General features: G+C 46.0%; 1 long non-coding RNA gene across 1 annotated transcript; it reads left to right on the forward strand.

The window, feature by feature from the left end:
- The first annotated feature begins 20,432 nt into the window (after nt 1–20,432).
- Nucleotides 20,433–35,933, forward strand: LOC146360299 (uncharacterized). Its single transcript, XR_014787499.1, has 4 exons — nt 20,433–20,586; nt 28,340–28,424; nt 31,544–31,673; nt 35,719–35,933. It is a non-coding gene; the product is annotated as an uncharacterized LOC146360299 (long non-coding RNA).
- Nucleotides 35,934–72,089: the final 36,156 nt, after the last annotated feature.

The raw sequence follows: 72,089 nt of genomic DNA on the forward strand, positions 1-72,089 counted from the left end.
TGCATCCGTGATGCTATCTAGCCATCTCATCCTCTGCCGTCCCCTTCTCCTTTTACCTTCAGTCTTTCCCAGCATCAGGGTCTTTTCCAGGGAGTTTTCTCTTCGCATTAGGTGGCCAAAATATTGGAGCTTCAGCTTCAGTATCTGTCCTTCCAATGAGCACTCAGGGTTGATTTCCTTTAGGATGGACTGATTTGACCTCCTTGCAGTCCAGGGGACTCGTAAGAGTCTTCTCCAGCACCAGAGTTCGAAAGCATCAATTCTTCGGCGCTCAGCCTTCCTTATAGTCCAGCTCTCACAGCCATACATTACTACTGGGAAAACCATAGCTTTGATTAGACGGACCTTTGTCGGCAAGGTGATGTCTCTGCTTCTTACTATGCTGTCTAGGTTGGCCATAGCTTTCCTCCCAAGGAGCAAGCGTCTTTTAATTTCATGGCTACAGTCACCGTCTGCGGTGATCTTGGAGCCCAAGAAAGTAAAATCTGTCACTGCTTCCATTTCTTCCCCTTCTATATGCCAGGAAGTGATGGGGCCAGATGCCATGATCTTCGTTTTTTTAATGTTGAGTTTCAAACCAGCTTTTGCACTCTCCTCTTTCACCCTCAACAAGAGGCTCTTGAGATCCTCTTCGTTTTTTGCCATTAGGGTGGTATCGTCTGCATATCGGAGGTTGTTGATAATTCTCCCAGCAATCTTAATTCCGACCTCTGATTCATCCAACCCGGCATTTTTCATGATGTACTCTGCATATAAGTTAAATAAGCAGGGTGACAATATGCAGCCTTGTCGTACTCCTTTCCCAATTTTGAACCACTCGGTTGTTCCATGTCTGGTTCTTACTGTTGCTTCTTGACCCTCGTACAGGTTTCTCAGGAGACAGGTAAGGTGGTCTGGTACTCCCATCTCTTTAAGAATTTGCCACAGTTTGTTGTGATCCACACAATCAAAGGCTTTAGCATAGTCAATGAAGCAGAAATAGACGTTTTTCTGGAATTCTCTTGCTTTCTCCATGATGCAGCGATTGTTGGCGATTTGATCTCTAGTTCTTCTGCCTCTTCGAAACCCAGCTTGTACTTCCGGTAGTTCTTGGTTCGCATACTGCTGAAGCCTAGCTTGTAGGATTTTGAGCATCACCTTGCTGGCATGTGAAATGAGCGCAATTGTGCAGTAGTTTGAACACTCTTTGGCGTTGCCCTTCTTTGGAATTGGAATGTAAACTGACCTTTTCCAGTCTTGTGGCCACTGTTGAGTGTTCCAGATTTGTTGGCATATTGAATGCAGCACTTTAACAGCATCATCTTTTAGGATTTTAAATAGCTCGGCTGGAATACTGTCATCTCCGCTAGCTTTGTTGTTACTAATGCTTCCTAAGGCCCACTTGACTTCACTCTCTAGGATGTCCGGCTCAAGTTCAGTGATCGCACTATCATGGCTATCAGGGACATTCAGATCTTTCCTGTATAGTTCTTCTGTGTATTCTTGCCACCTCTTCTTAATCTCATCTGCTTCTGTGAGGTCCCTGCCTTCTTTGTCCTTTATCATGCCCATCTTTGCACAAAACGTTCCCTTGAGATCTCCAATTTTCCCTTGAGATCTCCAAGAGATCTCTAGTCTTTCCCATTCTGTTGTTTTCCTCGATTTCTTTGCATTGTTCATTTAAGAAGGCCTTCTTGTCTCTCCTTGCTATTCTCTGGAACTCTGCATTCAGTTGGGTATATCTTCCCCTTTCTCCCTTGCTTTTCACTTCCCTTCTTTCCTCAGCTACTTGTAAAGCCTCATCAGACAGCCACTTTGCTTCCTTGCATTTCTTTTTCTTTGGGATGGATTGAGTTGCTGCCTCCTGAACAATGTTACGGACCTCCGTCCAGAGTTCCTCAGGCACTCTGTCTATCAGGTCTAATCCCTGAAATCTATTCCTCACCTCCACTGTATATTCATGAGGGATATGATTTAGGTCATACCTGAACGGTTTAGTGGTTTTCCCGACGTTCTTCAATTTAAGACGAAATTTTGCAAGAAGCAGCTCATGATCTGAGCCACAGTCAGCTCCAGGTCTTGTTTTTACTGACTGTATGGAGCTTCTCCATCTTTGGCTGCAAAGGACATAATCAATCTGATTTCGATATTGACCATCTGGTGACGTCCATGTGTAGAGTCGCCTCTTGTGCTGTTGGAAAAGAGTGTTTGCTATGATCAGCATGTTCTCTTGGCAAAACTCTATTAGCTTTTGTCCTGCTTCATTTTGTACACCAAGGCCATGCCTGCCTGTTATCCCAGTGATTTCTTGACTTCCTACTTTAGCATTCCAATCGCCTATGATGAAGAGGACATCTTTTTTTGGTGTTAGTTCTAGAAGGTGTTGTAGGTCTTCATAGAACCGATCAACCTCAGCTTCTTTGGCCTCAGTGGTTGGGGCATAGACTTGAATTACTGTGATGTTGAATGGTTTGCCTTGGATTCGTACTGAGATCATTCTATCATTTTTAAGATTGTACCCCAGTACTGCTTTTCCCACCCTTTTGTTGACTATGAGTGCTACTCCATTTCTTCTAAGGGATTCTTGCCCACAATAGTAGATATGATGGTCACCTGAATTAAATTCGCCCATGCCTGTCCATTTTAGTTCGCTGATTCCCAAGATGTCAATGTTCAATCTTGCCATCTCATGTTTGACCACCTCCAGCTTACCTTGATTCATTGATCTGACATTCCAGGTTCCTAAACAATATTGTTCTTTACAGCATCGGATTTTCTTTTCACCACCAGACACATCCACAGCTGAGTGTCCTTTCGGCTTTGGCCCAGCCGCTTCACTCTTTCTGGCGCTACTTGGAAATACCCTCTGCTCTTCCCCAGTAGCATATTGGACACCTTCCGACCTGAGGGGCTCATCTTCCGGCATCATCTCTTTTAGCCTATTGAAAAATGGTAAAGCCCAATTAACAAGAAGAACAAGAACAAATGAAGGGATTCATTAAAAGACAGTTGAAGGTGAGAGCTGCAGGGCTTCAATATCTCTGGCATGGTTGAAGGTTATATAAAACTCCCCCCCCCAAAGAAAAACCAACCACAAAAAAGCCTATCATGTATAGTCTCTCATAGAGCCTTCCCCGACATTAACATGGGAGGTGCAGTCCCTCTCAGCCACACTTAAAATCCACAGGTAGTACTTTACTTGGCCTTCTCTCCACTATTGCTAGCTATAAAAGGTAAAGGTAAAGGTGACCCCAACCAGTCGTGTCCGACTCTAGGGTGCGGTGCTCATCCCCGTTTCTAAGCCGAAGAGCCAGCGCTGTCCGAAGACGCTTCCGTGGTCATGTGGCCGGCATGACTGAACACCGAGGTGCACGGAACGCTGTTACCTTTCCCGCTGAGGCGGTACCTATTTATCTACTTGCAATTTCTTGCTTTCGAACTGCTAGGTTGGCAGAAGCTGGGACTTAAGACGGGAGCTCACTCCGTCACGCGGCACTCGGGTCTCGAACTGCTGTCCTGCCGACCTTCCAGTCTGCGTCTTAACCACTAAGCCACAGCGGCCCAGCATTGCTGGCTATAGCAGGGTTAATAAAGAAACAGATTTCCCACCTGTTGGTGATCTGCTCCAAACTGCTGCTATTTAAACCATTTAAAACATCTTTCTTTTGAAATACGGTTTGGGTTGGATCCAGATTTAGTCATACCTAGAGCAGACCCTGTGTAATTAGTGGGACTTAAGTTAATCATGACTAATGTAAGTCTCATTGGTTTCAAGAGATCTACTACAAGTACAACTAGATTTGGATTCAACCTCTTGTCTCATTGTGAAACCTTAAATGCTTAACAAATGTGTGGTAGCAGTATCTTATCAGGTGCACCTTATGAGGTGGATTCCGCAAAAGTTTCTGCCTCCATAAATTTGTGAAAGGTGAGAGAAGATGAGGGATGGGAGAAACAAGGATGCTCAGGCTCACTGAAATTCTCAATATTTTATTTCAAAGCTCATTTTGGCTCACTCCCATTCCTGTTTGCAGCCTGTTTTTCATTTTGAATGGGGAAAGTTGCACATTTTGAGCAAGTTGTACATTTGGAGAAAGTTGCGCATTTGGAGAAAGGTGTTCGAAAGTTGTGTATATTTCTAAAGTTGTGCATTTTTCTAAAGAAGTGTACATTTTACAAACACAAGTGCAAGTTTGGGAGTTTGTGAACATTTTGTTCACGTTAATGATTCCATTATCCCACACCATTGCCCAGGCTGGCTTGGGATATTGTCCAACAACATCTGAAGGGCCATTGGCTCCCCAGCCCTTCTCTAAAGTGGATTTCTGAGGGGGGTCAAACAAGAAGTGATGATTGTCATGAGCCCCCTTTGCCTCTCCCACAGTCCCAACTGGAATCTATCCTCCCTCTGTACTTGTTGTTTACAGTTGGGGAAAGCTAGGGCCCTAAATCCCTCCTTCAAACTCACCTTTTCTGTGAAGTCTTTAGCTCTACCCTCATGTCCTAGTAGTAATATCTAAGCATATGCACAACTCAAATAATAGCACATTCTTCCTCTGTTTATCTATTCTGGTGTTTCTCCTGGGTTGAATTTCAGTTTGTAAGTTCCTCAGGGCAGAGACTTACTCTGAAAAAGGCCATGCACACTGAGGGCACTATATTATAATTATTCATATTGGTGATGATTGGGCCAGGCTTCTACAGCCACTTCCTCTAGCTATGGCCGGAATTAGGGTGATGCAATGATTAGGCATTATGGTTATAAATTATGTTATGGGTGACAATAGAAGATCCTCCTCTAACCTCTTTCCAACACACACACATGCACTCACGCACACACGCACGCACGCAAGGCTTTTAAGCTCTTCAGCACGCTCCGGGAGAGAGCGCAGGACAGGAAGGCCTGGCGTGCTATGGTCCATGGGGTCACGAAGAGTCGGACACGACTGAACGACTGAACAACAACAAATTAATAAAAGTAATATTGTTGTACAGATTATTATTCAGGCATCCCTCTGAGTTGGAAAGAGGTGGATTGAAGTTATTGTACTATTATTTATACAAATTTATACCCAAAAGGTGCACTGATCATGCACAACAGTGCACATGGCCTGAAATGGTGACTGGGGGTGCACACTGCAATGTAGATGGGAAAGGCATATCCATGTGTCATAATAAAATGCAACTGCATTGAAGGATGGATCATAGCTCAGTTCAGCTTTTTAGTCCAGACCTGGTTCACAATCTGGTACCCACCAAATGTTTTGGACTGCAACTCACATCAGCCACAGCCTGCATGGCCAATGATCAGGGATTATGGGGATTACAGTTCAAATCATCTGAAGGGCACCAGTTTGCTTAGCCCTTTCATTCAGAGAGCAATGCAGAAACAGTTTGTTGCTGTTCTCAGTTCCTTCAGCTTATTCGTGTCCTCCCTTCTTAATACTGCACACGCATCTACATACTGAAAAATACTTCCAAAAAAGAGGTCTGGATGCAGCCATAGAAATGAACCTGGCAGATCATGTGAAAGGAGCTGATAATGTGAGTCTGGGAATCATGCATTTTGCCCCCTCTCATCTGATATACTGTTTGATCACATGCTCTGTCTACAGGTGTCGGGGTAGAGGACATGTTGCCAAGGGGCCACAAAACCTGGAGCTGCAGTGCCAGCACAACACTGGATTCCCTCTGTACTGAAGATCAGACCATCAGACACACACACAGATCATGGCCAGCTTTATTCAGAACATTCATTCAGAGAATGAACAAACATGAATGAAATATCAGCAATTTTTTCAAATATTTACACACATCCCACCTTACACTTGTTCACAAGGATACATGATCAGTTTTTACAAGCCACAGAGCAGTTTGCTTAATGGCTGATAAAATGCATAGCAATTGTCTTTACATCCATAATCACAGAATATATCACTGCACCCGGTTTCCTGGGGCATCTTTGAAATACAATGGCGTCTCCAATTCCAAATTCCTAGATGCAGGTTTCCCCGATTCCTATTGAAAAACATTCAGAGCAAAGATTACTTTGTAGGCCTTCAGTTGGTGAAATTATAGTCGGTGATGATGATTTCTCCAGAACAGGTGTGTAAATGAGAATGGATTCTATCCGTTATTTCTATCTCCTAAACCCAAGAGAATTTGCAAACAACATGAAACAATTCACCAATCCAGTTCTTTCCCCTTGTCTCTCCCTTTCAATACTTGGCCGCTCTTCCCATGCTGCAAAGTTCACCCCTTCTCTTTCCTCAGCTCCCAACTTCTGAAGAATAAACAACCTCCCCATCTCCATTTGCTTCCTTGCTATCAATGAATTCACTCCACGAGGCTTGCTTCTTTGGAAAAGTCCAGTTTCAGCTGGATTTAGATGAAAAAGTGGCAGGAGGCACAGCTCAGGGGCAGAGCATAGACTTTGCATGCAGAAGGTCCTTGATTAAATTCCTAGAATCCCTAGCTCAGAGGATCAGGGAGCAGATCAGGGTTTGCTCCAGTTGGCTTGTTTTTTAATATTTATATCCTGCCCTTCTTGACAAATTGCTTAGAGCAGTTAACAAGCCACACACACACACACACACACACACACACACACACACATATAAGCATTAAACTTTCCCAGTAGTAATGTATGGCTGTGAGAGCTGGACTACAAGGAAGGCTGAGCGCTGAAGAATCGATGCTTTTGAACTGTGGTGCTGGAGGAGACTCTTACGAGTCCCCTGGACTGCAAGGAGGTCAAATCAGTCCATCCTAAAGGAAATCAACCCTGACTGCTCATTGGAAGGACAGATACTGAAGCTGAAGCTCAAATATTTTGGCCACCTAATGCGAAGAGAAAACTCACTGGAAAAGACCCTGATGCTGGGAAAGATGGAACGCAAAAGGAGATGGGGTCAGCAGAGGATGAGATGGCTAGAAAGCATCACTGATACAACGAATATGAACTTGAGCACACTCCGGGAGACAGCAGAGGGCAGGAAGGCCTGGCGTGCTATGATCCATGGGGTCACGAAGAGTCGGACACAATTTAACAACTGAACAACAACAAAGCATTAAACAGAGGTGGACAACTTGTGGTCCTCCAGATTTTTGGCCTACCACTTCGTCACCACTGGCTATGCTGGTTAGGACTGTTGGGAGTTTTAATCTAGTGCCACCCATCCTCTGAGCTAACCGACTGCGGTTGGCATTAGGACATCTCTAACTGACACATGCTTCCCAGAACATTTGCACTGTTGCCAGAGCATGGACCAATTGCCCCAGCCTCTTATAAACCTAGAGTTACTCCAGGTAAAGTCATTCTCACTATCACCAGTACCTGAAAGATATAAAACTACCAAGACAACTTCAGACCATGAAGATCATTGACCTTTTTTGCTTGCTTTTCCTGATAGCAGTCTTCATTCCTCCAGGTAAGTTGCATGTAAGGTTGGATGGATTATTAGGACGAATTACTTTTATTATATGTAGCCACAGGTCAGGGATGGGGAATGTGTACCCCTGCAGATGTTGTTGGCTATGAGGGCTAGGGATGATGGGAGTTGCAGTCCAACAACATCTGGAGGTGAGGCGCATGCTCCCCACCCTTGCCACGACAAACCTTCCTGCCCAATAGATGTGGGCTTAGGGTTCCCACACAAAAGCACTTCTGATCGGAGCCAGGATTTTCAACATACCCACAGTGTGGCACTTACGGCACAATCCTATGCGTGTTTAGACAAAAAAAAGTCCTACAACTCCCAGCATGCCCCAGCATGTCTAAACCTGTGTAGGATTGTGACCTTAGATTGACATTTTAGATCTGTGATAAATCAGTATGTATACCCAAGAACACCACTGCAGATGTCAGTAGTAGGGGTGAAACACTGAACAAGCCAATGTGGGATTGGCTGAAATAGTAATGTACTCCCAACTTTTGTTTTTGTTGCAGAGGCAGGCATTGCAAGCTTGGATTGGAGCGAATACCTATGTTGAACTTGGCCCAAAGTGACAATTCCACTTCCAGCTAGCAATGTCCCAGGACCAAACAGACATTACTTGAAATGTGTGACTAGCAGCTCTCTCTCTCTCCTCTCTTTCATTTTTTCTCAAGTAGGTGCGGGGGTCCCAATCCAGACCTTAGAAACCCCCTTGCTACCCATGCTATGGTCTTCATCCAGATTAGGAGACTCTAGGGTAAAAAAACAGAACAAAGGCATAGCTGCCAGACACAGAGTTGTTCCTTATTTCTTCAGGAAATGAAATGACAAGAACGGCAAGACCACGATTTGAAATGCAATGCTACCTTCCTCTTTGCTATTTTGAGGGCTGACACATGAGCAATATTTACAGTGGAATCTGATATGTGTCTGCTCAGAAGTAAGTCCGCCTGAGTTCCATGAAATTTATTCCCAGGTATGTGTGCATAGGATCGAAGTGCAAACTAAAAAGTACCACTATACTGAAAAACAGCAAAGATTATCAACTCCAAAGGGAGGGGACATCATGGTTTTATGTTGGTTAAGTCCCGAAGTGTGATATGCCCCCTTCTGCTCCAGATTGCTTTTGTGTAATCCAGCCCCGGACTGAATATGTTTCCCCATCCCTGGTGTATGCACAGGTTTTGCTTTTGGCATAAAGGCATGTCCAAGTCTGAATGGAAGATGTGACGCTGGAAGGTGTCACGATGGTTATCAGCGTGTTGGAAGGTGTACTGAGAAGACCATTTGCTACAAAAGCTATGAACAAAGACCACAGATGAAAAGAATGAGATGAATGTGTTGATGGGGTGGTTCAGAAACAGCCTCCCTGAAGCACCAACAGAATGCGTGAAGAGGGTTACGGTCTGTGCAGTTGGACGCAAGCAGAAGCCACACCTCCACCATCATCCACACATTTGGCTGGCTTGTGGAAGGCCTCTATAAGTGTACTGATGTAAGTTTGTAGATCTCCTCTATTGAAGGGGCACTCTGATTGGGCCAGAATCCCTCTTCCTATGGAGGAGCGCTATGTGTGCGCATCAAAACACATGTGCAGGAGCGCATCAAACACCAGGTAAACATGCAGATGGAAGGGGCATGGCTCTTGCAGGCAATGGAGGCAGGGCTAGATGGCACTGCCCTGCAACACACACCCCTCACTAGGGATAGTGGAGAGATCTGCTGCCGGCTAAAAATAAGGCTGGATTCTCAAGAATCCGACTTGTGAAGTCTGCAGCGGACTGATCCCACTCGTCTCCGGGTCTGTCGGATTTCCCGCGGGGTGGCTCTCCTTCATTCTAAATGGCACAATTGGCGAATCACAGCTCCCATAAGTAAATCGTATAGTTTGTGGCATTTGTGACCATAAAGCCTTCTATGTAAATTATGGTGTAAATGGTTGCAATTTACATAGAAGGAAGTGCTTTATGGCTGCAAATGCTGTAAACGACACAATTTATGGCTGTATTTTTCCTGTGATTGGTTAATGGTGGCTGCCATTTGCTGATTGCACTGTTTAGAATGGAGGAGAGCTGCCCTACAAAATGTGACAGATGCGGTAAGGCTCTGGGAAAATCCGGGAAAATCCAAGCAGCCCTGCTGTGGACCCCACTCCCAGACTGGAAGTCAGGGGGTTCGTACATCCCTACCCCTCACACACCCTTTCAGTGAGTGTGGATTTTCTGAACCCCCTTGTGTTTGCAAGTATGATCCATATATGGCAAATGTATGGGACACAGTGTCCAGGAGTTCTGGGATCTGTGGCATAGCCATTTGACCAATCTCCACATGTCATGGGAGATCAGCGATTACATCTTTCTTTTCAGAAAAGCAGCTACGGAGAGGAATAGACTTGCAGGGTGAGGGGGACTTAAGCCCTTGGCCCCATGCTGATGCACATATGCAAATACTGCCCCCCCCAAACACTATTATTAGGCATGGAGGGGAAAACATGCGGGAACCCATAAAAGCACCTGCTTTTGGAAATGAACAATTCATGGATCTCCCAAGTCTGACGTCTCTAAAGTGGTGCCCCTGGATTTCTCTCTTGGTGCCCACTAGATCCCCTTCCCCTTCTGATAGACTCCCTGCCCTATCCCAGCCCCCCCCCCCACAAATCCTAAGAACCCCTGGGTGTGCTGCTGCTCTCCCACACTAGAGGTGTTCAAGATGAGGCTGGACAGCCATCTGTCAGGGATGCTGTGACTTGGATTCCTGCATTGAGCAGGGGGCTGGACTTGATGGTCTTATAGGCCCCTTCCAACCCTACTAGTCTATGATTCTATTATATGATTCTATGCTCCTCCTTTTTGTCAGTACCTGTTCATCTGCCCCCTCTAGTCAAGTGGGCAGTGACAGTGGCGAGGAGAAGGAAAGGCATGCCTTGCATTCCTGCTCTTCAGGCAGCACTGTGCAACTGGGTCTAGTTGACTTTTATCTTTCTCACAATGAGCCTCCTATATAGTGCCACTCAGGGTCACTGAGGTAAATTAAAATGGCACCCACCCTGCCACCCACTCCTGCTCAGAGCACTGCTGCCACCTGCCACCACTTCCAAGCAGTCCCACAAACAGAGGAGGGTCCAGCAGAAGGCACTTTGTCCTACACTACCTCAAACAAACATGGCATAGCCTTCTCAGTGGTGGCACCCAGACTCTGGAACTCCCTTCCAGTACAGATTTGGCTGTCCCCCTCACTGTTGTCATTCAGATGCTAGTGAAAGAAGTATTTATTTGTACAAGCATTTATTTATTTATTATTTATTATTTATTAATTACATTTCTATCCCACCTTTTTTTCCTCCTTAGGGAACCCAAGGCAGCATACATAATCCTCCTCCTCCATTTTATCCTCACAACAACAACCCTGTGAGGTGGGTTGGGCTGAGAGGCTGTGACTGGCCCAAAGTCACCCAGTGAGCTTCCGTGGCCGAGTGGGGACTAGAACCCGGATCTCCCGACTCCCAGTCCAACACTGTAGCCACTACACCACACTGGCTCTCAAGCTTTTGGGGTATAGGCAGGTGCTTGGTCTGTTTCTTGGTGCTGTAGTGATAGCTTTATTGCATTTTATTGTGTGTTTATAAATGTGAGCGTTATGATTTTTAGTAGCATAGTTTTTATATGGGTTGTTAGCTGTCCTGGGTCCTTGCAAGGAATGCCATGATAGAAATATTTAACCCCCACCCCACCCCCAGCAAACTGGAGCAACCCCTGGACTGCCCCCTGAAGCTTTGAGCTACGGATTCTAGGAATTTAATCTGGGACTTTCTGCATGCAAAATACGTGCTCTGCCCCTGAGCTGTGCCTCCTGCCAAACATCCTTTTTCATCTGGATCCAGCTGATACTGGACGGAAGTGAGCCTCGGGGAGCGAATTCACTGACAGCAGGGAAGCACGTCGATGGAGATGGGGGAGGTAATTTTAGTCTCCAGTGGGAGCTGGGGAAGGACAGGGCATGAACTTCGCAGCATGGAAAGACTGATTGAGGGTGAAAAGGCAGAGAAAAGGGGAAAGATTTGAAACAAGAACTGGATTGGTGAATTGTTTCATTGTGTCAGTGGATATATTAACCGGCATTTGCCAATGCTCTTGTTTTTAGGAAATAGAAATACTTGATGGAATCATATCTCATTTATACCACACGGCCTGCTGTATTGTCAGCTTTCACCAGCTGAAGAACCATTAAGCTATCTTTGCTTTGAATGCTCTTCTCTTAATAAAAGTAATATGTTGTGCAAGTTACTAATCATGTATCCCTCTGAGCTGGAAAGAGGCAGAATGAAGTTACTGTGTTATTATTTATAAAATGTATGCCCCAAAGATGTCCTGATCATTCACGACAGTGCACATGGCCTGAAATGGTGACCGTAGGTGCACATAGCTAGAGATGTCAGAGAAAACCACATTGGAGCCAAAAGACGTCAAATTTTCATGAATCTACAACAGATCAGCTTTTCCCCTGTTGGGCAGATCCCGCAGACGTGTGGACTGGTTTTCTAACTTACCCAAGTTTTGCGCAAATTTCGTTGTAGAAACACACACGCAGGCACACACCCCTCTGCCAAAAATGCATGTTTCCCCATAGGCTAAAGCGTGAAAAATGCACATTTTGGTGGGAGTTTGCACATTTTTGCATGTGTGAATTTTGCAAGTACGAATTTGCGCAAGTTCAAAAAAAAAATCCGATTCAGTCGATGGGCAGATGACAGAATGAAAGGCACCTGATAATCCACCAAGCACAGGCAGAACAGATTTTACACAAACCGTACATCCCTATTCATAGCAATGTCAATGGAAAATGCATATCTATGAGTAGCAATGAAATGGGACCACATTGTGGGAGGGACCATAGCTGTACTCAGGCATTCTCTAAGTGGTTAACTTTTAACATGTGAGGAGATGAAGCACTCTAGTCCTGCTCCCCCTTCCATTGTCATGTTGGTCATCCTCGATGTGTAATTTCTGAAAAAGGAGAGCCTCCTGTATCCATGACTGAGAACACTGATTTTCCATGCATTGAAGTTAACCACTTAGAGAACACCTGGAGAGGGCTTGTAGAACAGTTCCATTTTTAAAGTTCTGCATTCTATACAGTGAAAAAGTAGGTGACCTGGTGCACTCCATATGTTTTGGACTAAAACTCCCATCAGCCACAGCCATCATGGCCAACGATAAGGGATTGTGGGAGTATGATGTTCAACTGCATGTTTTATCTTTGCATTTTGATATATCCTGTTGCTTCAACAGTGGGAAACCAGACCTTCCTGCCATAAATACCACTGTGAGATAGACTCTTTCCAGCTTCTCAAGATCATGCTAATTGCTTAGTATTTGCAAAACACTTTACAACAACACCCACTGCATTTGCCTGCACAACTACCCTGTGAGGTAGGCCCTCATTATCCCCGTATCACGCATGGGGACCTGAAGCTGAACTGTATCAAGAGACACAATGTACCATAGCTCCAGTTCAAACTCCTTTTTGCCACTGAGAGCTGTATTCCACTGATTTTTTTTTTATCTAGCACAAATGATATCAAAGTGGAAATTGAAAAAGAAACATACTTTAAAGCTAATTGAAGGAAGATTATTTTTGTAATTAGTACCCAAACAACTGGTAGAACCTTGATTTTTTTTTTTACAGACTCTCGCTTTTTGCCACCCTCTCTCACTGCAGACAGTACATTAAAAAAACAACCAGCCACTGAGCTCAGCTTGGTGGCCCCTTCAGCTCCGCTGGGCTCCCCCCTCAGCTTGGTGCCCCAGGTGCCCACCCAGCTTGCCCACCCCTAAGGCTGGCCCTGGGAGTGCAGCCCCATCCAGAACAGGTTGAGCATCCTCCATCCGGTCAGGAGAACAACCCACTAACATCATCTAGGTCTTGTTTGGACTGAGTTTCAGTTTATTAGCCCTCATCCAGTCCATTGTCACAGCCAGGCACCGATTTAGCACATCCACAGCCTGAGCTGAAGAAGAAGAAAAGGAGAAATAGAGCTGCATGTCAGCGCACTCCAAAACTCCGGACGACCGCGCTCGGTGTTTTCATGTAGAGGTTGAATACCATGGGGGACAAAAATGACCCCTGAGAAACTCCATGTTGGAGATAGGGATGGATGGACTCACCGGAGTCTGTGCTCAGTGGGCGCTCGAGCAGCTGCCTCTGCTGTTCGCCTGCATGAGCCAGGTTGCTTGAGCCCCTGGAGAGCTTGGAGAGCTGCCTGGGAGCATGCTGCAGCTGACTCCTCCTCCATGTTTTACGCAAGATGGGATCTAAATTTTCATATATTTACTGTTGCTCACAGCAATGGCCATAAAGGGCCATTTCCACAACATTGGAGGCCTCTCATATTGTGGAAATGGCCTTTTATGGCTGCTGCTTGAGAGGAGGATGGGAGGCTTCCGGGCATGAACAGATGGATCCAGGAAGTTCTGGCCCCTTGTGTGCCTTGGTGGGCAGGGGAAGCAGCTCGCCAAGCTGGATTCAGGGGGGCAAGCGGGGGGAGGTCTGATGGACTTCCAGGCCCAGTTGGGCAGCTGCGCCATCACTAGCTGGAGAATCCATGGGCTGAACAATGTTCCCAAGCACCACTGTGTGGAGCTGGCCATCCGAGTAGGAGCGGAACCACTGCAATGCAGTGCTCCCTACTCCCAGGTCAGACAATTGCCCCAGAAGGAGAGCATGGTTGATGGTATGAAAGCCGCCGAGAGATCCAGGAGTATCGACAGGGTCATGTGCATAACACAGGGAAGTTTGAGAATGTTTCAGTTCTGTTCTGATAAGAACTTATCAAAATTCACCAAGTTCTTCATGTTCAGGACAAAAAGAACTTGAGATAAAGAAAAGGAAAGAATGTGGGAGAAACTGAGACAGTCAGATTCATCCACCCATGCCCAGGGCATTGAGTGCTTTGGTCTTAAAAGTCTGGCTTCAAAACCTGACATATTTAACTATGTTAGTGCTGAATTAGGGTTGCCGCATCTTTTCCCTCAACAGCAGGCAGCTACGCCAGGGTGCCCCCCATGTTGGGAATAGCTATTCCTGTTGAATTTGGCTGGTGCAGGTGGGCAAGAATTTTGTCTCAGTTAATTTTGGATAAGAAGTCACCCAAATTTGCAAACTTCTTTAGGTCTGGGAGAAGTGAAATTTATTCTATTATTTATTTATTTAACACATTTGTATCTCACCCTATATCATTAAGATCTCAAAGTGACCTACAGATAAAATCATTTAAATGGTTGTTGTTGTTCGTTGTTGTTCAGTCGTTCAGTCGTGTCCGACTCTTCGTGACCCCATGGGCCACAGCACGCCAGGCCTTCCTGTCCTGCGCTCTCTCCCGGAGCGTGCTCAAGTCCATATTCATTGCATTGTTGATGCTATCTAGCCATCTCATCCTCTGCCATCCCCTTCTCCTTTTGCCTTCAGTCTTTCCTAGCATCAGGGTCTTTTCCAGGGAGTTTTCTCTTCGCATTAGGTGGCCAAAATATTGGAGCTTCAGCTTCATTATCTGTCCTTCCAATGAGCACATTTAAATGGTATAAAACAATACATAATTTAAACCGATAAAAGCATTTTAAGCCATTAAGGCTGCAATCCTCTGCATGTTTAGACAGAGAAACGGCCTACAACTCTGAGCATTCCCCAGCCAGCAAGGTTGGCTGGGGAATGCTGGGAGGTGTAGGCCTTTTCTCTGTCTAAACATGCAGAGGACTGTGTCCTAAGCAAGCTAATACCAATTAGAAAATCTAAAACAATAGGACAGTTAAAACTTTGTGCAACTTTAGGGAATTCCATTAGCCCTCAAGGGCTTTGGCTAAAAGCCATGTTTTAACTTGGTGCCAAAATGAAACCAATGTCTGCACCAATCGGGCCTCCGCAGGGAGGGCATTCCACAGCCAGGATGCCACAGCAGAGAAGGCCCTGTGAATGCAGGAGAAAAGGAAACTCACATTCACCTATCTGAAGCTTAACCTTTGACCCTGGGAAGCTGCTGTCAGTCAGAATAGACAAGAGAGAGAGCCTGACTTTCAGCTCCCTACATTTCAATGGGGATGGCCAGCTAGCAAATGAACTCTGGCTGGACCTAGCCCACAAACCAATCATGAGGTAGAGTGAGGCAAACATCTCAGGTGATGGATGTTCTCCTCCTCCTGATCCAGCACCTCAGCTGCAGTGTTACTTGCTTGTTGCTGGACTAGGATGACTGCCTCTCTTCTTGATGAGTTCCTTTCTCCCAACGTGTTATAGACGAGCCTTCCCCAAAGTGGTGCCCTCCAAGATGTGCTGGACTGCATCTCCCATAATTCTCCAATGGCCATGGACTGCATCTCCCATAAACTTCCCAATGGCCATGCTGGTGGAGAAGTATGGGAGATGCAGTCCAGTCCAACACATCTGGAGGGCATCACATTGGGGGAAGCCTGCGTAGACAGTGCCGGTCAGGGAGGCCACTGCCCTATCACGCAGGTGGAGGGGTCAAATGTATTTCTGCCACTGCCACTGCTATCTATATTTTTATACCTGGTGACCATTGCAAAAGCTAGTGGACGAATTTCAGCCTTTCAAACACACCCAATTATGAAACAAAAATGACTCCCCCACAAATGGGGTTGCCACATTCAGGGCCCATTTCACTACAGCCCTTGTAGAAACCAGTTAAAACTGCAAAGAGCTGTTTCAATGCAAAGATATCCCCCGCCCCTTTTGCGAGTTGGCCTCAGTTCATCCAATGCTTCCTCTTGATGGCCATTCACCATTTATTAAGCACCCCCCCCATTCAGCCTTTCCAACAAGTTTTCAGGGAATGCTGATCAAATTTGCAGATGACACAAAATTGGCTGGGATAGCTAATACCCTGGAAGACAGAAACAAAACTCAAAGTGATCTTGATAGGCTGGAGCACTGGGCTGAAAACAGCAGAATGAAATTTAATAGGGATAAATGCCAAGCTCTCCTTCATGGATCACTGCTTTGTTGTGGCGAAGGGGCTTGCATAACTTAGTGAAGCCATAAGCTATGCCGTGCAGGGCCACCCAAGATGGACAGGTCATGGCAGAGAGTTCTGACAAAATGTGGTCCACTGGAGAAGGAAATGGCAACCCACTCGAGTATTCTTGCCAAGAAAACCCCATGGAACCTATCACAAGGCTAAAAGTGATGATGCTGGAAGATGAGCCCCTCAGGTCGGAAGGTGTCCAATATACTACTGGGGAAGAGCAGAGGGAATTTCCAACTAGTGCCAGAAAGAGTGAAGCAGCTGGGCCAAAGCCGAAAGGACACTCAGCTGTGGATGTGTCTGGTGGTGAAAAGAAAATCCGATGCTGTAAAGAACAATATTGTTTAGGAACATGGAATGTAAGGTCAATGAATCAAGGTAAGCTGGAGGTGGTCAAACATGAGATGGCAAGATTGAACATCAACATCTTGGGAATCAGTGAACTAAAATGGACAGGCATGGGCGAATTTAATTCAGAGAACCATTATATCTACTACTGTGGTCAAGAATCCCTTAGAAGAAATGGAGTAGCACTCATAGTCAACAAAAGGGTGGGAAAAGCAGTACTGGGGTACAATCTCAAAAACGATACAATGATCTCAGTACGAATCCAAGGCAAACCATTCAACATCACAGTAATTCAAGTCTATGCCCCAACCACTGAGGCCGAAGAAGCTGAGGTTGATCGGTTCTGTGAAGGCCTACAACACTTTCTAGAACTCACACCAAAAAAAGATGTCCTCTTCATCATAGGGGACTGGAATGCTAAAGTAGGAAGTCAAGAAATCACTGGAATAACAGGCAAGCATGGCCTTGGTGTACAAAATGAAGCAGGACAAAGGCTAATAGAGTTTTGCCAGGAGAACACGCTGATCATAGCAAACACTCTTTTCCAACAGCACAAGAGGCGACTCTACACATGGACATGACCAGATGGTCAATATCGAAATCAGATTGATTATGTCCTTTGCAGCCAAAGATGGAGAAGCTGTATACAGTCAGTAAAAACAAGACCTGGAGCTGACTGTGGCTCAGATCATGAGCTGCTTCTTGCAAAATTTTGGCTTAAATTGAAGAACATAGGGAAAACCACTAAACCATTCAGGTATGACCGAAATCATATCCCTGATGAATATACAGTGGAGGTGAGGAATAGATTTCAGGGATTAGACCTGATAGACAGAGTATCTGAGGAACTCTGGACGGAGGTCCGTAACATTGTTCAGGAGGCAGCAACGAAATCCATCCCAAAGAAAAAGAAATGCAAGAAAGCCAAGTGGCTGTCTAATGAGGCTTTACAAGTAGCTGAGGAAAGAAGGGAAGCGAAGAGCAAGGGAGAAAGGGGAAGATATACCCAACTGAATGCAGAGTTCCAGAGAATAGCAAGGAGAGACAAGAAGGCCTTCTTAAATGAACAATGCAAAGAATTTGAGGAAAACAATAGAATGGGAAAGACTAGAGATCTTTTCAAGAAAATTGGAGATATCAAGGGAACGTTTTGTGCAAAGACGGGCATGATAAAGGACAAACAAGGTAGGGACCTAACAGAAGCAGATGAGATTAAGAAGATGTGGAAAGAATACACAGAAGAACTATACAGGAAAGATCTTAGTGTCCCTGATAGCCATGATAGTGCGTTCACTGAACTTGAGCCGGACATCCTAGAGAGTGAAGTCAAGTGGGCCTTAGGAAGCATTACTAACAACAAAGCTAGCAGAGATGACAGCATTCCAGCTGAGCTATTTAAGATCCTAAAAGATGATGCTGTAAAAGTGCTGCACTCAATATGCCAACAAATTTGGAACACTCAACGGTGGCCACAAGACTGGAAAAGGTCAGTTTACATTCCAATTCCAAAGAAGGGCAATGCCAAGGAGTGTTCAAACTACTGCACAATTGCACTCATTTCACATGCCAGCAAGGTGATGCTCAAAATCCTACAAGCTAGGCTTCAGCAGTATGTGAACCGAGAACTACCGGAAGTACAAGCTGGGTTTCGAAGAGGCAGAGGAACTAGAGAGCAAATCACTAACATTCGCTGCATCATGGAGAAAGCAAGAGAATTCCAGAAAAACGACTATTTCTGCTTCATTGACTATGCTAAAGCCTTTGATTGTGTGGATCACAACAAACTGTGGCAAATTCTTAAAGAGATGGGAGTACCAGACCACCTTACCTGTCTCCTGAGAAACCTGTATGAGGGTCAAGAAGCAACAATAAGCACCGGACATGGAACAACCGATTGGTTCAAAATTGGGAAAGGAGTACGACAAGGCTGCATATTGTCACCCTGCTTATTTAACTTATATGCAGAGTACATCATGAGAAATGCTGGGTTGGATGAATCACAGGTTGGAATTAAGATTGCCGGGAGAACTATCAACAACCTCAGATACGCAGATGATACCACCCTAATGGCAGGAAGCGAAGAGGATCTAAAGAGCCTCTTGTTGAGGGTGAAAGTGGAGAGTGCAAAAGCTGGTTTGAAACTCAACATTAAAAAAACTAAAATCATGGCATCTGGCCCCATCACTTCCTGGCATATAGAAGGGGAAGGGAAAAGTCACTGGCTAGATAGCATCACCGATGCAATGAATATGGTCTTGAGCACACTCTGGAAGAGAGTGGAGGACAGGAAGGCCTGGCGTGCTATGGTCCATGGGGTCACAAAGAGTCAGACACAACTGAATGACTGAACAACAACAAAAATGCCAAGCTCTGCACTTGGGGGGGGGGTGAGGCACAGTTACAAGATGGGGGATACTTGGCTCAACAATACTACAAGTGGGAAGGATCTTGGAATTGTTGTCGATCACAAATGGAATATGAGCCAAAAATGTGATGTGGCTGCAAAAAAGACAAGTGCTATTTTGGCCTGCATTAATAGAAGTGTAGCTTCCAAATCACGTGAAGTACTAGTTCCCCTCTACTCAGCACTGGTTAGGCCTCATCTTGTGTACTGTGTCCAGTTCTGCACACCGCACTTTAAGAAGGATGCAGACAAACTGGAGGGGGTTCAGAGGAGGGCAACAAAGATGATCAGGGGACTGGAAACAAAGCCCTGTGAAGAGAGACTGAAAGAACTGGGCATGTTTAGCCTTGAGAAGACTGAAGGAAGATAGGATAGCACTCTTCAAGTCCTTGAAAGGTTGTCCCAGAGAGGAAGGCCAGGATCTCTTCTTGATCCTCCCAGAGTGCAGGACACAGAAGAATGGGCTCAAGTTCCAGGAAGCCAGATTCCAGCTGAACTTTAGGAAAAACTTCCTGACTGCTAGAGCAACACGACAATGGAACCAATGACCTAGGGAGGTGGTGGGCTCTCCCACACTGGAGGCAGTCAAGATGAAGCTGGACAGCCACTTGTCAGGGATGCTTTCACTTGGATTCCTGCACTGAGCAGGGGGCTGGACTCGATGGTCTTGTAGGCCCCTCCCAACCCTACTATTATATTTTATGATTCTATGATCACTCAGTTGTTCCTGACATTCCCACAGTTGCCTTTGACAGTCCCAATAAAACAGGAGAACTCCATCTTCCATGCTCAGAAGATGCTTGTCAATTATACCGCTGCCTTAGTACTCATAGGCCAGAACAAAGGAGGGCAGGAAGCAAATTGGTTTCTTAACTGAACATTTGGGCAGAATAGTGTCTACATGTTTCTCCAATAGCAAAAGGATTAGATGCTGAATAATGATAATGATAATGATAATGATGATAATAATAATAATAGTAATAATAATAATAGATGAGCCTCAGACAGACTCTCCACAGACCCCCTTCATGGCTCCCAATATGGTTGTTAATTTTTTCCTCTTCTCCGTATGCAATGCTTATGCCTAGATTGGAAATGAGGCCCACTGGAATAATAACTGGACAATCAATGAAAGAGGAGAAGAATATTGTGGAGACAGGATGTCCAATTAGAGTGAGCCAAGCCCATGCAAAAAGAAAAAAAAAAGGATTAAGTAATGGATGTCATAAACACAGCGAAGAGGGGAAGGTCAAAGAATACACAGCCAAGAAGGAATTGTGCAGAACCTGTTTACTTGACTAAACATAGAGATAAGGTGCATAATATGATAAGCCCCATACGTGAAATTGTTGGCAGAGGAGGAATATGAAGTCCAAGAAGGAAGGGTGAGTAGTGACATATCCAGGAATAGACAGGTTCTTTGAAACCATCAACAAAGGAGATACAAGGAATGTGTTTGCTTCAGTTTTGTATCATGAAGGCATAAAAGGGGGATGAGAAAAAAGAGAGTAATTGGAATATCTTCCCAAAGTTCCAGACATCAGCTGTGATTTCTCAAGTTTCTACCCTGTGCAGATTTGTTGTGGGATATTGGGAGACCCCAGATAGAAGCAACTCAGATTGACTACCTGTATTACTGCTGTCTGGACTCTGGAAGGGGTGAGCATAGTATTCTAGACTTTGCTATGATTGTTACGCCAATTTAGTAGTGCAGTTTCATAAATAGCTCTCCTTCATTTTATTCTTTTAAAGCCTGTGTCTCTTGTCAAAAGACTCAGTGGGTGAAGAGTTTTGGACTGTGCAACAAGGATTTTAGTAACACTCCTGTTCAGCATCTTCTTGTATTCCTCCCCCCCCCTGAGAGATTTGGTGTTCCCTTTCAAAGAACCACTGACAATAGTTTAGGTGAACCTTCTGTTCCCCTTCACAATCCAGTAAACCTCACTAATGTTCCTGTTATGTCCTGCAACCATTCTGTAGGAGGTACACACGTGCCTTCTCAGATCAGTTACTGTGGGTTTGATTTACTACAATAAAATTACAAGTAAATTCTTCTACAAAATAAAACTAAGCAGCCAACAGCCCACACAGAATTTGTTAAGCCTCTTGTTCTTGTTATGAGAGTGCAGCATAAGAGTCCACGTCAAACAGGTGAGTTCGTAAGGGCTGCAGTGCTGACATTTCCCTCTGAACCAGTATGCAAGCAGCAGCAAGGAAATGAACTCCAGAACATCTTGGCTGTTATATTTCAGCTCTCCACCTTCACCTTTGCTGGTAGCGGCAGCCAAAGAAATGACTTTATAACTTGTAGGATGTGTCCCACTTTTCAGAGATCTTGGGTGGTGTGGGGCTGGTGAGATGGAGACCCATTTCTGCTCCATCTGACTAGCTTGTTCCTCTTCTTTGAAAAACTGTGTCTGTGACTCACCTGACCAAGACAGAAAACAGAGGCTATATGGACAGACCCTAGTCAGAAACAGATTTATGAATTCTAGCTGAGTGTTCTGGGCTTCAAGAATTAATACATGTGGGTTGTGGTCTCTGAAACATCTCTCAAGCCAAACATCACAAAGTGGCACCACAAAATATATATATTTATTGCTCAAACAGTATTCAAGAATAACAAAACATTACAATAATGAAACGAGTCAAACATTACTATATGTAACGCAATCGGGATGATTAGGCGCATAATTGAAATAGTGGCTAGCATATTTTTTAAAGTAAAATTCATGTTCTATTCCTCTCAACCAACAAAGCAGGAATCATTAAGATTTTGCAGTTACCCATCTGGCAAGCATGACTGGCAGAGCTGGGATAATCATGTTTGGTAGGCTTCTCATTCTCCCAGAATCATTCTGGGCAATCAGATAAAAGCCTTGCTTTTTATAATTCTTACACTGATGACCTCATCTTATGTTTTGGGCCTGGTTATACCACTATTCCTAGTTCTACCATCTAACCCCAATAATAGCTCTAGTTCTTTTAGGGTGCAATCCCATGCAGGCTTAGACAGAAAAAGTCCTACAACTCCCAGTATTCCCCAGCCAGCCATGCTAGCTGGGGAATGCTGGGAGTTATAGGACTTTTTTCTGTCTAAACCTGCATAGGATTGCACCCACATTTATCTTAAACACACGTCTGTGCATCTTGACTTTTTGGACTTAGAGCTTTTACTCTTGATCTCAGGAGGGCCTTTCGTTAAAGCCAGCTTTACTGGTGACTTTAGAAACTCCCTTGCAATGGTTCATCTCCCCATGAGGTAATGAGCTTTTTACTTCTCAGACTTAACCATCTGACTTGTGGCAACCTTCTTTGCCTCGTTTCCAAGAATACTTTCCAATGCTTACAGATCTCACAACACACAGAACTAATCACATCTATCACTGATCATGTACAGTTAGCATACTTAAAGTTATTAGGAATAGCACTCCTATGAAATACAATGAATTCTCATCAACAATACGTGTTACATTCATATTTTGTGATGGGGGGGCATATTCCACCATTTTTTTACATTTATTTATTTTTGTGGAGCAGGGTGCTGCACTCTACCTCCTGACAGAATCAAGTGCCTGCACTCCCCCATACTTGCCATACATGTGGCAGCAATGCTCTGTTTTGAGCCTCTTTGCATCCACAACCAATGGCAGCTCCTGTGCCTTTTTGTTTGGGAAAGACCCCTTCTTATTCCTTGCGCCTTCTTATGCCTTGCAATCAGATTTGGTGACATGAGGACTGAGTACAGACAAAGCTAGTTGAGAACGATGGCATGCCCTATTCAGGCAACACTGCCTTCACTCTCAATTAGCTTTGTTTGTCCTCAGCAGTGTTGCTGCTGTTGCTGGGCAGAAGGGCTATTTTCCAAACAAAAGCAGCTGAAGCTGTTTAGGGCTCTGAACAACAGTGAACTGGCATGGAAAGGGTAAGCTTTGGGGCATCTTTGAGGAAACTCCCTTCTCTCTGGAAGCCCTCTTCTCATGCTGAAAGTGTTAACTGGAGAACATTTGGCTCAGCAGTGATTCTAACAGTCCATTGCAGCAAGAATGTGCTTCTATTGCAACAGTTGCTGCTTCTGTTGCGAAACAAGCCTTGCGTATTTTAGATCTGAGATCATTTTGTGTGGGGAGGATTCTGATGCAAATTCTCTTGTGGATTTCCTTGTTCCCCTATTGGCTTACATTATGACTGTTAACACCACAGTCTTACATAGTGGTGTGGAAAGCTCAAGACTGGCATTGCATGTAGGGATGTCGCGGCAGTCCGGTTGGGGCTCGAGCTTGGCAATTTCTCACCGGCTCGGCCCCCCCAGATGCCAGTCCGCAGATCCCCGTGCTTGCTGGACTTGGCGCACACTGAGTTGGGCTCCCTGATTGAGTGGGGCTCCCTGCTTGTCCCCAAGCCACCATTTTGTGTAAAAATGGCAGCTCAGCTATTTACGGAAATCGCTATTTGCATAGAATGGCAGCTGTAAATAGCTCCAGTTACACAAAATTACAGGTGCCTGTAATTTTGCATACATGGAGCTATTTAAAGCCTCCATTTTATGCAAATGGTGATGTCCGTAAATAGCTGGGCTCCCATTTTTATGCAAAATGGTGGCTTGCAGGATGGGGGGATGCTGCTCGCTGCTCTCTGGGTGCCTGCAGACAGTTGGCATCTTGCACAGTGCGCCAAACAGGGTTGGGCAGCTGGTGGGGGTCCAGCGGGTGAAGTGGACTCCAGTGACTTTGCCCATCCCTAGTTGCCCTTCCTTCTGCCCTGGCAGACATAGGATGGGGAAGTCTGAAGGCTTCAAGATTCTCCCTGTTACGTCTTCTTAAAGCCACAGGAGCCCTTTTCGGCCAGCAAAGCTGAATCAAGCTTGGCTCTGACATCCCTTTGGCATGCAGATGGAGAAGCAGGCAGATGTCAAGCCTGGACCCTGGTCAAGAGGCAGAGCTGTGCCAGGAGGCACAAAGCTGTGGGAGCAGACAGGAGCAAAGAATAAAAGCCAGAACCCAGGGACAAATAAGGAAGCAGGGCCGGGAAGCAAGCCAGATAGCAGGAGCAAGGAGTAGGGATGTACAAAATTGCCCTTACCTGGCTCTGCTGGGTTCCGCTGGGGGGGGGAGGTGCTCCGTCCCTCCCCCCGGAATCCTAGCCAGCCGGCTTCGCTCTGCAGGGATTCCGTGGAGCCGCCAGCCAGCTCTACCAGCAGCTGGACATCGGCCGCTGGCTAGCAGGGACGCAAATGGCGGTGGCCATAGCCGCCGCTGTTTGCGTCCCTGTACTCAGCCATGATAGGCTACGTAAATCTTTTTTTATTTGCGTTCCCCCTTATTTTTGCTGTCTTAGTCTACGTAAATATTTATGTAGACTAAGACGGCCCAAAATAAGGAATGCAAATGGCGGCGGCTGTAGCTGCCGCCATTTGCGTACGCGCGTTTTTTAAAAAAAGTCAGACGTGATAGGCTACGTAAAGATTTACGTAGCCTATCATGTCATTTTTTTAAAAAAACCTAGCCATGATAGGCTACGTAAATCTTACATAGCCTATCACATCTCCCCCCCCCAACACTGGAAATGGCAGCAGCGGCAGCCGGTTGGAAGACCAGCTGCCGCCGCCGCCTCCGCCAAAGCCGCCACTGGAGCCGCCGCCGCCCGGAAGATCCACCCCAGGTAAGTCTCGTCCCGGGGGGGGATCTGCAGGGGGGCGGGGTGGCGGCAGGCCATTCCGCCACGGAGTTCAGGGAGCCAAATGCTCTGGCATTCGGCCTCACTGAGATCTGTGGCAGAATTTTCTGCCATCCCTAGCAAGGAGCAAAAAAGCAAATCAGAACTGGAGGCAAAACAGGAGCAAGCCAAGACCAGGGGAGGCTGATGGCTCTGATTGCAGCGGAGCTGTGAATCCATTCTAGAATTCAGCCAGAACTAGCCAGATGTCCTGACTGATTCCGAGCTCAGGGAGATAGTTAGCAGCTCAGATTCAGAAGAGGAGCTGCCAGAACTGGGGGACGCAGTTTCACAAGCCAGTTCAGATATGGCGTGCTTCTCAGGTTACCAACTCCCAGATGGCCGGGCCTGAAGCTTCCTCCTCGCCCCCCTCTGTGAGAAGTAGCAAGCAGGAGGAGGAGGGGCTTGAGGACTGTGACCTAAGAGATGCGAGGCGGCAACGTAGAACTAAGAGGGAAACATCAGAAGCAGCGCTCAGATGGTCGACTTGGAGTGATGTGTGAGAGGCTACGCAGGAAGCATCACACGAGGGCCGGGACCTCCCTCCCTAAGTTAGCCTAGCCAGATAGCCCCCCTTTCAAACTGCGGCAACTTTCAGCGATTCCGTTTGAATTCCCTAGAGGCATTCCTTTGTAGCCAGAGAGTCTTTGAGGATTTGCATCTGTAATGAAGCTGTGAATAATGAATTAAAGGTGTGAGATTGAAGCCTCTCATTGTGTGTGTGTGTGTGTGTGTGTGTGAGCGCTTAAGGAAAGAGGGGGCCAAGGAATTTGGGACACCAGAACTCTAAAGGAGCTATCCAAGGTGCTGAACCCCCCAAATGGGTTCAGCACCTTGGATAGCTCCTTTAGAGTTCTGTCTGGTTCTGACTGAAACGAGGAGTTGATTCACAGCCCCACCACAATCGGAGCCACCGGCCTCCACTGGCCAAGACCGCAGGGATATACCAGAGCTCAGGAGGGTCTTGTTCCTCAAGCCAGGCTCAAGTGGAGCAGGAAGACATTTATACTCCTTCCTAGCCAGGATGATCCAGTGGTCTGCCTGGGTGGTCCGTGCTAGCCCAGGGCCTGAGGATACTTCTCTGAGAAGCTGCCGCCTGCAGTTCAAAGGTTCACCACACAGGGGAGCTGCACATAGACCCGGCTGTTCCGGACAGGGCAGAGAGTAGGGATGTTGGAGAAATCCTCCATGGACCCCAATGAGGCCGGATTCCATTGAATCCTGCCCCCCGAAGTCTGTGGAGGATCGGTTTTCCTTGCCTTCCAGCGCGAAGACCTCGCTGGTGGATCATCCCTGCCACCAGCTCTGAAGACCCAGTGATATGGCCACCATGGCTGTATAGCCGGGCTGCGGATGCAAATGGCATCCGCCATGCCATTTGCGTCCCTGCTGTTTAACGTGATAGGCTACGTAAAGATTTATGTAGCCTATCACGGTAAAGAGCAGGGACGCAAATGGCGTCTGTTATGCGGATGCCATTTGCGGATGCAGACTGGCCATGGCCGGAAGTCTGGCAGTGGCCGGGGAGGATTCTGGGGGGAGGACCGAATTGCCTCCCCCCCGTGGACCCCCCAGCAGACTCAGTTAAGTGCGGTTCGTACACCCCTAGCAGAGAGGGCTGGTCGGCTCCGTTTGGCTTGATAGCCCTGCGCCCTTGGTAGTGAACCCCCTTTGCATGCAGGAAGTCACTGCCAGTCCTTCTGTTGCCAGGCAAAGGAGTCAAGAGCAGCAGGGCTAATTAAGAGAAGCAGGACCGTTAATTTCTGAGAACCTCCCAGAGAGTTTCGGCTATTGGGTGGTATAGACCTGTCATGAATAAAAATGAATACATTAAAACTAAAATCCGCACTAGTGCTGTGGGAAGAATGTCCTCTCACGTCCACAGCCCTGTCCACAGAGAGTGCCACAACGGCCGCCATCTTCTCTCTCCCCCATAATGCATCTGGAATAAGACTAGGCCATCTTGCTCCCAATACGGTGTTGTGTGAAATAGAAACAGGGGTGCTGAACCTTTCTCAGCCCGAGGCCAGAATTCCATTTTGGAGAAGCTCTCAGAGGCCACATTCGGGGGGGGGGGGGAGGAAGCAAAAGGAGTGGGGCCAAAAATGCCCAAAGTACCAGCATAGTTTAGCTTGAGGTTCTTACTGCCAGTAACTCAGCCTTAGGAGAGGCATTTCAATCTTATAGAATGGGGGGAAACCTGCACAAGAGCCAGGAAACAACAGAACAAGTGGTGGTTGTGAGAAACGGGGTGGGGCTAGAGGAAGGGGGAGTGGCCAGCTGGGGAACCCCAGAGGGCAAGACAGGGACACCAGATTTGGCCCGAGGCTTGAAGCTCTACAGCCATTCCCGATCCCCATTTAACAGCACAGCTAATGATGAGGGCAGAAGCTGAAACATTTAGCTTAAAATATATTTTTAATACTCTGCTGTTCATCTTTCTACCTTTCTTATACAGAAAGAATACAAAGACTTTTTATTCTTTCTTGTATAGAAAGATAGAAAGACTAACAGCAGAGTATTAAACATATATTTTAAGCTAAACATTTCAGTATATATATATATATATATATATATACACACACACACACACACACACACACATTCCACAGCCTTGTCGTACTCCTTTCCCAATTTTGAACCACTCGGTTGTTCCATGTCTGGTTCTTACTGTTGCTTCTTGGATACAGGTTTCTCAGGAGACAGGTAAGGTGGTCTGGTACTCCCATCTCTTTCAGAATTTGCCACAGTTCGTTGTGATCCACACAATCAAAGGCTTTAAATCATCAAATCTCTGCATTGCTGCTAGGTTTTATTCTGGTTGTACTTTTATATTGTAGATTTAAGCTTTCATATTTTATATTGTTTTATGTTGTACTTCATGGTTTTAGCCACCCAGAGAGCTTTGGTCATTAGGTGATATAGAAATTAACTAACTAACTAACTAACTAACTAACTAAAACTACATAAACAATCCCCATATAAATAGCAGAATTTGCACCACTTTGGCTGTCTTGTAGGGTTGGGCAGATCTGTCAACTCCATTTCCACAGACTTCCACCTTTCCCCACCTCTGTATCCATTCCAAGCTTGTTCTGATTTTTTTTAAAAATGGAAAAAAATCTGTATATTTGTGCGCATTTTACAAAAAGATGCATTAATGGATGCATTAATGGACACATTCCCCCATTAACTGAAGTATGCTTGTGCACATTTTAGAAATGTACGCAGTTTGGGGGTACATTTTTCAAATGTGTGCAACACATCACAAGTCTGGAAAGGATTTCCGACTGCAAATTGTGTCCATTTCTGTGTCCATTTCTGGGAAGTGTGGATCAGGTAATTTTTTTTTTTTAAACCCCAACAAACAAACCTTGATTGACTGAATTTCTCAACCATCTCTACTCACTTTCTGTCTTTCAGGGGTGTTGAGAAACAAGGCGACTTTCAGATATGGCATCCTTCCTTTTCTTTACCCTCCTTTTTTTGCTACTCCTGGCTACTCCAGGTAAGTTCCATTTAAACATTATTAAGAGCCTTGCTGGATCAGACCAAGGGTCCATCTAGTCCGATATTCTGTTCCACAGTGGCCAGCCAAGCTGCCTGTGGGAAGCCCACAAGTAGGACACAACTTCAATAGCACCCTCCCAGTCATGTTACCCAGCGCCTGGTGAACATAGGCATACTGCCTCTGATACTGGAAGTAGCATGGAATAGTAGCCATTGACAGCCTTATCTTCTGTGCTGAAAGCCCACTCTCCCATTTTGGGAAGATCTTTGCCCTCCTGTACTCGGCCATAGGATCATAAGAAGTTGCTACTCTTGGCTACTCCAGGTATGTTCCATTTAAACATTATTAAGAGCCTTGCTGGATCAAACTTAGGGTCCATCTAGTCCAGCATTCCGTTCACACAGTGGTGAACCAGCTGCCTGTGAGAAACCCACAAGCAGGACATGAGTGCAACAGCACCCTCCTGCCCATGTTCCCTATCCTCTGGTGTACATAGGCATACAGCTTCTGATACTGGAAGTAGCATATAGCCATCCAGTCTAGTAGTCATTGATAGTCTTCTCCTCCATGAATTTGTCTAATCCCCTTTTAAAGCCATCTAACATGGTGGCCATTGCTACATCTTGTTGTAGTGATTTCCACAGCTTAACTAGTGAGCCCAGATGGGAACGAAAGCCTTGGAAGGGGGCTATGGGGGGAATTACAGGCTGGGCTGAGCTGGGCAAGGCTGCTGGTGATGGTCTCCATACATAGTAAGAACATAAGAAGAGCCATATTGGATCAGATGAAGGGTCCATATAGTCCAGCATTCTGTTCATACAGTGGCCAACCAGATGTTGACTGGGAACCCACAAGCAGGGCGCAAATACAACAGCACCTCCCACCCATGTTCCCCAGGAACTGGTGTACATAGGCTCACTGCCTCTGGTTCTGGATGTAGCACATAGCCAAGACCAGCAGGCAGGGATAGCCTTTTCCTCCAGGAATTTGTCCAACCCCCTTTTAAAGCCATCCAAGCTGGTGGCCATCTCTACTTCCTGTGGTAGCGAATTCCATAGTTTAACTATGCACTGTGTGAAGAAGCCCTTCCTTTTATCAGTCCTGAATCACCCACCAGTCACTTCATGGAATTACCCTGGGTTCTAGTATTATCAGAGATGAAAAAATGTCTCCTTATCCACTTTCTCCACTCCCTGCATACATTTGAATAAAGGGAATTAAGATCCCATGGCATGGTCTGAATGTGCACGATGCAGCCAAATTACAGAAACTAAGCTGGTCTAGTGCTCATTCCCAGGAATCACCTTGGAAACCATGTACGCCAGCATGTCCTCCACACTGGAGGAATAGTGGGATGTCAATAATAGAATCACCGAGTTGGAAGGTATCTCAAAGTTCATCTCGTCCAACCCCCTGCCAAAGTTGTCTAACCCAACAAGGAATTTCATCATGGATACATTTCATCACTGATTTCTTACCTCAGCAGGGGGTTGGACTAGATAATCTCCAAGTAACCCTCAACTCTTTGATTATTTTCTATCTTCTTCCAGTGACATACGGTATTTCCCATTTCCCCTTTATTTTGCAACCCCCAATAGCTAGTTATGTATGAAGTGATGCAGGCATGGTTGTGGGCAAATGTAACAAAAAAAAATCACTTCTTCAGACATATAGGGGTGTACAAACCCCACTTACCAGTCCACTCTGGGGTCTGCTGGGGGGGAGGCGATCTGTCCCTTCCCCCAGAATCCTCCCTGGCTGAGTCTGCTCCATGGTGAGTCCGCAGAGCTACTGGGGCCGTCCACAGCCGGACATCCGTCTGCTGCCGGGCTTCAGTCGCAAATGGCGTCCGGCATAGTAGATGCCATTTGCGTCCCTGCTCTTTTTTGATTGGCTACATAAATATTTACGTAGCTAATCATGGCAAAGTGCAGGGGCGCAAATGGCATCTGCTACGCCATTTGCGTCCCTGCTCTTTGCCATGATAGGCTACGTAAATATTTACGTAGCCAATCACAAAAAGAGCAGGGATGCAAATGGCGTCCGCTACGCCAGATGCAATTTACGTCCGCAGATGGCTGCGGAACAAAGAGGATGGACCTGGACCAGCCGGCGCCAGGTAGGGTCTGTCCCGACATTAGTTCGTGGGGTGGCGGGGGGGAGCAGTCCGTTCCGCCACAGAATCCGGGGGGCTCATTGGAGTCGGTGGCGGATTTCTCCGCCATCCCTACAGACATGCATGTTCACTTGATGACTGCAGGATTGACACAATCTGTGATAGTCCCTTCACACATGCAGAAGTATGAAGGGACTGTCACAGCTTGTGGCTGCCAGAGCTAGAATTTCCATGATCACCTCCAGCACAGTGTACTCCAGTGACATCAGTACAACCAGCCATGAGCCAACCTCTAGAGGGGCAAGTGGGACAGAGATAATTTATCATCCCAGGGATCTCACTCCTGTTCCAGGTTCCACCACCAGCCCATCCTGATTCTGTATAGTTCCTGTTTATTTATTTGTAGGGATTGTGTCCCACCTTTCAATTGAATGACCCTCAAGACAGCTTGCAGTACATTATAATAACACATCCACACCAAATCCACACAACCCAGCAACCCCTTATCTCCTGGTCAATGGATGGCAAAGTGTGCTGCCCTTCTGCTCTCCAGTTCAGTGGCATCTGACAATTGGAGTGGAATGTTTTTTTCTGGTGGTGAGATGGTGGTGGTGGTGGTGGTGGGGGATCAAGCTCCATGCAGCTGCTCCTTCTTTTGCCTATGAATGGGGCAGACTGGTCTCTCCTTTGCCATGGTGACCTTCCTAGAAGGCAGCCACCCCTATGACCTCCTGGGGGTGGGTAGAGGGTAGATCTCCAGATGTTTTGGACATCAACTTCCAGAAGACTCTACCAGCATGGCCAATTGTCAGGAACAAACATCTGGGGATCTACTCTCTGCCCACCCCTGGCTTAGCTGGTGGCAGAGACCAGACTGTGCTTCCCTTCAGATTTTATGGGTTGAGCCAGATGGCGGGAGAGTAAGAACTGAAGCATGGAAATATGACTTTAGTGGGGAGGGAAACCTCGAACATTCTTACTCTGCCTTTTGCTTATGCAGGATTTATCACTGACATCCGGAGGGCCAGGACCTGTATAGAGGCAAATGGAAAATGCAGGCTTGCAACGTGTTTGCATGATCCTTGGCAGCGCATTGGGAGATGTGGAGATAAAAGGTTTTGCTGCATAAAGTAAGTCTGAACATGCAAATAGCAATGAGATTATACCACACTGAATGCAAATATTTGTGCCGGTGTGTCTGTGTGTGCTATTGTTTGGACACACAGGCTACTTTTCAAAGAAATATTTCAGAAACAAACTCTGAAGTCCCCATCCCCAGTGGGAGGGGGGGGGAATGGAGAAATTTGAATTTGGAAATTTTACAGAGTGTAAAATTTGTGCAGCATTGCATTACAGATCTGATCGCTGAAGTGCGACTGAGGATGATTTGGGTTGCACTCTACAATACATTTATGGTGGAGTGCTTAAAACCATTTGAAAAGCTTATGAAGCTCACCTTATCATTCTTCGCTGATTTCACCAATATTTAATTAGGGATGGACGGATTCACCCGTGTCTGGCTTTGTCGGGTGCTCGCCGAGCTGCTGCCACCACCTGCCTCTGCTCCCAGCACCATGCGAGCTTCCAGATGGCCTGGTGAATGCCTGACAAAGCCACGGGGCCACCCTCCCTCATAGCAACCTGCCATTCTGTGCAACAATGGTGGCTCTGGAACTTCAGTGTTTTTAATGTTTGCGTAAGTGGCGGCAATAATGGGGCCATTTACGTAACATTAAGAATGCAGAAATTCCAGAGCCTCGTCGCCAGCCAAACCCTTGTTCTCCTCACCTTTCAAGGAAGCAAGAACGAGGGCTTGGTGGGTGACTCCTGCCTCTGCCACCTGTCAAGTCTTGAGAGGTGGAAGAGACAAGAGTCATCTGCCAAGTACACATTCTGCCCTCCTTGCAAGGAGAGAAGAACCTGCGCTTGGTGGGCAGCCACAGGGACTCCGGGGATCATCATTTTATGCAAAATGGCAGCTTGCCAAGGGACCAGGCAGCTGCCAGACCCACACACTGGGCACGGGGCTGCTTGGTGAGTGGGGTCCAGGTTAGTGCGGAGGCTCAACGAGGGGGTCCAGGGGTGTGAGCAGGTGGGAATCTGCCAGACTCTACCCCCTTCCCAGACTCCTGTGACATCCCTATATTTCATGGACATTGTGAGATGGAGGGTGGGAAGCTAGGCAAAAACTAGACATCAAAACTGACAGTGAGCTCTTCAGAAGAAGTCACATGGGACTCCTGGGGCCATATTAACTAGATCAGGGCTGTTGAAACTCTTTCAGCCTGAAGGCCACATTCAATTTCAGAGAAGCTCTCAGGGCTGCATTTCAGTGCTGGGCGGGACCCAAGGCAAAAGGGGCGTGGCCAAAGGCAAAAGGGGCAGGCCCGAAATGCCAAACAAACTGGCGTGCTTTACCTTAAAGCTCTTACTGCCACTCAATAATCCTCAGGAGAGGCATCCTGACCTTTTAGAGCTGCGGTGGGGGAAGTACAATAGCCAGGAAACCACCACATGGTCAGTGGTCAAGGAAAAGGGGTGGGGCCAGGGAAAGGGGTGTGGCCATCTGGGGAACCCCAGAAAGTCAGGTTGTTATTCCAGGTGGGCCAGAGGCAAGTGCGAAGTGTGCTTTGACTGTGAATACAAGGACCTGTTGTTAAGCCATCTCTATAGGCGGCTGTCAGTAGAGATGTGTGAACCCACCCCCGTTTGTGTTCTCTGGCTGCCCTCTCTCACTTGTCCACCTTTTTTGCCTAAAAATAATGGGAGCTTGTTCCTGGCTTGCTCTCTTACAAAATGCAGGAATATGGCAGTTCAGAGATAGCTGCAAGTACTTGCAGACAGTGGGGGGAAATCCACAAAGGCTTGGAGCCTAATGTTTTGCTCTGTGAGCACAGGAAGTGTTGCACTCATGGAAGGGGTTCTTCTGTGAGTGGAATTTTAAAAGCCAGGAACTAAGCCACACCATTTTAAAACGGAAAACTTGTACTGTGCTTCCAGAGTAAAAACAATGAATATGCTATGTGTCAAACATGCCCATGGCCACAGCCAGGGAGCTTCTTCAGACACATCTAGACCTTGCACAGGCCCCTGTCCCCTCTCACCCTGGCAGTCTTGTTGAGCTCTGCGGTCAGCCGGTCACCATTTTTTTAAAAAACGGCAATCAAAAAATGTGCATATTTGCGAATGCACATACTTGGGTATGAGCGAAAATGTGCATTTCTGCAAAACTGTGCATTTTTGCATACACAAATATGCATTTTTGCGATCGCCATTTCATTTTTCAAAAAATGGCGATGGCAGAGCTCAGTGAGGCCACCAGGATGAGTATGGACTGATCGCCGAGTGCAGGCAGGGGGCAAGTGGGGGCATTGGCTTGGTGAGCAGGGCTTGGGGGGTGGATAGGGGGGGTTCTGCCAGATTCCCAGATGGAATCAGGCATCCGCACCAACCCTAGCTGTCTGATCTATGTGCTGATGGGCCCAAGGGCTTACTGTTGCCACTTTCAGAAGGCCACTCTAATTCTCGAAATCCCAGAACTAAACAGACCTCCACGCTCCACCAGTGTCTGAAGCATCCCTGCCATTCTTCAATATTGACTCCTTATGGTGAAACCTGTGTCGTTTTTTAACACAGTGGTTTGGATCCAGGCTTCTGCCAACCTAGCAGTTCGAAAGCAAGAAATTGCAAGTAGATAAATAGGTACCGCCTCGGCGGGAAAGGTAACAGCGTTCTGTGCACCTTGGTGTTCAGTCATGCAGGCCACATGACCACGGAAGTGTCTTCGGACAGCGCTGGCTCTTCGGCTTAGAAACGGGGATGAGCACCGCACCCTAGAGTCGGACACGACTGGTTGGGGACACCTTTACCTTTACCTTTTTTGGATCCAGGGATTTATAAAATGAGTTCTGTTAGTGTGATGGGCTTAAGAACATAAGAACATAAAAAGAGCCCTGCTGGATCAGACCAAGGTCCATCTAGTCCAGCATTCCATTCACACAGTGGCCAACCAGCTGTTGACCAGGAACCCACAAGCAGGGCATGAGCACAACAGCACCCTCCTGCCCATGTTCCCCAGCAACTGGTGTACATAGGCTCACTGCCTCTGGTACTGGAGGTAGCACATAACCATCGGGACCAGTAGCCATTGATAGCCTTTTCCTCCAGGAATTTGCCCAACCCTCTTTTAAAGCCATCGAAATTGGTGGCCATCACTACATCCTGGCTTTCCTGTCTCCTCCTTCCTGCTACAACCCCATGTGCTCCCACACTTGAGGAACAGGGAAACCTTTAAATGGTGTACAGTGTGGTATTCGGGGTGTGTGTGTGAGGATGGTCATGAGATCAGAAGCTGAATTTCCCCATTGCATGGGTGGGACTGACATACATTTCTGCAATGCACCGTCTGGATGCAAGCCTGTGTTACGTTTCCCCTTGTTGCACTGTCAATTGTTAAGTATCTCACCACATACAAGCAATTTTGTAAGAAGAACGAATCCCTGTGGAAGCGATGGCAAGGGAAATATCAGTTTGCAGCCACATTTCCATGGCAACAGTGCTTATGGGTTAATATAACGGGGAACTGTTCAAATGTATTGTAAGGTGCCCTGGTAATATCTGTGGGAGGGCCAGATATAAATTAAGCAAACAAAAAGGGAGGTTGGAGACATCCTCAACAGAACCAAATTGGTTTGGATTTTTATTAATCCAACCTGTGGATTCCATGGCAGACTGCCCCCCCCCCCCGGTTGGGCGAATTCTGCAGACTTGTGGACCGTTTTCCTAACTTTCCCAAATTTTGTGCAAATTTAGTCACAGAAAAAATATGCTATTTTTTTTTTTTAAATGGCCATAGGCTAAAGCGTAAAAATGTGCATTTGGGGGGATTTCGTGCATTTTTGCAAGTGCGAATTTGCACACATTTTGGGGAAAATCTGATTCTATTGATGGGCAGATGACAGAAAGAAAGGCAGCTGACAATCCATGAAGCACAGACAGAATGGGTTTCACATACTCTGTACATCCCTATGAACAAACCTCTGTCTGCTACCTCATTGGCTCCTCCTAATAGACTCCCACCCCTTCCTCTGCTCTGCCATGGTAAACCTATAGGTGACAGTAACATAATTGTATTTCCACAGGAGTAAAATTGCCCAGACTCTCTTCTCTTTGCAGGAAATTGGCCACGTAGCCATATTCTTAGTCTCCTGAATGGAATCTTGGGATGGAACGTGATGCTTGAAGTTTCTCTGTTGTCTGCTTAAGTACCAGGCTGTCTCACCAGACTTCTGGCCTCCTAGCAAATACTGGCAGCAGCTGAAAATGCAGAAATAAATCTATATTTGAGGTTTTTTTTCTAAAAGGTCATAAAGTTGCTGTGCAATTTGGGCATGCCTGTCTTTGTATTCTGCTCATACCTCGGTGTGCTTGTGTGTGTGTAGGCTGGCGTGTGTGTAGCTTGTCTTAGTCCTCCCCATAAGAAACCAACACAACAAATCAAAAACCCTGAAATGACTATAGCCAAACAAATCTGCAACGCTGGATAAGCAGAACGTGACTTGCTGCTCATTAGGGATGTATAGAAATAATGCATTCATTAATTTGTCTATGCATTTAAAACTTTTTTATACTGCCCTTCATCAAAAAAGAATCTAGGGTCCATATTTGCTAAGTTTCACACTGAAAAAGAGGAGTAGTGTTCAAAATTCCCTCCTTTTTTGCTGAAAAATCAGTTTGCATTTAAACAATTTGGGGTGCATCATAACGTATAGCATTTCTCATAATACACTGGGGGTTTCATCTAGTGCTGCCCTTCCAGTTGCGGGAGGGCTTTTGACCCGGTCCAGACAAGGCCTCTGCTAATGGAAGGTGTGAGGTGATTTTTGCCAATACACCTTGCAGCCTCCAACCACCCTCCATGCTGTTCTGAAGGGTCCCCCAACCCTCTGGAGCATAACTTTTGGGGATTCAAGTGACTACAGAAGGAAGGGAGAATTGCCAATAATCACCCCCCCTCCTTTATGCCTGCATACGCCTCTGCTGGATTAAAAGCTCTTTTATGATCAGAAGGGAAACATTGGATATGGGACCCTACCCTTAGGCCATTAAGTCGGTCTGCCCAATCACAGAGGTCTGCTCGCCCCATAAAGTTAGTACATAGACAGCAACTTGACATATCCTTACACTGATGCAATGTTGCATCACTATGCCATAAGAACATAAGAGCCAGGCTGGATCATTCTGTTCACACAGTGGCCAACCCAGAAGCAGGGCACAAGTGCAACAGCACCCTCCCTGCCCATGTTCCCCAGCAACTGATGCACATAGGAATACTTCCTCCGGTATTGGAGGTAGCACATAGCTGTCACAACGAGTAGCCATTGATAGTCCAGAAATTTGTCTAACCCTTTCGTAAAGCCATCCAAATTGGTGGCCATCACTACATCCTGTGGAAGTGAGTTCCATAGTTAAACTACATGCTGTGTGAAGAACTCCTGCCTTTTCTCTGTCCTGAATCTCCTACCAATCAGCTTCATAGGATGACCCCAGGTTCTAGTATTTTGACAGAGGGAGAAAAATGTTTCCCTATCCACCTTTTCCACACCATGCATCATTTTGTACACCTCTATCATGTCTCCCCTTACCCTCCTTTTTCCAAGCTAAACAATCCCAGCTGCTGTAACCTTCTGTCACAGGGGAAATGCTCCAGCCCCTTGATCATTTTAGTTGTCCCTTTCTGCACTTTTTCCAGCTCAACAATATCTTTTTAAGGTGTGGTGATCAGAACCCGACACAGGACAGCACCACATACATTATGAATCAAGACATCTAATCATGTCATGGCATGTTGTAGCATGGTTTTAATGCATCATGAAGACAGTGAATGAGAGAGAGAGTTCTCATTGGCATAAAGAGAGTGACCATGAAAGGAGAACCACATGAAAAAATGAAACCAATTGAAAATTTATTGAAAGAACAGATAAACTGGCGAAAGTCATAGATATCCATGAAAAATAGCGAAACCATGGTATAAAACAAACAATACATTGCATTAAAAATGATTAAAACACAATAAATGAAACTGTTACAATGTGACTGCCACAAAGGCAGTGATAAAAAAGACCAAAATTTAAAAACGAATTGCGTTCACTTAGGCATAATAGATGGTAAATAGAATATAAGAGAAAGCATATCCAATATTAAACCATTACCTGCTCCAGGACCCTTTCCAGCCTGGCTAATGGAAGCATTCTAGATTCCCAGCTATAAGAGAAATGGATATCTACCACTCCGATAGATTGGTCAGGAGTCTTAGATGGTTTCCCTGAAACTGTTTACAAAGGTTCCCCAGCCAAGTGTTCAAAACCCCTCATGTTAGGGATGTCAGAGGAATCCTTTTCAGGGGTGGAGCTCAGCGACCTTCCATCGGTTTGACCACACTGGACTCTGGCCTGACATCTGCCAGCTGGTCCGACTTGGCCTGTGCCAAGTTGGGCCAGCTGGTGGGTTTTCCACCTTTGCATGGAGGCAGCAGTGGCAGATGGTCGGATGGGAGCACCATGGACAGTGGCACTCCCCGCACCCTCCCACCACTGCTGCATGAATGTCAACCTCTGCAGAGAGAGAGAGAGAGAGAGAACAGTTGTGTGGAGGATCAGCAGCAGTGGCAGGAGAATGAGAGGGGAGTGCCAGGGTGCTCCCCTCTCATCCTCCCATGCTGCTGCCACAAAACCACTGTCCTTCTCTCTCTGCTGGGGTTTGCCATGGCAGAGGGATGAGAGTTGCATGCCACCATGGTGGTGGAAGAGTGGAGGGTATAGAATCATAGAATCATAGAACAGTAGGGTTGGGAGGGGCCTACAAGGCCATTGAGTCCAACCCCCTGCTCAGTGCAGGAATCCAAGTCAGAGCATCCCTGACAGGTGGCTGTCCAGCCTCGTCTTGAATGCCTCCAGTGTGGGACAGCCCACCACCTCCCTAGGGAATTGGTTCCATTGACGTATTGCTCTAACAGTCAGGGTGTTTTTCCTGATGTTCAGCTGGGATCTGGCTTCCTGTAACTTGAGCCCATTATTCTGTTGTCCTGCACTCTGGGATGATAGAGAGGAGATCCTGGCCTTCCTGTCTGTGACAACCTTTCCAGTACTTGTAGAGCGCTATCTTATCTCCCCTCACTCTTCTCTTCTCAAGGCTAAACATGCCCAGTTCTTTCAGTCTCTCTTCATAGGGCTTTGTTTCCAGTCCCCTGATCATCTTTGTTGCCCTCCTCTGAACCCTCTCCAGTTTGTCTGCATCCTTCTTAAAGTGTGGTGCCCAGAACTGGACACAGTGCTCCAGATGAGGCCTAACCAGTGCTGAGTGGAGGGGAACTAGTACTTCCCGGGATTTGGAAGTTATGCTTCTATTAGTGCAGCCCAAAAGAGCATTGGCCTTTTTTGCAGCCACATCACATTGTTGGCTCATATTCAGCTTGGGATCGACAACAATTCCAAGATCCTTCTCGCTTGTCGTGTTGTTGAGCCAAGTATCCCCCGTCTTGTGACTGTGCATGTGGGTTCTTTTTCCTGGGTGCAGAACTTGGCATTTACCCCTGTTAAACGTCATTCTGTTGTTTCCTGCCCAGCGCTCCAGCCTATCGAGATCACGCTGAGTTCCGTTTCTGTCTTCCAGAAACAGGAGGGCAGCGTCCCGCTCCACTCTTCGGCTACCACACCGTCACCACTGCTGCCACCACAGTGAAAGGGCAGAAGAGGAGTGTTCTCTTCCTGCTCTTCTGCTGCTTCACCACCGCTGCTGCTGCTGTGGTGGAGTGTGCACATTCCGCATGGGGGGGGGGAGGAACCCCAGGCAAGTCCCTGTGTTTTCGGGGTGGACCCCTGGCTCAGCTCACAAGGGCAAGCCAAGCTGGGGGAGTCATGGGAATCAAACGGGCCCTAAAAGTACGACATCCCTACCTCAGATACAGTCCCCAAAGGCTGAGACAAAGCAAGGAAATAGAACAATACTAAAGAAGGCTGTTTAGGAAATGGGTCAGCAACAAGCATGGCGCAAGAGAAGCTGGGCGGCTTTAAAAGGGGACAAGGGAGGAGAAGGCTATCGATGGCTACTCGTTCTGAGAGCTATATGCCACATCCAGGATCAAAAGCCGGTACACCCATTTTTATTTTATAAGAAATGTGTGTCTGTAATGAAAAAAAAAAAAAGAATATAGAAGAACATAAGAACATAAGAAGAGCCCTGCTGGATCGGTCCATCTAGTCCAGCATTCTGTGCCCACAGTGGCCAACCAGCTGCCCACGGGAAGCCCACAAGCAGGGCATGAGCGCAACAGCACCCTCACACCCATGTTCCACCCAAGAGGTTGGAGTGTAATGTTGCAGCAAGAGAATTGGAGCTGGCTTCCGGCTCAAATATTCATTTTATCCCTTGGACTCCAGGTGGTAGTGTAGACTGGGTTTTTAGGATTACAGATGACATATCTAGCTGTGGCATCATCGAAAAGAGCTAAGCATGAAGCACCCCTCCAAAACCCTTTGGCAATCAAACAGGATGGAGGGAAACTGCGCAGAGAACACAAAGAAGTAATCCATTGTCTGCCAAAGTGATAGCTTCCATGAAATCCTGTGTCAACAAGAGGGTGTGTGTGTCACTCGCCCTCACCCTTCATGCATTAAATGAACGTGTGAGGGCATTAAATGAACATGTGAAGGTGTTATAGAATCACCTTGTAGGCCCCTTCCAACCCTACTATTCTATGAATCTATGAATCACCCTCCATAGTCCCTCCCACAGCTGCTGACATGCTGGCTGGCCATGCCTCCTCTGACCTGATGCTTAGTGGCTGCACAAAGGGCCCTCACACCTACCAATCTACATGTGTTGTGCTCTTCCACACCTGGGATTCCCCCTCTCATGGAGTAGCCTTACGTGTGTACATCAGTACATGGACATGGCCCATTTATATGATAGCCGAATGCATGGCCATCAGGGGGTTGGCCTACGTAAGACAAACCCAGGATCACCTCACACTTTCCTTTAAAACGTGTGGGCAACACACAGTCGAAGGACCTCATGTGTTCCTTACCACCCCTGGTAGCTATTGGCCTGCCTCACCCCCAACACACAAACACACACACACACACACACACACACACACACACGGGTGCTCTGTTGTGGCCATGGAGTGCTGACAGGGTTAACATTTACTTTGTTTTTAAGCCAAATTTGCCCATTTTAACACTCCATAGCTGCTACAGAGCACGAATAGGGTCACATTTAGCTTGCAAGCAAGCTAAATATAACCCCTGTCGTGCTATGGAGAGGTATGCCATGTTATGGAGAGGTTCTGACACCGCTCTGCCCCCTTCTTTCCCTCTTCCTCCCTACCTAGCAGGGTGCTGGGGGTGAGGTGGGGCAGAGATTACTCTTGGCAGAAATCTGAATTGATCACATCCAGAGAGCTTTTGAAATGAGTCCAAGGGATGCATGAAATTAGGTCGAGGGTTGCAGGATGCCCAGTCGGGTGTACACTGGTGGGAAGCAGCTCTCCGGGGACTAGGGATGTATGAGAAATTCATTACAGTTAAGGGTGTTGGGGGCAGCCGGTTGGAGCTCAAGGCTCAGTGGTTTCTCACTATCTCAGCCCCCTGGATACCAGTCCACAGACCCCTTCACTTGCCCAACTCGGTGTGCACCTGTCATTTTGCGTTAAATGGGCCTACGTACGTAAAAGGGCCCTTTATGTAAAAGGACAAGCTGCCGTTTTCCACAAAATGGCAGCTCAGAGGAGCAGCTGAACAGCACATGCCACTCGCCAGGCACCTGTGGACCGCCCAGCAGCTCGCCAGACACAGGGAACAGGGTCAGGCAGCCAGCAGGGGTCTGGCAAGCAGTGCACAGCATGGGCAGGGTGAGTGCGGCCAAGCTTAGTTACAATTCTTTTTTTCCAGGATTTGCCAGTTTGCACCTTCTGGACTGAACATGGACTCAGACACAGTCCAGAGTAAAAGTCCATACATTTCCAAGCTTGCAGTGTGATTTGTAGACCAAAAGAAAGAAAGAAAGAAAGAAAGGAAGGAAGGAAGGAAGGAAGTATTTGACATCATGTGTCCATTTCAAAAACGTGCGTATTTTGGAATGAGTAAAAAATGTGTACATTTCAAAATGAGTACATTTGAAAAATGCTTTTTTTTTTTAAAAAAAATGTGGCTTGCAATCTGATACGCACTTGAGGTGGAACGAGCTTCAAGACAGAATTTGGAGAACTTCGGTGAGCTCGGGTTTTGCTGATTTGCACATCCCCACCAGAGATTCAAACAGGATCTTTCCAAGTTCTACCAGGAGATGCCAGGCAGAAAAGCATGTGCTCCACCAGTGAGCTACAACTCATCCAGGCTGCCTGAGGTCCTTAAGATGAGCACCCGTATTAGAGGTTGGGGGTGTACAACAATATTTGATATTGTGGGCCATTCCTCATATTATTAAGTCAGGATCAGCTTCTTTTGACACATGCAGCATAATTTGACCTGCAATGACTCTGTCTTAATTCTCTCTGCTCTTGACAGAATGTGTTTGCAAATATCTTGATTCATTAAAAAAACAAACACATTTTAAAGAGCTCATTCAGGGTGGCATCTACATTTTATTGGCATAATATTCAGCAATGCAATAGGAGAACAAAGCTAAGCTTCTGTGCATAGAGTGGTAACATTTTAATGGATCCACACTGGAGCTTTATAAGGAGTGTGATCGACCGCACATAGGGATGGCCGAACCCTCCCACACCCACCTCGCTTGTTGCTCTCCGAATACTCTCCCCTTATGTGACCCCTGTGAACATGCGGGGTGAGCTGCAGGAAGGTCTGCGGCGCTCGGCAAAAGCTCATGGCTGCTCACCAGCCTGCCTCTGCCACCTGTCAGTCAATTCATCAAGCTTTCCTTGCAAGGAAGAACACGCTGGTGCCTAGCAGAGAGAGGCGAGGCTGCTCAGCAGCGGCAAAGGTGGCCAAAGCAGGATGGGAACCTCTTGGCTCCCCTCCTGCTGCTGCGAGCAACCATGCCTCTCTCTGCCAGGCACCAGCTGAGGGAGGCACAGTTTCTCAGTGGTGGCAGCACCCCCTCATTTTGCAGAAATGTTTCCTTCATTCTGAAGGGGCCCATTCAGGGAGAAGAAAGCATTTCCGCAAAATGACCAGGCCAGCTAATCTAAACTTGGCCATTTGGCGCAAGTGTTTCCTCCTCCCTGAAGGGGCCTCTTCAGGGTGAAGGGAACACTTGCACCAAACATCCAGTGCTCAGTTGGCTGCAGTAGTGGGGATGGGAGGGGGAGAAGAGAGCTCAGCTCCTCTCCAAGTCCTCCATCCCTGCTACTGTGGCACTGACGGCAGGGGTAGGCCTGGTCATTTTACGTAAGTGTCAGATGCTTACATAAAAGACCGGGGCCTATCCCTGCTGCTTCTACCACCACCGTGGTAGTAGGGATAGAGGAGGAGAGGAAAGGCGCTTCTTCTCTCTTCTCCTGTCCTCATTCCTGTGGCAGCAGGGATAGGCGGCTCAGGGAGGAAGCGGATGGCCGCATGCTTGCCCAAATGGGCATGAGCCAAATAGGGTAAGCATGTGTGGCCGTGAACTGGCATCCAGGGGGCTGAGCCAGGAAGAAATCACCAGGCGTTGAGCCCCAAACGGCTGACCACACCATCCCAAACTGCACAATGCCTGAGTAAAACGGCATGACTCTGGGGCTTACATTCTATACTTAGTTCTTTGTGTTTAAGGTCTATTCAATGCAGTGGACCTTAAACTCCTGAACATGCAAAGGATTAAATGGAGCTGATGCAACTAAAGAAGCAAAATTATCACCCATCGGGAAGTCTTAGGTTCTGAAGAGTATGGGATCCTGTACGTGTCTCTCCGTGTCATGTTTATTAGTTGCAGTGGCACAGTGATGGAATGGCTATCCAGTGGATCTCCTTGTCTATGCTGCTGTTGCTGTCTGTTGAATAGAGAACATGGAAGCCAAGCATACAGTTGTGCAAGATTAGCCTCTGGAAATTATCCATCTTATTTGTAGGCGGAGGAATTGTGGGGCCCATTTCACTATATTTCTCCAGGGGAAGGGAACATTCTCCCATATTTTCTCGGAGGTGTGGTTCACCATTAGCAATGGAAGAAGCACAGCTTCTTTCTTTTGTCTATACATACTAGGGATGTACCAACTGTGTAAAATCTGCTCCACCTGTGTTTCATGGATTCTCAGGTGCCTTTTGTTCCATCCTTCACTCACAGATGGATGCTAATTATGTTTTTGTTGGTCACACGGAAAAATACGCAAATAATTACTTAAGATGTTTCGTAACAATTTACACAATTGACTTTACTACGTATAGGGATGTTAGAGAAATCAGCTGCGGATTCAAGTGAGGCCGGATTCTTTGGAATCCGGCTTCCGGAAACCGTGGCGGATCAGCTCCACTTACCTCCACTCCAGGAGGATTCTGCATGGAACGGCTCCAGCTGCTTGCTCCTGGACCTGTCCCGTTCGCCTCTGCACAGATTGCCATTTTTTTTTAAATGGCGATCGGCAGGATGTGCCCATAGACTTATATGCAAAATAGAGCTGTGAATCTTGCATATAAGTCTATGGGCACATAGACTTATACGCAAGATTCACGGCTCTAGTTTGCATATAAGTTTATGGGCACATCCTGCTGATCACCATTTTTTTTTCTTTTAAAATGGCAATCTGCACAGAGGAGAATGGGACAGGTCCAGCAGGTAAGTGGCCCTCAAGCCAGGCAGCTCCACAGAATCCTCGTGGAGCGGAGCTGCTCTGGAGGATTCTGGGGGGAGGGGAGGAAAGGATCACCTCCCCCCCCAGGTGGATTCCCCATCGGAACAGACAGTGGCGAATCTGTACATCCCTAATATGTAACATGTAGCATATTATCTCCCATTCCATTCAACTTTTCCTCAGTGGAAACATGTGTGTTTTCCTATGAATAAATATGCGTACATTTTGGGAAAGTAAAACAAAAACCTGAAAGTCCACAGACTCTGCACAGCAGATTCCACAGTGGGCTTCTTAGAAATCAGAGCTCATTTTAGCCCATCTTGAATTTCTCCAGCATCCCTAATACACATTAATGTGAACCAATGGACACTCAGATTTCTGTGGAGCAAATCTCAGGCCATGTTGAAGAAACTGGGCCCAGGACTAGCAGTGTTCCAGCTCACTGCAAATGCGACATGACTGGAAGGGGGGAAAGGGAAGCCGGGAAATGGAAGGTCTTTGTCAACTCCTAGTTTGAAGTGAAATGAGTTGTTTAATGTGAGTATAACGTTTTGCTTTGTTTTTAAACCTATTTCTATTAGTTTTTGAACAGGAATCACATATATTAAACAAATGAGCTGGATATTGTTAACTGACCTGTGCTTTTTATATTTTTGATATGTTTTAAATGGACCTGAATTGAGTGAATAGTGTATTGAGATATACTATAATCATAGCTCTGGTTTTTGTGACCCACTCTGAGCACCATATATTGTGGAAGCTGCAGTATATAAACTTGTTGCCTATGACTAGGGATGTACGAACCTTTCGTGGATTATGGGGATGGTGGGGGGGGGAGGCATTCTGTCCCTCCCCCCGGAATCCTGGCCGGGGGGGGAGGAGCTCCGTTCCTCCCCCTGGAATCCTTGAACGGCCAGCTGTGCTCCGCGGCAGCTCTGCGGAGCAGCTGGCCAGGCCCAGCCCAGCCAGGCCAGAGCCGTCCGCAGCCGGATTTCCGGCCGTGGAGAGCTCTGGGTAAAAACACACAAAAAAACAAACGCATACACAAATGGTGGCGGCTACGGTCGCCGCCATTTGCATTCCTTCTTTTTGGCCGTCTTAATCTATGTAAATATTTACGTAGACTATGACAGTGAAAATCAAGGGGAATGCAAATAGCGTAGCGGGCGCTATTTGTGTCCCTTTTTCATTCACCGTTTTAGCCTACGTAAATCTTTACGTAGGCTAAAACGGTGAATCAAAAGGGGATGCAAATAGCGCCCGCTACGCTATTTCAATTCCCCTTGATTTTCGCCATCATAGTCTACGTAAATTTTTACATAGATTAAGACGGTAAAAAGAAGGAACACAAATGGCGGCTGTAGCCGCCGCCATTTGCATACACGTTGTTTTTTTTTTAAACCCACCCCCAACCATGATAGGCTACGTAAAGATTTATGTAGCCTATCACGTCTTTTTTGTCTTTTTTTTTAAACCTAGCCATGATAGGCTACGTAAATCTTTACGTAGCCTATCACGTCTTTTTTTTTTCACATAAGCCTGGGAACGGCAGTGGCGGCAGCCAGTCGGAAGACCACCCGCTGCCGCTGGAGCCGCCACCGCCTGGAAGATCCGTCCCAGGTATGTCTCATCCAGGGGAGGATCCGCGGGGTGGCGGGGGGGTGGCAGGCCATTCCGCCACAGATTTCGGGGGGCCAAATGCACTGGCATTCGGCCTCACCGAGATCCGTGGCGGAATTCTCTGACATTCCTACCTATGACTCATTTAATCTGAGCCAAAGAAGACTTGTCCGGATTGTAAAACATCTCCTTTTCTGTGTGATAAGCTTTACGGGCCCTTGAAACTCAAATCCAAATGCAGGTTTAGCCATGTTTGTGAGCATCTCTGCTTAAAAGCATATTTCTTTTACAAGAAAGTGTAACTGCTGACTGCAGCATCTGTGTCGCTTCCAACCTACAGAGGTAGAGAACTGGGGCTAGAAGATGAACCAATAGTGTGGGTGCTCAGGTGCTCAATTGTAAGCAAGCACATGATGTGCCACAACAGAACGGGTCTTAATGATACAGAAGATAAGGCAGCTACATAACTTACAATTTCCATACTTTTTAGTGCATAATGAATATATAAGCACATTAACTCTTCGCTTAATAGGACCTTTTCTGCTTCAGAAAGTTATCTGAGCCAAATGAAGCAAGATCTTGTCAGAGATCTGAAAACACATGCAGATGATACCTGTCATGCCAATAGCCTCCCACCCCCATCACACTCAAATGCACACAGCAGCATCCCCCCTCTCTCATTCACTGATTCCCTCTTCCACCATTTTTCTGCCCTCCATTCCTACCGATTGGCTTTCATTGCTTCTGGCTGTCCAGCCTGCTCAGTTCACTTGCCCCTTGGCTTTATTCTTGAAGGTGACTGTCGTTTCCTGGAAGATTTTGGTCAACCAATCAGACATGTATTTTTATTTATTTTATTTATTAATTTCTTAATCGCCCATCTGGCCGGTCACCCAGCCACTCTGGGCGATGTACAGCCATCAAAGAACAGTAAAATTGAACATTAAAACATCCTGTTCAAAAATACCCTAACCCACCCCAAATACCTGCCCGAACAACCAAGTTTACAGTGCATGGCAGAAACTCATTAAAGAGGGGGCATGGCGGAGTTCTCCAGGGAGGGGGTTCTACAGAATGGGGGACATTTGTTGCATTTGCCAGGATTTTCATAGGATCATAGAATAGTAGGGTTGGAAGGGGCCTATAGGACCATCGAGTCCAACCCCCTGCTCAATGCAGGAATCCAAGTCAGACTCAGAGCACCCCTGACAGATGGCTGTCCAGCTTCATCTTGAATGCCTCCAGTGTGGGAGAGCCCACCACCTCCCTAGGTCATTGGTTCCATTGTCGTACTGATCTAACAGTCAGGAAGTTTTTCCTGATGTTGAGCCGGAATCAGGCTTCATGTGACTTGAGCCCATTCTTCTGTGTCCTGCACTCTGGGATGATGGAGAAGAGATCCTGGCCTTCCTCTCTGTGACAACCTTTCAAGGACTTGAAGAGCACTATCCTATCTCCCCTCACTCTTCTCTTCTCAAGGCTAAACATGCCCACTTCTTTCAGTCTCTCCTCATTTCCCTTCCCACTATGTGCCTTCAGAAGACCTACTGACTGAGTGGTGGATCTAAAATTTTATAGGGATGTCAGAGAATTCCGCCACTGATCTCAGTGAGGCCAAATGCCAGTGCATTCAGCCCCCCGAAATCTGTGGCGGAACGGCCTGCCCCCCCGCCCCCCTGCGGATCCCCCCTGGGACGAGACTTACCTGGGGCGGATGTTCTGGGCGGTGGCAGCTGTGGCGGCGCTGCGGCGGCGGCGGCTGCAGCTGCAGCGGCTGGTCTTCCGACCGGCTGCCACCGCCGCCATTTGCAGTCTGAAGGTTTTTTTTTTTTTACAGAGACGTGATAGGCTACGGAAAGATTTACGTAGCCTATCTCAGCTGGGTTTAAAAAAAAACACATACGCAAATTGCAGCGGCTACAGCTGCCGCCATTTGCATTCCTTAGTTTTGGCCGTCTTAGTCTACGTAAATATTTCCGTAGACTATTACGGCGAAAATAAAGGGGAATGCAAATAGCGTAGTGGGCGCTATTTGCGTTCCCCTTTATTTTCGCTGTAATAGTCTATTGAAATATTTACGTAGACTAAGACGGCCAAAAATAAGGAATGCAAATGGCGGCGGCCGTAGCTGCCGCCATTTGCATACGCTTTTTTTTTTTTTTTACCCAGAGCCCTCCGCGGCCGGAAATCCGGCTGCGGATGGCTCTGGCCTGGGCCTGGCCAGCTGCTCTGCGGAGCCGCTGCGGAGCTCAGCCGGCCGTTCGAGGATTCTGGGGGGGAGGAACGGATTGCCTCCCCCCCCATCGAGGATTCCGGCAGGGGGATGAAACACCCCCCCCCATAAACATAATCTGTGGAAAGGTAAGTGACTTTTGTACATCCCTAAAATTTTATACCCCACACTGTACTGTAGATGGTGGGGCGGGCTTGGATCCAGATTTAGTTGTGTGCAACTAGGGGTGAGTGAATTCGACAATTTTGGGTTCTCTCTATTTCTCATTTTTTTTCAATCTTAACGTTTGGTTCATCCCAAACATTGAAGAAAAATGTTTGCATGAAAATTCATACCCTTTTCATGTGCATTTCTCCTTCATATATGCATTTTGGTATAGAATTTTACTTAATATGCACATTTTTAGCAAGCGATTTCCTCAATATAATGCATTTTAATATTATTTTCCCATGTATTATTTTTTTCTATGCACATTTCCCCTGATTTACACATTTCTGTAAGCATGTTTTTTTTTAAAAAAAATTGAGAAGTCCATTGCACAATTTGGAGAAGTGTGAATTTTGAAGGATTTCAGTTCATGTATTGGTTTGAAAGGGCAGAATCGGGTAAGTTTGCATTAAAATGTGAACCAAACAAATTTCTCCTCCATCCCTACTTACAACTGGGCTGGTGGAAGCAGACTTCGCTGCCCCCTCTTACCCATGCCAGCCCCTCCAATCCCTTGAAAATGCTATACAGAGTGTCAGGAGACCCCCCTGAATGGGGTGAGCTGTGGTGCAGTGGAGTAAAGGAGATCCCAGACATCAGGCAGAGGAATGAGTGGAGCCCTTCCAGCAATGGAAGATAGACCCTGGATCCAAGCAGACGCTTGACGTATGTTGCATGACTTCACCTTTACATTGCTTCTCTTTCAAAATATGAGTGTCAGAACTTTGCAACATGAAGAAGACACAATGGATCTTTTGCAAAATTCTAGAAAGGACCAGGTGTACATTTTTGCCATCAGTACCTTTTCAGTGAGCAGAAAACTGGTTGCACACACTGGGGGTCCCATAGATCAAATTTTAAATCAGTCATTTTACGTGTGTGTGTGTGTGTGTGTGTGTGTGTGTAGTTCCGAGTCAGATGCTTGGCCAGATTTTCTCTCCCTCTAGTTAGATTCTCCACAACAGATTTCATCTTGAAAGGACAAATCATCTTGAACCGGTAATGAAAAAGGGATTTTCTAACCTACACAATGCTCTTTTTCAGCTGTTATATTATTAACTGCTGAATTATATGAGAGCTGCTTCTCAAAGAATATTCCTCTTGCTTCACCCCTGCAGACTTTCTCAATATTCCATCACATCCCAACACAGGGTTATACTACACATTACGTTAATTATGTAGCGTGTAGCTGATCCCTCCCTTGTTTTCTTACTCAAGCGTATGTGGCCCTCATTTGGATTGGGACCAGTTGCACCAGAAGGGAAAAGATTAAACCTCTCCCTACAGCTGTTTGCTCTCCCATCGTCCTCACAAAGATTAAAAGAGGGGAAAAGGTCTCATTGTCCGCATTGCAAGCCAAAAATGTGCACCGATTTTTATGCAAACATTTTTGTTAAAATGCATTCTCAATGTCTTGGAACAAAACAAACTTATGATGGTAAAAATGATTCTTCCATCCCTAGTGGAAGGGGGTAGAGGAATTAGCTGCATGGGGAGTAGTTTAGAAGCAGTGGCAGCTGGTGACTCCAGTTCTGGAAGGGCTGGAATTCCATTCTGGGTTTTAGTTGCCACCAGCCAAAACTCTAAAGATGCTATCCAAGGTGTTGAATCAATCCCCCAAATTGATTCAGCACTGTGGATAGCACCTTTGGAGCTTTGGCTAGTAATAACTAAACCTTGAATGGAATCACCACTGCCACTGTTTTAGAAGATTTCTAGTTTTAATCCCAGACTTCACTTTACTGTGCAACTGTTTTACTGTGACATTTCCCATTGTTTCTCAAATCAACAACTCTGTCTGTTGTTAACCCTGAGTAATGGTCAGTGAAACCCAAGTTTAAAGTGTTTGCAATACATACCTACCCCAGCACTTTTACTGCACTATTAGTATATAAGACTGTGACAGTGCTCAACCTTACAGAGAGGAAAGGGGGAAACTAGACATGGGGTGGCTCTTTCAGGGGCATCCATGTATGTAGTCTAGCATTTGCTTTGGCCTTTGGATCATGGCCATGGTGAGATTTGAATGGGGACCTCCCAGCCAACCCTTAGCACACTTCAGCCATGCATTACATTAGCTGAACTGAAAGTAGACAATTTAAACCAATGGGATTTATGTTACTTCTGACTAAGTTAAGTCCCTACTGATTTCAATGGGCCGGTTCTCAGGATGACGAAGTCCAGATCCAACTCCATACACTTTCTATATGGATTTGACTTACCTAACGGCACAACAAGACAAACGTGCACCACATCTTCCAATCATTTTGTAACCTTTAGTACAAATATTCATACATCTGGCGTTACTTGCTTTGCATTGTTTTGGATAGCTTATTGGAAGCACGAATCCTGCACAGAAAGAAAGAGGTGACTAGATTGAGGGGTGCCTCTGAAATTCTTCTTATCCAGATTAATACACAGATATTGGAGTTCTGAATTACCTGGTCTTATTTCTGAAGTGGAACCAGTGATATGTGTGTATGTGTGTGTGTGTGTGTGTGTTTGCCTTTTGCTTCTATTTCCAAAGCTTATGCACCCGCAGTTTGCCACCCTTTTTGGTTCCTTCACCTCATTTTTGTCCACCCCACTCTCCGCTATATTCCCGATGTCCTCATTGCTAAGATTCCTGTAAAAAATGCAACCTTGGTAGCAATGTACACATTAATAACATGGTGTGGACAGGGAGATATAAAAGAGCCACTTTTCCTTCCTTCAGCTCCCTCCTAAAAAACCCTACCTTTGCCCCTTCTATATCAACCTGTCACCAGGCCTAAGAACATGCAGTGCAACTGAAAAATTGCATGCTGCTTTTCTGGTTACCCCTTCCTCCACTTCCAACCCCTTCCTCTATAGGGATGGCATGGACGCCCATTTCGGTCCGCAACTCTGTCAGACTCTGTCAGACTCTGTCGGTCCGCAACTCTGTCAGCCCACACACCCCGAGCTGGGTCCACTGAGCCCTCCCCCCCACTTGCCGGTCCCCGGACCACCCTCCCATGTTTGGTAAGCAGCCACAACTTACCCGGGCCTGTCCGCCTCTGTCCCAATTGCCACGTTTCTAAAAAACATGGAGATCGGTAGCCCATGCCCCTAAACCTATACACAACATAGCGCTGTGAATAGCCCATAGACTCTAGTTTCACAGCACTATGTTGCATATAGGTTTATGGGCACAGGCTGCCCATCACCACGTTTTTAAAAAAACGTGGTGATTGGGTGGGCCTGGGTAAGTTGCAGGCTGCTTACCGAGAGTGGAGGGCGGCTTGAGTGAAGCCTGGAGGACCAGCAAGTGGAGGCAGGGGCTGGGTGAGTGCCTGGAGAACCCAGACAGGAGGGCACTCATCCATCCCTATTCCTCTATTGTTTCCCCTGTTTTAGATAGGGTTATATGAGAATTTCATTTCTGTTTGAAAATCATGCAACCATGTCCCCTTTGTGAATGCGAATGCGAGCAGGAGTGCACCCCCTGCAAATATTTTGCAATATTTGCAGAATTGTTTTGCAAATGGCTGAATTTGCAGCTGCAATTGAAAAACGTTTGTTTGTTTATTTATTTAAAAACATCATTTTCTGAAATGTGCATTTCCCACCAAATACATATTTTCATGCTTTCGTCAATGGGGGAAAAATGGATACAGAAATGCACACTTTCCCCATTCAAAATGCGACCTTTTCCCATTTGAATGCTCTGAAAAACTGGTTAAAAGTGAAAATGGGAGCAAGCCCAAATGAACTTCGAAGAGATTTTCAGAGAATTTAGGAGAGTTTGGAAATCGCTAGTTCTCCCATCCATATTTTTAGAGTGCAAGCTCCTTGGGGCAGGAGCCTGTCCCCACCCCATTGTTCAGTAAAGCAGCAAGCAAACTGATGGTACATCATTATCATGTATTTATTTACAATATTTATATACTGCTCCACATCTAGAACAGATTTCAGAGCAGTGAACATAAAAGATAAAACAGGAAAAGAATAAAAGATTAAAACGCCATATTAAAATTATACTCCCCCCCCCCACAATGCCAATAGAAGCCATGACTGGCCAGTTAAGGAATGCCTCCTCAAACAGTGCTGCTCTGGTGCCTGCCTGACCTCCCAGGACACGGAATTCCAAACAAAGGGGGCCGCCATGCTGAAGGCTCTTCTCCTGGTGGACTCCAATAAGTCCATGTAGAACCATCAGGAGTGAGCCCTTGGGCGACCTCAGTGACCGGGCATCGTCATCATCAATTGGCTGGTGCTCCTGTCAAAGCCCAGGTCACACTGTGGAATGCAGAAATGTCTCGGGCAGTTGACAGGATCACACCAAGTGCCCTCTCCCTCTGAGCAGAGCTTGACCAGCTCCTTGGTATATACCTGAGCTAAGGGGAATGAAGCAAGAGGGAAGATGGCTAGAATGGAGTTGGAGGAAAACTCATGCTGAGTCTGACTGAACACAGGTTAGAGTTCATTATCAAGCCTACTCTGTGGCAGTGGTGGTGGCAAAAAGGGAGTTCTTTTCCCTCACCTCAGAGCTTTTCTGAGTGGTTCATGGCCTGCTACAATCTGGGCCAGGGGGATAAATGGTGGAACCCTCTGTAGCACACTGTGGCACAATTGCATGGCATTTTGAAGATAAAGTCACTCAAATCCATCATGAATTGGACACTACAATTACGCAGTTCAATGAGCAGAGGGGCCCAGAGCACTAACTTGTTCAATTTTATTGGATGAGATTCAGTTGTTGAGGCCTGAGGATGTGGACAATGAACCCTTCTGTGTGGAATCGGCCTTAAATTCAGGTATGTGTGTATAGGCTAAGGATGGCCATCATGGGGAAATCCTGTTCGCTTTTGGCTTAATGGATCCCCGTGGCACTCCCAACTTGGCAAGCATTTGCAAGCCAAGGAGCCAGTCAGTTCCTGAAACTTGGGAACTTTTCTGCTTTAAAAAAAACAAAACCCATGAGTCGCAATTTGCACAAAATCAAGAGTATGGATATTTGTGGAAATCACGATTTGCACAAAATTGCAGTTGGAAATAGTACAATTTGCACAAAATTGTAGGCGTCAATGACCATCTATGCTGGCAATTTTGCACAAATTGTGCTATTTCCGGCTGTGATTTTGCGCAAATTGTAATTTCCACAAATTAAAAAACAGCAGAAAACTGTGAACTTGCCTGACTTGGCACATACCGAGTCAGGCCAGCTTGTGGATCCATGAGCCAGAGTGTGGGGCTCTGAGCTGGCAAAAACTCACCAAGCTCTACCTCCCAACCAGATTCCCCTGACATCCCTAGTATAGGACTGCAACTTTAGATATCATTCTAGAGCAGCAATGATACCTGTGACTGTATCTGTTCCAGCTGGATTCACATCTAGTATTCTATATTTGCCAAAAATTCACAGATGAAAGTAGGGAAACATGTATCACAGAGGTGTTCCTCTATTTACACATTGCAGGAGGCTCTTCATTGCCTGCTCTATATTGTATTCATTGAGCCTACAATACGTTGTCCTGCACTGGCATCTGATGCAGGGAATGGGCTAGAAATCCAACATTACATGAGCAGAGTTCAGCTTGCACAATGGGAGTTCCTGTCACATTCCTTTGTCCTCCCCCTTCGCAGTCAACACACTCCAGGAAACAAGGCTTCAGCTCACTACTTCATTAGTTAATGACTTGCTTCTTTAAAAATGCAGAATCTTGGAAACTCTCAGACTGCAATGAAAAAGCGAATCTACTATAAATACCAGTAGAGGAGCTTAAGTGGAATCATAGAATCATAGAATAGTAGGGCAGGAAGAGGCCTACGAGACCATCAAGTCCAACCCCCTGCTCAGTGCAGGAATCCATAGGGATGTCAGAGAATTTCACCACGAATCTTGGGGAGGCCGAATGCCAGTGCATTCGGACCCCCGAAATTGGTGGCGAAATGGTCTGCCACCCCCCTGCCCCCCTGGAACGGGACTTACCTTGGGAAAATCCTCCTGGCGGTAGCGGCTCCGGCGGCGGTTCGGCAGTGGTTCGGTGGCGGCAGCTGCGGCAGCTGCGGTGGCTGTGGCGGCCGGTCTTCTGACCGGCTGCCGCCGCCGCCATTTCCAGTAAAAAAAAAAAAAAGTAATAGGCTACGTAAAGATTTACGTAGCCTATCACAGCTAGATTTTTTAAAAAATACTGTGATAGGCTATGTAAATGTTTACGTAGCCTATCACAGCTGAGTGAAAAAAAAACCCCATACGTACGCAAATGGCAGCGCCCATGGGCGCCGCCATTTGCGTTCCTTATTTTGGCATGTCTAGTCTACGTAAACATTTATGCTGTAGACGCTACGCTATTTGTGTTCCCCTTATTCTCGCCGTAGTCTATGTAAATGTTTACGTAGACTAGATGTGCCAAAATAAGGAACGCAAATGGCGGCGCCCATGGGCACCGCCATTTGCGTACGTGCGTTTTTTTTTTCACTCAGCCGTGATAGGCTACATAAACATTTACGTAGCCTATCACGGCTGACTGCAGGGACACAAACGGCGGCGGCTATGGCCGCCACCATTTGCGGCCCGGCCGGCCAGGATTCGGGGGTGGAGGGACGGAGTGCCTCCCCCCCGGCCAGAATTTGGGGGGGGGGAGGGACGGAGCGCCTCCCCTCCACCACGAATCAAATTTCGATACAGGTAAGAGACTTTTGTACATCCCTAGGAATCCAAGCCAGAGCATCCCTGACAGATGGCTGTCTAGCCTCAACTTGAACACCTCCAGTGTGGGAGAGCCCACCACCTCGCTAGGGAATGGGTTCCATTGTTGTATTGCTCTAAGAGTCAGGAAGTTTTCCCTGATGTTCAGCTGGAATCTGGCTCCCTGGAACTTGAGCCCAGTATTCCGTGACCTGCACTCTGGGATGATCGAGAAGAGATCCTGGCCTTCCTCTCTGTGACAACCTTTCAAGGACTTGAAGAGCACTATCTTATCTCCCCTCAGTCTTTTCTTCTCAAGGCTAAACATGCCCAGTTCTTTCAGTCTCTCCTCATAGGGCTTTGTTTCCAGTCCCCTGATCATATTCGTTGCCCCCCTCTGAACCCTCTCCAGCTTGTCTGCATCCTTCTAAAGTGTGGCACCCAGAAATGGACACAGTGCTCCAGATGAGGCCTAAGCAGTGCTGAGTAGAGGGGAACTAGTACTTGACGTGATTTGGAAGCTATACTTCTAGTAATGCAGCCCAAAATAGCATTGGCCTTTTTTGCATCCACATCACATTGTTGGCTCATATTCCGCTTGTGATTGACAACAATTCCAAGATCCTTCTCACTTGTAGTATTGTTGAGCCAGGTATCACTCATCTTGTAACTGTGCATTTGGCTTCTTTTTCCTAGGTGCAGAACTTGGCATTTATCCCCATTAAATCTCATTCTGTGGTTTCCTGCCCAGCGCTCCAGCCTATCAAGATCACTTTGAATTCTGTTTCTGTCTTCCAGGGTTTAAGCTATCCCACCCAGTTTTGTGTCATCTGCAAATCTTATCAGCATTCCCTGCACCTCCTCATCCAAGTCATTAATAAAACTGTTGAAGAGCACAAAAATGTTGAAGTTAGAGAAGTTGCTAGCAGTCTGGGCAAGAACTTCTTGGCCAGACTAGCTTCGCAGGGATGCCCATCCCTTAGGGTGGCTCCCTCCTATGTAAGCATGGCCAACCTGGTGGAGCGCCTGAGCTCTGCTTCTAACTTTTCCCAATCCTCTCTGCGATGGACCCTAGCATCCCCCAAGTCACACCCCTCTCCCTCATCCTCCTCTCCCTCCAAAACCTGGGTACTCATGGTGGATGAAGGGGGGGCATTCAGGCTGAGCCATGTGTGTGTCAAGGTCCTGGAAAGAAGGCCTTGCCATATCTGAGCTCACTAGGGAGGGAGCCTCCCCCTGTTCTGGCTGTTCCCATTCTGAATCCGAACTGCTAGACATCTCCACACACTCAGATTCATTCCTGACAGTTTCCCTTTCCCTCCTCCCCCTGCCCCCCCTGCCCCCCTGCCCCCCCTGCCCCCCCTGCCCCCCCAAATCTGATCTAGAATTCAGAGGGAGAATTCATTCTACCAGTGGAGTTTGTTCCACTGATGACAGGGCACTGTTGGATACAATCCAATGCCACTTGCCATAAACTAAAATATCAGGGCTTTTGTTTGGTTTTAAAGTTGAGAATGTTTCTGATAATGTTTGATCTCACAATGATTCTGACTGTCCTTATGATAGGATAGCTGGAGGGGGATTTCATAAGCATCCTCACTAAACACTGGCAAAATAAAGAGTAGCCTTCCATGGGGTTGTGCTCCAGGATAGAGAGGTAAAATCCCTGGAAATTTTGAAGCCATGGGAAACAAACAAACATTTCTTTCTGGGCTTTTTTGGGGGAAAATTGAAACATTGGGGAAAATTGAAAAATAAGCTATAATATAATACGTATATTTAGGGTGCAATCCTGTTGAGACAGTCTCCAGCCTCCGAAGATGTAGGCTGTTGACTACCTTACGCAGGCCAGGCAAAGCACAGAAGCAATCCTCTCCTCTGTGCTCTGCCCACCTTGCATTCTTGGCTAGGTGAGCGATTTTGTGGGTCCAGCTGGGGCTTTGGAGAGGGGGGGCAGGAACGGGCTTGGAGACCCCATAGGAGCCAATGAGGTGTAGTGGTGAGAGTGGGAGCCAGGAGATCGGGTTCTAGTACCCACTTGGCCATGGAAGCTCACTGGGTGACTTTGGACCCATCACAGACTCTCAGCCCAACCTACCTCACAAGGTTGTTGTGAGGATAAAATGGAGGTGGGGAGGAGAATGTAAGCCACCTTGGGTTCCTTGCAAGAGGAAAAAAGGTGGGACATAAATGCAATAAATAGATAGATAGATAGATAGATAGATGATAGATAGATAGACAGATAGATAGATAGCAACATAAAGGGGCTTCTGTGGTCGCCTCCCTTCCCCACCCCCGGAAACACCTCCTTTTTGCCCTCTCCACACTGTGTTTTATGAGCACAGAGAGGCAGCTACCATGGTTCTCTCTGCACAGGCTACAAGGGGGTGGGCAGTGCTGTTTTCCTGGCTCCAAGCTCTGAGTGCTGTCTCTGAGTTCAGAGCCAGGAAACCGAAAAATCCTATGGTGCTCTAGACAGCATAGGATTGCTCCCTTAGTCCTCTTTACAGATCTAATGTCACTTTGTTGCCTTCTTCTGGTGCCCTCCAGATATTTTGGACTTCAGCTCCCATCAGTCTCAGGCAGCATGGCCAATGGTCAGGAATGCTGGGCACTCTAGTCCAAAGCATCTGTAGGGTACCAGGGTGGCGAGGGCTTCTCTAGGAACATAAAGCAGCCTTTTCTGTTCCTAAAGTTATATATAACTTGGTTTGCTCAGGAAATTATCATTATATTTTAAAACTTTTAAAAGTAAACTCAGTAAATTTGTAATTATTGTCTGAATAAACTATACTTTTACATTTAATTGGAAGGACAGATACTGAAGCTGAAATATTTTGGCCACCTAATGCGAAGAGAAAACTCTCTGGAAAAGACCCTGATGCTGGGAAAGACTGAAGGCAAAAGGAGAAGGGGACGGCAGAGGATGAGATGGCTAGATAGCATCACCGATGCAATGAATATGAACTTGAGCACATTCTGGGAGAGAGCGCAGGACAGGAAGGCCTGGCGTGCTATGGTCCATGGGGTCACGAAGAGTTGGACACGACTGAACGACTGAACAACAACAACAACCAAACACGATAATTTTATGAACAAACTAAAATATACATATTTTAGGTTCCTATTGAATGTCTGACCAGAGGGAACATCAGCAAGTAGCTTCGGAAACATTACTCATCCTAGAAGCCAGAAGAAGCAGGAAGAACTGGAGGCAGAGGAAGACTGGTGCACAGCATCTGTTCCTGTTTGTAAGTTTAGAGAAAATCCTAAGCCTGTTCCTGTTTGCGGGGTGGAGCTTAGGAAAATCTGATCTGAAGGAAAAACTATTGACATTTTATTTAGCTGGAAAAGACTCAACTTAGGAATGGAAAGCAACCATATTTAATTGAAGAACCTTTAAGCAATCTGAAGCTATTATTTGAAGAGTGAGATTTTATTCACTTTTGTAAATAATTTCCATTAATGAACAACTTTTTTTTGTTCATTTTGAAAGGTGTTCTCTAGTGGTGTCAGTCCCATATCTGCACGATAAGAACTAGGCTACTGAGTTCTTTTAGGTAGAGAGGGTTTTATTCTAGTGGCAGCAGTTAAAAGGTTTTATAGCATTCCCTAGTGGTGAGATCTAATTGAGAACTGTATTATAAACTGTGGTCTATAGTGAGTTCTATAGACAAAAGTCTCAAAGTTTTTGTTTGTTTGTTTGTTTAAAGAAACTTAGTTGGGATAACCCACATACTGTTCCTTTGCATCTGGTGACAGTGGTGGGATAACCTACAGTGTTTTTTCACATGTGGGTTTTAGATTAAAACTACATTAATTGACTGTTATATCATCTAACCAGCATTAATTAATTAATTAATTTATTTATTGCATTTATACCCCGCCTTTCTCCCTCTCGCAAGGAACTCAAGGCGGCTTACATTATCCTCCTTAATGGACTGCCACAGCATCTAACCAGAAAAACAAAAACAAAACAGAAATTCAAGACTCTGTAGAACAAAACTCAAACTGTCAAGAACACATTTTCTTCTATATTATAAGGTGATTCTACTCACGTGTTGGGAAATTGAGCATGACTTGGATTGTCTCTACATGTCTATCAGTAAATGATACATTAGACCAATATTTTAAAATAAGGAATGGAAGGAATAACTATGCTGGGAGTCTTACTGAGAGGATTAAAAAAAACATTTTCCCCATGGCGTCACTATTTTCAGACATTTTGCATCTCTAGTCTTTCTATAAAAGTTATTACATAGTTTTATGTAATTTTTATTATTACAACATAATAATTATGATGTAATAATAATATTACATAGTAATATTAATGTTACACTTTATTACACAGTTTTGAGAAATCATTTTTGGGAGAGTAAAGGCTGGGTAACAATATACACACACCTTTTCTTAAATTTTAATAGAAAGTATTTCATAATTCACAGCTGTTCAATTTTTCCAAATTTTCAGAAAAAAACCCTAGAATTTGGAAAAAATTGGAAAAATGGTGTTCCCCTCTGAATTTTTCCAGTTTTTCTCCCCCCACAGGCATTCAGATCTCTAAGTCCGGGAAGGTTTAAGATATAATGCTGAGCATATTCAGTTTCCAAATGAGAGGAAATTTGCTAGCAACCTCTTGTTCTCCAACTGATTTGAGCCCTCATACACCATCTAGTTGAAAACATTCCATTCCATTGTCCATCATGCTTACCTGGACCAACCAGAAGTGACCAGAAGAGAATTATAGAAAGAATGGACAACATCTTCATGGTAGGAAATTGTGTTTTGGAACAACTGGAAGAGAGGAGGTAAAAAAAAGAAAGACAAGTCATAAGCTCTTATTTGTCATCTATTATGGCAGGAAAATTCATTGGGAGAATGTGTGGATGGGATGATTAGACCTGTCACAGCTAAAAGGCTGCCACAGCCTCTTTTGGCCACACCTGGCTGAGCTGTAGTAATTCCTTTCTGGTTACCACCCCCAGTCTTGTGTACTTGACTCAGATCCTATTCACATCTGCTTAGAAACAAGCCTCACTGAGTTCAGTGGGATTTGATCTTAGGTAAGTGTCTTTTGGATCACAGCCTAAAACCCCTTGAGCGGCTAAGGAGGGATTGCTGTGCCTCTTCCTGGCTAACTTCACTTCCAATCCCTTTCTTGGCCTTACTTCTCCATTCACTGTGTGGATACATGATGTAGCCTTGCTCGTAACTCATGTGATGCATTGCATTGACCGTGGTGATCAAATTCTGCAGTTCAGGCTGCAAATGGGTAGGTTTCCTATTTTTGAATGCTCCCCACATGTAAAGGGAACTTTTCATGCCACATCAAGGACAGAGTTATGTTAAACTTTACTCCCTGCTTTGCTACCACACCACACAGTCCAAACCAAAAATCCTACAATTGAAAATGGAGTGAAAAATCACACTTTTTGCAAAATTGACAAATACTTTATACTTTTTCTGGGACTCCAAAAGATGCTGCACAAATGGAGAAATATTACTAAAATGTAAACACTATATGAATATATGCACAGACAGTACCTATCAATAGTTCATCGACATTTAAACTCCTATAAGTAAGCCGTGTCTTTGCTGTTCTTCCTCAAAGTTGGTACAGACCGTCTCCAAACCCACTTCCCTTCTACTGCCAAGTTTCACCTCAGTCTGTCTGGCTGTTTTCTCAGTATCAGCACCTACTGACACTCCCAATTTCTGGTTACAATGGCAGAAGGTGATTTAGCCGACTCACTATTAACACAGGGTCACTACAGTGGCCCTGTAATACTCACATTCCTCTAAGATGCCAGCAAAGATACTCCAGCTATTTATAAACCAGGTGTTTCTTGCTTCTGCTTATGAAGTGGCAGGCAGACAATGTCATGGCCACTTCCAATTCACTTATATACTTAAGAACTGAAATGTGTCCTCCTGCCATTGGGTCCATTTTGCCTGCTCCAGTTTTTCCTGAACATTACCTACCATGACATGCATAACAAATTTTATGACTTACCCCTTGGAAGCATCTTAGCATGGCCCTGATTATCACTGGTTCCCAATCTAGGACTATTCATATTTCTGAAACAATAGGGGTACTATATGTCCAGAGATAAAGATCTATGTTATCTGCCTCATTGAGAGCAGGAGAGGCCCTCTTCATCATCATATGTTTTAGCCATAGGCTATTGCAGAATAACAAAACATTAAAACATCCATCAGGGTAACACACACATACAAATTAAAAACAAAAGGGGAAAAATTACACATTTCATTTAAAACTGTTCGCATTTAGAAATACACCTTAAAACTAAGGCTGTGCACAGACCACCTACTTCGCTTCAGATGCTGCTTCGGACCTTCTGAAGCAGCCCTGCTTGGCTTCAGACCAATTTGGACCCAACCCACTTCACTTTGGATTCGCATCTGAAGTGAGATTCAGATATTCACCAAGAAGATCAGGGGACTGGAAACAAAGCCCTATGAAGAGAGATTGAGAGAACTGGGCATGTTTAGCCTTGAGAAGAGAAGACTGAGGGGAGCTAGGATAGCGCTCTTCAAGTCCTTGAAAGGTTGTCACAGAGAGGAAGGCCAGCATCTCTTCTCGATCATCCCAGAGTGCAGGACACAGAAGAATGGGCTCAAGTTCCAGGAAGCTGGATTCTGGCTGAACATCAGGACAAACCTCCTGACTCTTAGAGCAATATGACAATGGAACCAATTACCCAGGGAGGTGGTGGGCTCTCCCACACTGGAGGGATTCAAGATGGGGCTGGACAGCCATCTGTCAGGGATGCTCTGACTTGGATTCCTGCATTGAGCAGGGGGTTGGACTCGATGGTCTTGTAGGCCCCTTCCAATCCTACTATTCTATGATTCTATATATGAATCATTTGGATTTGATGTTTTCCCATTGACTTGCATTGGAAAACAGAAACAGCTATACTTTCTCAGTGTTCATGACAAATACATGAAATGTGGGAATCTGGCAGCCCCCATGGAGGGGATCCCACCTACCAAATTTCCAACAGCTTGGCCCAGTAGCTTTTGTGCTAAGCAGGTGAAATGTGCTGTTCTCAGTAATTCAAACCAAAGGTCATAAAGGGATAATCAGGGAAGTTAGATGTTTAAGTGATTATTAGGAGGATGTCACTACCCCATATATCTTCTGTAGGTTTCTTTGAAGTGCAAATCACCACTGTCACCTTTCCTATTCAGCTTCACAGTGCATGACCTCAGGCTCTCTTTGACTGAATGGAATACAATACACATTACCCGGAAAAACAGGCTGGCAGGCAAGCTGTGCTATGTTTTCCACACAAACTCTCAAAGCAAAGACCTATAACTTTTCACTGCTTGCATGAAATCTGGGCAATGGGCAGCCCCAATGCCAAGCCCCCATAGGTTTATTTTATTTATTTATTTATTTATTTATTTATTTATTTATTATTATTTATTTCATTTCTATACCGCCCAATAGCCGAAGCTCTCTGGTGCCTCATATTGGGCTAGCTTTACCACACAGTGTACTATTGAATTTAAATAATAGATGCTATGTGTGTAGTGCTTTGCCCACTGTATTTTGAAATGTCGATGTGTGTAGTCCTTTGCTGGACCACAACACAAGCGCACGCCCACACACACACACACAGAAACACACAAAAGCAAAAGAAAAGCAAATACAGAACTACCTACAAGCAAAGAAAAGGGTTTATCTTTTGTTTTGGTTTATTTAAGTTTTTGAGGGAAAAGATATAGAGTTCAAAAATGGGAAAGGGATGAATGCAGGAATTGAGAAGGGCTGGGGGGCAGAGGAGCCAAGAACAACGAAAGGAAAATACTTTAAAATATGTTTTTGTTGTTTTTTGTTTAAAGGATCTAGCTGGAAAACTACAAAGAAAGAGTTCATGGAATCATGGAATGGTAGGATTGGAAGGGGCCTATAAGACCATTGAGTGCAACCCCTTGCTCAATGCAGGAATCTAAGTTGACTTGAGAACTGCTGGGGGTGGGGAGTGAGCCAAAAGGCAAGGCAAGGTAAGGAAAGTAAGCTATTTTTTAAAGTTTTTCTGGTATTTTTTTAATGAATACTCTAGAAAGAAAGAACTGCTTAAAGCCATAGGCCATTACAATATACATTAAAGAAAGGGAAAAAAAAACTGTACAGTACAATAACGTATTTGTATATACATAAATTCACACATCCAACAGAATAATCCCCACTAGGCTGTTCGAGTTTTGGCACATATTTTCCTTGCTGCCAAGGCAAATTTTGCCACCTGGGCAGTGGTAAAAGCATCAGTGCCAGAAAGAGGAGCACATATCTGTTCAGGGTGCGTGTGTCTTTATTTGACAGGCACTGGAGAATAATAGCAAGACATTTATGTTTAGGATGGCCATAGAGGGGACCGTATTCTCCCCTATGAGCCTGCTCATGCCCTGAGATCTTCAGGGGAGGCCCTTCTCGCGGTCCCACCACCATCACAGGTTCGCCTGGTGGGAACGTGGGAGAGAGCCTTCTTGGTGGCTGCCCCAAGGCTCTGGAACCCCCTTCCCAGGGAGGCAAGAGCGGCACACTCCTTGCTATGTTTCTGCAGGCAGGCAAAACCTTTTTTGTTCTGGCAGGCCTCTGGGTATAGATAGTCTGGACCTGTGTGAATACGATGGAGTGGTACTATTGTTTATGTTGTTGCTGTCTTTTAAAATTTTGATATTTTATACAATTTTAATATTATTGATGATTTAATTCTATTTTTAACTTTTGTATATCTCTATTTACTATGTTTTAACTGTACAAGTTTTTAATGTTGTAGAGCCACCTTGCGTCCCAGCATTGGGGAAAAGGTGGCATGATAATGATAATCTTAATAAGTGATGGGAAACATCCTCAACCTCCCCAGACCCCCAGAGACAAAGTCTCAGATGGACTGGGGCATTGTCAAATCTTCCCTCCAGAAAGGCAGAAGGCATGCATTGTAGACACAATGCTGTAGATGATTTTCTTAGGTGGGGCACAGTCAGAATTATAAAATAACTCTCCAGACCAAATGATGTCTTGTATAATGGATACCAGCAACAATAAGGCATTTGTGAGATTGTAACCAAATGCATCCACTTAGAATGAAGATATTTTTTCTTTCTTTAAGCATCTGCTTGACTCTGTCGGAAGCAAAAGAAGGAAAGGACTCAGTATCAATCCCATAAGCATGCAGTATAGGTCTGGTCAGGACTTTTGAGATGAGGTCTGAAGTCGCTGTTGAAAGCGTTTTTTTGGAAGGTGGGAATCACTCATATAAGTCAGCTTGAACCAATATAAAGCAAGAGCCACATGAATAGATGTTTTAACTGAAATCAATCCTACTTCTGCCCTTAGAAGTGCTACAGGTGTACCCCAGGGGACAGTTAAGAGGTATTTCACAAAAGAATTCTGAACCACCTCAAAAACAGAGGCATTCATGTATTTCCATACCTCTGCCCCATATGTCAACTGTGGAACTACCTTCTCCTGTAATATATCTCAACTGCAGGGGCAACTAAACTTCCCCCTTGTGATCTAGAAAATTGAAGAAGGGATTGGGTAGACTGGGATGATTTCAGCTTGATTACATCTAAATGTTGTCTCCATAAAAGTTGGGCATTGAAGTTAAGGCTGACATATCTAAAGTTGCGCATCTAAAGTTCAATAAATTCATTATCCAGCTTCCATGTATGAATTTTGCTTTTCTTCCCAAATATTACAATTTTAGTCTTAGCATAATTAATAGACAAATGCTCGCTTGTGCAAAGCTTACTCAGCTTTCTCAAGAGCCTTCACATTCCAATTAATGTAGTGGAGATCGTTGCAGTGTCACCCGCATATAGGAGGGCTGACAGTTTAACATCTTGAACAGAAGCTGGGAAGCATTCCAAATCACTCAGTTCTTGTACAATGCTGTTGATATAAAAGTTAAAGAGAAAGGGGGCCAACAGACATCCCTGGTGCACCCCTTTATCAGTTGGGATTCTTTCTGATAACAATCCATTCTCCCCAAGCCTAACTGTAACAGTAGTGTCGGAGTGGAGCATTTGGATTAAAAGAAACAACCTTCTATCAATGTTTGTGGCAGGTAGCTTTTGCCATAAACGATCTCTGTCTATGAGGTCAAAGGCTAAACTAAAATCCACAAAGGTAACAAATAACTCTTTTCTGTTCTGCTGAGAGTATTCCTGTATTAGGTGATGGAGAACAAAATACTGATCTACTGTAGATTTCCCTTTGCAAACCCCGCCTCTTCTTCTGCTAAAATCGAGTTTTCAGCTGCCCATGACTTTCATTTGTGTAAGAGATATTTAGAATATAATTTTGAAACAACATTAAGCAGGCCAATTGGTCTAAAATTATTTAGGTCTGCTTTAAAGCCTTTCTCGTGAACAGGAACAATAATCCTCACTTTTCATCCCTGGGGAATTTTTCCATGCTGTTTTATATAAGTAAACATTCTAGCAAGAATTGGGCACCACCAAGTGGGATTTTGTTGTTGTTGTTGTTCAGTCGTTAAGTCGTTAAGTCGTCTCCGACTCTTCGTGACCCCATGGACCATAGCACACCAGGCCCACCTGTCCTCTACTCTCTCCCGGAGTGTGCTCAAGTTCATATTCATTGCATTGGTGATGCTATCTAGCCATCTCATCCTCTGCCGTCCCCTTCTCCTCTTGCCTTCAATGTTTCCCAGCAACAGGGTCTTTTCCAGTGAGTTTTCTCTTTGCATTAGGTGGCCAAAATATTTCAGCTTCAGCTTCAGTATCTGTCCTTCCAATGAGCACTCAGGGTTGATTTCCTTGAGGATGGACTGATTTGACCTCCTTGCAGTCCAGGGGACTTGTAAGAGTCTTCTCCAGCACCACAGTTCGAAAGCATCAATTCTCCTGCGCTCAGCCTTCCTTATAGTCCAGCTCTCACAGCCATACATTACTACTGGGAAAACCATAGCTTTGATTATCCTTTGTCAGCAAGGTGATGTCTCTGCTTCTTACTATGCTGTCTAGGTTTGCCATAGCTTTCCTCCCAAGGTCTTTTAATTTCATGGTTACAGTCACCGTCTGCGGTGATCTTGGAGCCCAAGAAAATAAAATCTGTCACTGCTTCCATTTCTTCCCCTTCTATATGCCAGGAAGTGATGGGGCCAGATGCCATGATCTTTGTTTTGTTAATGTTGAGTTTCAAACCAGCTTTTGCACTCTCCACTTTCACCCTCAACAAGAGGCTCTTTAGATCCTCTTCACTTTCTGCCATTAGGGTGGTATCGTCTGTGTATCTGAGGTTGTTGATAATTCTCCTGGCAACCTTAATTCCAACCTGTGATTCATCCAACCCGGCGTTTCTCATGATGTACTCTGCATATAAGTTAAATAAGCAGGGCGACAATATGCAGCCTTGTCGTACTCCTTTCCCAATTTGGAACCACTCGGTTGTTCCATGTCCGGTTCTTACTGTTGCTTCTTGACCCTCGAACAGGTTTCTCAGGAGACAGGTCAGGTGGTCTGGTACTCCCATCACTTTAAGAATTTGCCACAGTTTGTTGTGATCCACACAATCAAAGGCTTTAGCATAGTCAATGAAGTAGAAATATACATTTTTCTGGAATTCTCTTGCTTTCTCCATGATCCAGCGAATGTTGGCGATTTGATCTCTAGCTCCTCTGCCTCTTCAAAACCCAGCTTGTACTTCTGGTAGTTCTCGGTTCACATGCTGCTGAAGCCTAGCTTGTAGGATTTTGAGCATAACCTTGTTGGCATGTGAAATGAGCGCAATTGTACGGTAGTTTGAACACTCTTTGGCATTGCCCTTCTTTGGAATTGGAATGTAAACTGACCTTTTCCAGTCTTGTGGCCACTGTTGAGTGTTCCAAATTTGTTGGCATATTGAGCACAGAACCTTAACAGTATCATCTTTTAGGATTTTAAATAGCTCAGCTGGAATACTGTCATCTCCGCTAACTTTGTTGTTAGTAATGCTTCCTAAGGACCACTTGACTTCACTCTCTAGGATGTCTGGCTCAAGTTCAGTGACTGCATTATCATGGCTATCAGGGACTTTGGCTGCAAAGTACATAATCAATCTGATTTCGATATTGACCATCTGGTGATGTCCATGTGTAGAGTTGCCTCTTGTGCTGTTGGAAAAGAGTGTTTGCTATAATCAGTGTGTTCTCTTGGCAAAACTCTATTAGCCTTTTTCCTGCTTCATTTTGTACACCAAGGCCATGCTTGCCTGTTATCCCGGTTATTTCCCATCTTGGCTCATTATGGGTTGCAGACAGAGACTGGGTGAGGGGATCAAGGCGGTGGTGAACCCCTCCCTTGAGGAGGGAGTGATGCCATCAGCCCTCAAGGAGGCAGTGATAAGACCGCTCTTAAAGAAGCCCTCCTTGGATCCTCAAGTTCTGAACAACTTTCACCCAGTCTCAAATCTGCCATTTTTGGGCAAGGTGATGGAGCGGGTGGTGGCGGTGCAGTTGAAGGCACACTTGGAAGAAACTGATTATCTAGACCCATTTCAGTCGGGCTTCAGGCTTGGGCATGGGACAGAAACGGCCTTGGTCGCCTTGGTAGATGATATGAGGAGGGCTCTGGATAGGGGTGAATGCTCCTTCCTTGTTCTCCTCGACCTCTCAGCGGCTTTTGATACCATTGACCACGATATCCTCCTGGCCCGCCTGGAAGGGTTGGGCATTGGAGACACCGTATTGCGGTTAGGGTTGGTGGAGAATTTCTCCCCGAAACTTCGGGGGGCCGAGCGCCAACATGTTCGGCCCCCCGAACAAGTTTCGGGGAGAAATTCTCCCCCCCCGCCCCCCGCCCCCCCCCCGGGACGGGACTTACCTTTGGCGAATGTCCCTCCCGGCGGCGGGTCCGGCCGGCGGTTCGGCGGGTGTTCGTCCGGGGTGGGAGCGGCAGCCGGTCTTTCGACCGGCTGCCGCCGCCGCCATTCCAATAAAAGAAAAAAAAAAACCAAACGCCCCCGTGATAGGCTATGTGACGATTAACGTAGCCTATCACGGCTAGATTTGCAAAGTCAGCCGTGATAGGCTATGTAAATTGTCACGTAACCTATCACGGGTGACTTAAAAAAAAAAAAAAAAGCGCGTACGGATAATGGCGGCCCCCATAGGGAGCCGCCATTCCCGTTCCTTATTTGGTCGCTGTAGTCTACGTAAAGATTCACGTAGACTACGGCAACCAAATAAGGAATGGGAATGGTGGCTCCCTATGGGGGCCACCATTATCCGTACGCGCTTTTTTTTTTTTTAAGTCACCCGTGATAGGCTACGTGACGATTTACGTAGCCTATCACGGCTGACTTTGCAAATCTAGCCATGATAGGCTACGTTAATCGTCACGTAGCCTATCATGGGGGCGTGTTTTTTTTTTTAAAAAAACTTTTTAGTTCGCAGCTGGGCGAGGCGAGGCGCCTACTCCCCGGCTTGAATTTCGGCCGGGCGAGGCGGGAAGCCTCCCCCCCGGCCTGAATTTCGGCCGGGCGAGGCGGGAAGCCTCCCCCCCCGGCCTGAACTTCGTGGGGGGAGCAGCGAAGCGCCTCCCCCCCACCGCGAAAAGCTTCGAGGACAGGTAAGTGACTTCTGTCCATCCCTAATTGCGGTGGTTCCGGTCCTTCCTCTCCAGCAGGTACCAGAGGGTAGCACTGGGAGAGGAGGTTTCGGACCCGTGGCCACTTACTTGTGGGGTGCCACAGGGTTCCATCCTCTCCCCGATGCTATTTAACATCTATGTGAAGCCGCTGGGGGTATCATCAGGAGGTTTGGGGTGCAGTGTCATCAATATGCGGATGACACGCAGCTCTACCTCTCATTCAAATCTTTACCAAGGTTGGCTGTAGAATCCCTGTCCAAATGCCTGGAGACGGTGAGTGGCTGGATGGGGAGGAATAAGCTGAAGCTGAACCCTGACAAGACCGAGGTACTTTTGGTGGGAGACAAGAGGAGGCTAGGGGATGTTGACCTGGTGTTGAATGGGGTACGGCTACCCTTGAAAGACCAGGTCCGCAGCCTGGGGGTCATTTTGGACTCCCAGCTGTCCATGGAGGCTCAGGTGTCAGCTGTGAGCCAGACAGCGCTGTATCAACTCCATCTGATACGGCGGCTGTGCCCCTTCCTTCCCGACCATCTGCTCCCATCGGTAGTACATGCCCTGGTCTCCTCTCGTTTAGACTACTGTAATGCGCTCTACGTGGGGTTACCCTTGAAGACGGTTCGGAAACTGCAGCTGGTACAGAACGTGGCGGCTTGCCTGATTAAAGGCAGCCGCCGGCGAGATCACATCACTCCAGTGCTGAAGGAGTTGCACTGGGTACCAGTTGTTTTCCGGGCCAAATTCAAGGTGTTGGTTTTGACCTTTAAAACCCTATATGGTTCCGGCCCAGCCTATCTTAAGGAGCACCTCCAGCAGCACCAGACAGGCCGCTTAACAATATCAGCCTCGGATGGCCTTCTCTCTGTCCCATCAGCCAGGACAGCTAGACTGGTGGGGACGAGGGAGAGGGCCTTTTCTGTGGTGGCCCCCACTCTGTGGAATTCCCTCCGTAGGGAACTCCAACATGCCCCCTCTTTAATGAGCTTCTGTCGTGCATTAAAAACGCTGTTGTTCAGGCAGGCATTTGGGGTGGGTTAGGGTATTTTAGAAAATGTTTTTATTGTAGAATTTTATTGTTTCAAACTGTTTTATTGTTATGTTGTACATCGCCCAGAGTGGCTGGGTGACCAGCCAGATGGGCGATTAATAAATTTAATAATAAATAAAATAAAAATAAATTTCTTGACTTCCTACTTTAGCATAGGGATGTACGAATCCCTTACCTGGCTCCGCGCAGGGGCATCCGTGGTGGGGGGGAGGTGCTCTGTCCCTCTCCCCGGAATCCTTGACAGGGGGGAGGCGCTCCGTCCCTCCCCCCAGAATCCTGCCTGGCTGGCTCCGCTCTGTGGCCAAGCCGTGGAGCTGCTGGCTGGCTCCAGCCACCTGCAGCCGGACATCCGGCCACTGGGCAGGACCTGAGGGGCTCATCTTCTGGCACCATATCTTTTAGCCTTGTGATACGTTCCATGGGGTTTTCTTAGCAAGAATACTGGAGTGGGTTGCCATTTCCTTCTCCAGTGGACCACATTGTGTCCGAAATCTCCACCATGACCTGTCCGTCTTGGGTGGCCCTGCACGGCATAGCTTATGGCTTCACTGAGTTACGCAAGCCCCTTCACCACAACAAGGCAGTGATCCATGAAGGGGCCAAGTGGGATTAGTTCTAAACAATTCATTGGGGAACATGTCCTCTCCAGGGGCCTTTTTAGGAGGCAGGGAGGCAATCAAATCATGTACTTCATCCCAGGTTACAGGTTCCCAATCAGGGCAGGAAGAAAAAAACAAGGGATCCCTGCCATAAGGAGGGTCAGGGGAAGTCCCGACAAAACATTGTCTAAACAGGGCCGAAAAGTGAGCTTGCCACTGTGAGGAAGTAATTTGATTATCAAGAGCACCATGAAATTTCTTGGTCCCTTTTGTCACTAACGTCCAGAATCTGGGTGAATCTCTTTCTAAAATTCCCAGCCCTAGCTCCATCCAGGATTGTCGTACATACTCATTCTTTTTCTGGTGCAGGAGATTTTTATCCTCTTTGCGCAAGCAGATGTAAATGGTAAAATTTTCTCAAGAGTCCTCTTGCCTTAATCACCTGATTACTCCTGTCAACCTATGTTTCTGGGAAATGCACTGTTTATCAAACCAGCTTTGACCAGTGTGCAGGCCTGAAAACAGAGCTTTAGTAGCCACCACAAATGGTCTAAGTTCTTTTACTATTTTTCTACAAGTTCCCAGGGGATCCAAGGAAGTAAAACATTCCATTCACAAAGATAGCATCTTGGAGGTCACTAGGAATAAGTTTACTTCTTCTTGCAGCTTCCCAGTCCAACACAGCCTTTTCTCCCCGGGTTATCAAATTATCTGCAGAAGCAAAAACAGGGGGCACTTTTCCAGTTGGTAATGAAAGAGATATCTGAATTGGCATGTGATCACTCTCTTGGACTTTGAATTTGTTGAAAAAGGATAAAGCTGATAGTGAGAGGATCATATAATCTATCAGACTCCTGCCCCTTTGGCCAATCTATGTATATAAGTTCAAAGCTGGATCTATATCTGTCCCATTACATATATGTAAGTGAAACTTAAAAACAAGAGCAAAAAGGGATTGAATAGCTTTGTTAAACCCCGAGTCCTTGGAATTTCTAGTAGGGAGAGATGCCAGATCTTCTAGTGTAGGTCCCATTTTCTCACCCATTCTGCATTTATTTTGTCCTATTCTAGCATTCATATCACCTGCTATCAGAATTTTTGGGTCAGCTTGTATTTCAAATAAGGTGGAGAGAACCTGATCCAAGTTCATTCTATATGGAAGTACCTTCATACTTCATAAATCTGTGTGTGTGTGTGTGTGGGGGGGTTTTATACATTTACTAAAACAAAATTTAGATCTGAAGGCCAATCCACCTGAAGAATTAAAATGCTACTGCTATTGCTTACATCGAGCTGTAAAATATTTGGGTTACTATCCACTGAAATCATAGTTACTAGGCTGTCCCAGGCATGGCCTCTGCTATCTGATTTGCTAGCTGGTTGGGTGTATGCAAGGTATTCTGGAAAGGTAGGGACAGTTGTAGAGGTAACCCAAGTTTCTTGAATAAAGAGAACTTCAAAATGAGTGCAACATTTTTTAAAATTCTCATCTACCAGCTTGGAGGCCCATCCTGCAACGTTCCAGGACAGCAATCTAATAGACGTAGCAATGCCAGCCTGTGAAGAGAAAAATAGTCAGCATGGACCAGCCCTCTTAGTAATAACAGCAGTTTGTTTATGGAGTCCTGTTGCTTTGGATATTCCACTATCCCCGTCTCCACATGGCCTATCTATTGCTGGAGTCTGAAGTTGACCACCACTTGCATGGAAGTTTTAGACCTATGAAGTGTTCATCAACTCTACATTTCTGTGCTTCATGGTACATAGTTTGT

Source organism: Heloderma suspectum, chromosome 1 (assembly GCF_057233095.1).
Source record: "Heloderma suspectum isolate Gila_16-S chromosome 1, 16-S_ref, whole genome shotgun sequence".
Lineage (NCBI taxonomy): Eukaryota > Metazoa > Chordata > Lepidosauria > Squamata > Helodermatidae > Heloderma > Heloderma suspectum.